The 72089-nt window shown below is 44.7% G+C and overlaps 1 protein-coding gene across 1 annotated transcript; it reads left to right on the forward strand.

Moving 5' to 3' along the window:
• The first annotated feature begins 24771 nt into the window (after nt 1-24771).
• Nucleotides 24772-41845, forward strand: LOC146174953 (uncharacterized). The gene is made up of 6 exons (XM_084585491.1): nt 24772-24841; nt 28367-28429; nt 29199-29228; nt 30838-30978; nt 33936-34759; nt 41792-41845. Exons 1-6 carry the CDS (start codon nt 24772-24774, stop codon nt 41843-41845), a joined length of 1182 nt encoding a protein of 393 aa, XP_084441617.1.
• The last annotated feature ends 30244 nt before the right edge of the window (nt 41846-72089 follow it).

The raw sequence follows: 72089 nt of genomic DNA on the forward strand, positions 1-72089 counted from the left end.
ACGATCGCGGATATGAGAAAAAAATAGCTATTTTCTTCACGGCCACCACGCGGATTACTGCAACTCCCACCGCGCTACAATTTTAACGTTCCTGTATTTCAAGAAACATAAGCTAGCGCGCAGGAGCTGTCACTAAAAGGTTTGGTTGGATATAGCGTGCCTAATACTTGTGCCGACGAGGTATCCGACACTGTCCCCTGTTGTGATGCGGTGCGCCGCATGGTCGCCCATGCACCGTAATATATGTCTAGAACGATACTCCGCCACGTGTCGCGATCTGCTAGAGATGTGCATGTTTATTTTTTCTGTGTCTCGAGCTTCTAAGCCACGTATAAAGAATGCTGTGTCATCACTGTGACCATGCGTGATGTTGAAATTGCTGTACCAGAGTCTGTGCAACGCGACACGCCCCGGGACACTGCTTCATTTTCTCAGAGGTCTATCAGGAAAACCTTGGGCAGGCCCCGGTAATATGTAGCGTCTTTGATGCGCACCATGCTTATTGCGGTTGTAGCTGCGACAGTCGTCGACGGAATGAAGTTTTAAATGAAGTTCAGAGCTCGGGTCTGCAATTCTGTATCTTAAGCGAGCCAACTCATATCCAACGAGTGGGTCAATATACCAGCATTGACTTCACGCTTACATCAGTCGGCTACACCTACCAATTGAAGCGTGAGCTTGTCACGCAGGGATCACATCACTATCTCACAGTCCTCACCCCAGCGTGCTCTGTACCTACCCCATATAGAACCTACAGGCTAGTCCGACAGGGATAATTCTTACTCCCTCTGCCACAAATATTTTTTCCGCCACACGCCGCCAAGTGAGGAAAGCCGGATTGAGGTATTTTAGAGTAGGAATAAGACTGATAACTGAAGCAAAGATTGGCCCGTATCAGGGTTCTCCTACTCTGGCTATTCGAGGTCAGCTCAATGCTAAAAAAGCTATCACTGAAAACCAAGCCTTTAGTCTGCTCCCTCGCAGCCAACACTGCAATAAGAACTCTTAAGGCACATATTATTCGACAACAGCCTGATGGCGTCAAGCGCAATTGCTGTTAATGCTTTGCTACTTCTGCCCATGTTGTATAGAAACGTTCAACATATTGTAACCTTTATCATCCCACTGCCATCCGCCAGGCCAAGTACATCAACTAGGTTTTTCCAGCGTCCTTCGACAGCGCAGGCATACGTATTGCTAGGACAAAGATCGGCTAATTTTGGATGCACGCCGAAGAGCCAAGATATACGGCAGTCTACGCCATATGAACGAGCACCCGCCTAAGCCTACGTGACAGTTGTGGGGCCAGATTCCCACACAGATGCCTAGAGCCTCTTTTTAAACACGCAGTTTGGATCGATAGCTGTGTCCAATCATTTCGTTCAGAACCCCTTATATATTGCATTAAGTTGTCATTTCCGGCTTAAGTAGCAATGATGTATCAACAAGCTTTCAACCAGCGTTATTATAAAAGTATAAATCTACAGGCTAATGGTGATGCTTTAATATATGTTTTACGATAGACAATTTCTATTGACAATTTGCGCATATGTGTGCACCGGTGGCGTAAAGGAATGATTAGCCGGACCAGTTCGTTTAGGCGGGTGAAGGACGGTGGACTGGGTTTGGGGCATTTATTTCTACGACAGATTGTCAGCAGATTTCTTTTTGTTCGCGATGTAAAAGATCCATTTTTGCGTACTGTGTGCCAATTAAGGCTCGGAAATGCACTTCCGGACTTTGTTGTCTCGACCGAAAGTGTATCGGGACGCATTTTTAGTTATTTTAGAGACGTTGTCGCGAGTATGCGATTCCTGTCTGTTCGATTTTCTTATGAATATTTATCTTGTGTTACAAGGAAGAAGCTGTGCAAGGATTTGTGTGACGTAGTTCTTCCCATACCAATGTACAGGGCCTTATACAGTGGAGGACCAGGACGCGATGTACTTAAGCGGGTGAAGGCGATGCAGGTGCCGTCAAATGCAAAAACTTTTTTCTTTAAGTTACACACGGAAACACTGCCAGTAAAGAAGTTCTTGGAAGGGAAGAATTTATTTTTACCTTGGGGTTCGCATCGCTTAATTTGTAAACGGCAAGAAACTATAGACCACATTCTCCTACATTGTTGGGCAGGGGTATTCTTTTGGGATAATTTACAAAGGACTTTAAAAAAGGAATTTCCATTAGACTTGCATGGTATTAGGTACTTTCCAGTAGAGAATGAGGATGGAGTGCCATTCGACCTTATCATGCTAATGGCCCTCCACTGTATTTGGCGCTCGAGAATGGCAGGATACCATAGCGATCCTGACGCACGGCCAGCACGGATCTATTTTTGGGAAGGCATGAATGGATATATTGAAATTCAGAAACTTGCTCCTGAAGCTCACGAGTGGCTCGGAAGATTCGAGCCATTGCTGACCCTAAGAGAATTTTTAGCATGACGACGCCACAACCCACATGGGTGATTGTTGTATTAATGAATGCTCATTGTGCCCTGTAAGTGGTTTTGTGTATTGTGGTCCTGCCGAAGTCAGGCAATAAAGAAAAAAAAGTGCACCAGTGGCGTAGCGGTAGAACATCCGCCTCGCATGCAAGATGACCGGGGTTCAAATCCCGGTGCCGCACAATTCTCCACCGGATTAAAAAAAAAAATCCGCGTGTCGATGGAATTGCATAAACAGGTTTGGGGCGCGACCTGATGCCGGTGAACACCTACGGCAACGCACTCCCTCACCAGAACAGGAGTTGGCCACCCTGGTGCAGTAATTGGCCGCAACCTCCTATGATAAGCTCCATAAAACCCCGGCCCTCAGTCACCAGCGGCTGCGGAACAACTGACCACGGCGACGGTCAGACCTGTGACGCAGCAGGGGGTGTTAAGAATACCTGCCTCCGCTGGACAGGCCGCCATTGGAAACTGACCCTGGCAACGTTTAACGCTAGAACCCTAGCTAGTGAAGCTAGTTTAGCAGTGCTGCTAGAGGAACTAGAGTGCATGAAATGGGATGTCATAGGGCTTAGTGAGGTTAGGAGGCCGCATGAGGCATATACTGTACTGAAGGATTGGCATGTACCGTGTTATCAACGTTTACCAGAGAGGCGATAACTAGGAGTAGGGTTCCTTGTCAATAAGTATACAGCGGCTAATACAGATGAATTTTATAGTAATTATGAGAGGGTGGCAGTCATCGTAATTAGGCTTAACAATCGGTATAAACTGAAGGTTGTACAGGCCTATGCACCTACATGTAGTTATGATGATCAGGCAGCTGAAAGCTTCTACGGAGATCTAGAATCGGCAATGCGAAAAGTAAAGACGCAGTACACTGTACTAATGGGCGACTTCAATGCCAAGGTAGGGAAAAAGCAGGCAGGAGACAAGGCAGTAGGTGACTATGGCATTGGTTCTAGGAATAGCATGGGGGAGTTACTGGTTGAGTTTGCAGAGCGCAATAACTAAAGAATCATGAATACCTTCTTCAGCAAACAGAAGAACCGGAAATGGAGATGGAAATGTCCTAACGGGGAGACTAAAAATTAAATTGACTTCATAATGTGTTCAATCCCCGCCGTTATGCAAGATGTAGAGGTAATCGGGAAAGTTCGATGCAGTGACCACAGGATAGTGAGGTCCCAAGTTAGTCTAAATCTGAAGAAGGAACGCAGCAAATTAGCAAGAACGAAACCCATCCACTGCAGAAGAACGGAAATCTGAGCTAGTTGGTGCATTGCAAGATCAAAAAACAGGGCGGCTACTTGGGGCAAACAGAGAGGAGAATAACGGACAAGCGCTGACTAACAACTGAAGTTTTATTCGAAAAAGGCACAGGTAATATACACTTTTTTCTCAAGAACCAGGACGCATGCGCTCCCGAACAAGCATCAGTCTAATCATGGGAATCCAAATATACAATCTCAGTGTCATGCAGAAGCACCGATGGCGTGCTCACGCAACTATCCCCTTTTCTATGGATGTGATAGGCTTCCGATAACTCCCTGGTTAGTTGATCCTTATGCCTGTAGATTACATTAGTGTTGTTAAAAAGAGGTGTGCATAGTTTTTTATCGGGATATCTCGGATCATTATTTAAAGGGCAGTCCCTGTAGTGCAGGGCAAGGTTCGAAGATGGGGCATTTTTTAAAGATGCCTTATGTTGGCGTAGAAGGGTGTTGATACATTTACCTGTTCGGCCTATATCCCTCTTTCCGCAAGAAAATTCAATGTCATACACCACGCCTTCAGCACATGGTACGAACTTAACCTGGTGATTTATTTTACACGACCTCCTCTCGCTTATTTTTTGTTGATTCTTCATTCTTCTGTCCACTATGGCACATATCTTGGCAAGTTTTTTTGGGGCTGAAAATACTACATCAACACCATATCTTGATCCTATGTTCCTTAACGTATGCGACAACCGGTGTACGTACGGGATGACTGCGTACTTCTTTCTACTGCCCTGCTCCTGTGGCTGAGAGCTACCTACCGACTTTAGTTTTCTTAAAATTTTGTTACAGGCAAGCGAGATTACCTGATCCGGATATGCCGCCAATCTTAATCTGTCAATCTGCTGTCCAAAACTACTAATCATTTCATGCTCACACGATTTTGAAAGGGCAGACCCCAAGCACGCGACAGCTATACCACATTTTACCAATTTTGAGTGGGCTGATTTGTAACTAAGTAACGGCTTCTCCGAACGCTGCCGGAAAGCCCAGCATACATGATCTAACTTTAATACTAACCTTAAATCTAAAAATTTCAACTCCTTGCCGCTCGGTACCTCGAAAGTAAACTTCAAACCCTGCCCGCAACTATCAAAGACCCTCAAAATTTCACCAACATGCCCCATTAAGTCCCCCTGCACAAAAATTAAATAATCATCAACATACCTAAAACCTGTTTTACACCTACCCACAAGCTACTTTTTATTGCCCTATCCACATAGCAAAGAAAAATATTATTTATTTATTTATTTTCAATACCTCAAAGACCCCAGGAGTACGGGGTTTTACATGAGGGGTAGGCTTGACAGTATTTAACAAAAAAAGTTTTCAATGGCGGTTCTGAAATGGCTTGGGTTAGAGTGAGCGACGATGTCAGCGGGAAGATCGTTCCAGTCGATGGCTGTCCTTACAAAAAATGAGTTGAGGTGCTTTGTCGTTCGGGCATGTGGCGGATAAACAGCAAAGTTGTGGCTGATGCGACTGGATGTTCGATGAATCGGCATGATGACTGCTGTGCTAGATGATAAGGCATGATAAAATTTATGAAATAAACAGAGTCTGGATATTTTACGGCGTGCTTGCAAGTTTGGGAGACCGGCATTAGCTTTTAGATTAGTGGCGCTAGTATTACGAGAATAGTCAGAGAAGATAAATCTAGCTGCACGGTTTTGTGTTAATTCAATGGTAGATATCAAGTTTTGAAGATGCGGGTCCCACAATGCGCATGCGTACTCCAATTTGGGCCTTACAAGGGTTACATAAGCTAGATGTTTAACAGAAGAAGGTGCCTGAGCTAGGTTACGCCGAAGAAAGCCAATTGTGCGGTTAGCATCGTTAGTAACGGATGTAACGTGAGAATGCCATGTAAGATCACTAGAAATTGTGACACCTAAGTATTTCAAAAAGGATACCGAGGAAATAGTGGTTCCGTTTAGTAAGTAGTTGTACGAAGAATAGTGTTGGCGTCTGTGCAAGGTAATTAGGGCCGTTTTGTTAACATTTAGGTTCATTAACCAATTTCGACACCATTCCTCGACTTTTGCCAGATCGGCCTGAAGAGCCAAATTATCATTAGGGTTATGTATGGGACGGTAAATGACACAGTCATCGGCAAAAAGGCTGATATTAGAAGAGATGGAGTTGGGTAGGTCATTAATATAAATAAGGAAAAGAAGAGGACCAAGTACGGTACCTTGGGGTACACCAGAGAGAACAGGGGTGAGGCTGGAAGAGTAATCGTTAGCGAGAACAAACTGGGAGCGGTTAGTAAGGAAATCTTCGATCCAATTAAATACAGATGCATTTAAGTTAATTCTTGACAGTTTTAGTAATAGTCGCTTGTGGGGAACCTTATCAAATGCTTTTTCGAAATCTAAGAAGAGTGCATCAGTAGGAATATTAAGGTCTAAGTTGGAACTAATGTCGTTTAAAAACAATGCAAGTTGGGTGTCACAAGAAAGGCCTTTCTGAAAACCGTGCTGATTGGGATGGAAAAATTTGATGGATGTTAGGAAGTTGACGACATGTGAGTAAATAACGTGTTCCATGATTTTAGAACATACGCTTGTGAGAGAAATGGGGCGAAAAGTGTTACCTGAGCCCTTCTTAGGAACTGGAACGATCTTGCCCACTTTCCAGTCTTGAGGGACTGTGCCAGATGATAAAGACTGCTGAAAATTGGGTGTTAGGATTATGCTAGTTATATGCTTGGTGTTCTTCAAAACCTTTGTGTTGATTCCGTCAACTCCTGACGATGATGTGAGCTTCAAAGAGTCGATAATTTTTGCTATGCCATGAGGTGTAAATGTGATGTCCGTCATGTTCGGATGAGTTAAAATGGAAAAGGGAGGGAGGTTTGCATTAGTCTCTCGAGTGAAAACCGCACTGAAAGTACGATTGAGGGCCTCAGCAATGTCGCCATCAGATAAAGGAATGCCTGACTCGTTAGTTAAGAAGACGCGTGTATTTGAACGTTTTGGGTTAATAATCCTCCAGAACTGTTTAGGGTTGTTGCGGATTAATAAAGGTAGTGTCGATGAAAAGAATAATCGTTTAGACTTTACTAGGAGCGAGCGAAAAAGTTTTAATGTAGAATGATACTTCTGCCATGCACGTGGGGTGTTAGTAGATTTTGCCGCTCTGAAGTGTCGTTTTGTTTTGTTTTTCAATCGTTTAAGAGATGATGTAAACCATGGTGATAAAGGACGGTCGCGAATAATCTTCACAGGTATGTACTTTTTGATTAGGTACTGCATTTTAGTTTTAAACATTGACCAGTTTACATTAACTGAACGTTCTTTAAACTCAGAAAGGAATATGTCGCAGAATTCTTCGAGCTCAGTGTTGATAGATATGTAATCACCTTTGTCGTATAATGATATTTTTTTAGTTCTAGCGTTCGGACGTTTGCGCATGCAGTTAAATGTTCCGTGGATTACTATGTGGTCGCTAACGGCGTCAAGATAACTGAGGGAAGAGAGATTATCGGGATGCGATGTTAATATGAGATCAAGTATGTTAGAAACGCTCGCGGTGCTTCTAGTTGGTGAATTGACCATTTGTGATAATCCAAATGTTAAACACGTGTGAACGAAATGACTTTTAATGGTTTGCTTCGAGGTTGTAGCTGCGAGATCGGACCAGATAATTGACGGAAAATTGAAGTCACCAAACATGAGGATGGGCGCGTTTGGGAATTGGGACGTTACAGCATGCAGGGCGTCGTGAAACTCGGGAACAAAAGTATTCGTTGTGTCTGGGGGGCGGTAGCAAACACCGATGATTAAATGTGGATGCGCGGCATTGCATTTATTGAAAAGAATTTCCAGCGGAGAATTTATTCGGACACGAGTGCACAGCAGTGTGGGATGAGCACCTATAAGGACGCCGCCGCCTCTCCGGTTGAAACGGTCGCATCTAAAAATGTCGAAATCTGGAAAGCAGGATTCAACTTCGGAGTCGTTATTAGATGAGTTCAACCAGGTTTCTGTTAGTACTATTAAGTTTGCGTGGGATGTGCTGATAAGGCTGTTTAGTGCATCACTTTTCGGCAGGAGACTTCGGACGTTAGTAAAAAGAAAAGAGGTGTGGCCACACTTCTGAGGTTGAGCTAATACGGTTTGCTATGGTAAACGTTCTAATACTTTCTGGCTTTTATGATTAAACTTATAAGCTTTGTCTCCAATTTTTAAGACATCGTGCCGGAGTTTGTAGGTAGCATTTTGGGATTTTGCAAATTGCAGAAGGCGTTTTCGGGCGGAGCGAGTTCGAGGGCAGAAATCTTCGGAGATGCTAACGCCAGATTCCTTGCAGTCTTTGGCTACCCCAAGAACTGACTCCTTATCTTTGAAGTGGGAAAACCTGACGATTACAGGTCTGTTGCTGTCGTCTTGATACTGACCCAGCCTGTGCGCACGTTCGATATCGCGTGGCTGGATAGGGATTTTCAACTGCGTGGAGCAAAATTCGGTGACCTTTTTTTCGGACTGCGCCCATGTTTCGCCTACGGCGTCCGTCAGCCCGAAAAACACCAGATTTTGTCGGCGCGCCCTATCCTCGGCGTCGTCAAGGCGGCTTGTCAAAGCGGCAATCTGCTCTGAGTTGCTCGCAGAGAGCTCTTGGACAACGTTGACACTTTCTTTGATTTGATGGAATGTGTTACATTCCTTTTCAATTTTTGTTAACCTTTCTTGTATATCTGTGAACTTTTTATCGTTCTCTGCAAGTTGTACTTTTATGGATCTTATTTCATTTAACAAAGTTGACTGACCGGATTTTATCTCACCGAGGGCTACAATTAGTTCGCGGCAACCTCCAGAAACAGATGATTGTGTAGGAGATGCCTCGTTAGTAGCACTAGAGCGGGTATTGGGACCGGGGTTTTCTTCAATATAACCAGATTGCAATAGTACATTCAAAAGAATGCGACCGCAGTCCAAAGCAATCGCAAAACAACAATGTGGGCTCGGCAGCACTAGCAAGGCACGGTGGCTGGTCGGCCGCGCAAATAGGGTTCAATGTTTTTTTACTTGCACGAAAAAGACGGGGTCCCAGTGAAGACATGCCATAGCTGAAGTGCTGCCAAGCCAACTGGAAGGGATGACCGGCGGAGAGCAGTTTTTATGCGGCGCATGGAGCGCCATTGGTGACAAGATGACGAAAAGCCGTTCTGGGGACATGCGCACCGGGGGACAACCGGTGTACGTACGGGATGACTGCGTACTTCTTTCTACTGCCCTGCTCCTGTGGCTGAGAGCTACCTACCGACTTTAGTTTTCCTAAAATTTTGTTACAGGCAAGCGAGATTACCTGATCCGGATATGCCGCCAATCTTAATCTGTCAATCTGCTGTCCAAAACTACTAATCATTTCATGCTCACACGATTTTGAAAGGGCAGACCCCAAGCACGCGACAGCTATACCACATTTTACCAATTTTGAGTGGGCTGATTTGTAACTAAGTAACGGCTTCTCCGAACGCTGCCGGAAAGCCCAGCATACATGATCTAACTTGAATACTAACCTTAAATCTAAAAATTGCAACTCCTTGCCGCTCGGTACCTCGAAAGTAAACTTCAAACCCTGCCCGCAACTATCAAAGACCCTCAAAATTTCACCAACCTGCCCCATTAAGTCCCCGTGCACAAAAATTAAATAATCATCAACATACCTAAAAACCTGTTTTACACCTACCCTCAAGCTACTTTTTATTGCCCTATCCACATACCAAAGAAAAATATTACTTAGTATGGGTGCTACTTTTGAACCAATGCACACCCCCGCTTTTTGAGCATACAGTTCATCCTCCCATTCCACAAAAGCCGACTGCAAATAAAACATTAATAGTTCCAAAAAAGATTCAACAGACACCCCATAAGCCGAAATAAACTCTTCTTCATCATTATCAATCGTTATACAATTTCTAACATACTGCAGGAGCCTATCCTGAGGAAGAGAATAAAACAAATATTGGACGTCAATGCTGAACATTCCACTTGAACCAGGGTTATGACACTGCAAATACTCTACAATGGCCACTGAATTAGAAACCAAAAAAGGGTCATCAACTACAAGCGTGTCCAAACATTTCTGCAAGAAACCCGATATGGAGTGTTGCCAGGAGGCGCGTTCCGTAACTATGCATCTAAAAGGAATTCCCGGCTTGTGGGTTTTGGCAGAAAGAAAATTTCTAAACAGTTTCTCTCTGACTTGTTAACAGACTCCCGAAGGCGTTCCAAATTCGTTTCCTGCAATAACCTCAAAGCTTCACTCTTTTGCCTATTAATGTTAAGTCGGACTTTTTTGAAGTTTTTTGCGACGGCAGCCCCTGCTTTTTCTGTGAAAATATTCCCTGGCACAACAACAAAATGACCTTCCTTGTCGGAAACCAATAGCCTCAAATCTTCAGATGACAGGAAATTCACCAGCGGGGCAAAGCTGTACCCCTTCACATGCCCCCCCTCAGTCCCCTTCATAGCCTCCACACAATCAACAATGCACCTCGGCTGCTCCTCTTTTTTGGCCTGGCGAGAAGTCCGACTTAACATTAATAGGCAAAAGAGTGAAGCTTTGAGGTTATTGCAGGAAACGAATTTGGAACGCCTTCGGGAGTCTGTTAACAAGTCAGAGAGAAACTGTTTAGAAATTTTCTTTTCTGCCAAAACCCAGAAGCCGTGAAATTCCTTTCAGATGCATAGTTACGGAACGCGCTTCCTGGCAACACTCCGTTCGGGTTTCTTGCAGAAATGTTTGGACACGCTTGTAGTTGATGACCCTTTTTTGGTTTCTAATTCAGTGGCCATTGTAGAGTATTTGCAGTGTCATAACCCTGGTTCAAGTGGAATGTTCAGCATTGACGTCCAAGATTTGTTTTATTCTCTTCCTCAGGATAGGCTCCTGCAGTATGTTAGAAATTAATGTTTTATTTGCAGTCGACTTTTGTGGAATGGGAGGGTGAACTGTATGCTCAAAAAGCGGGGGTGTGCATTGGTTCAAAAGTAGCACCCGTACTAAGTAATATTTTTCTTTGCTATGTGGATAGGGCAATAAAAAGTAGCTTGAGGGTAGGTGTAAAACAGGTTTTTAGGTATGTTGATGATTATTTAATTTTTGTGCACGGGGACTTAATGGGGCAGGTTGGTGAAATTTTGAGGGTCTTTGATAGTTGCGGGCAGGGTTTGAAGTTTACTTTCGAGGTACCGAGCGGCAAGGAGTTGCAATTTTTAGATTTAAGGTTAGTATTCAAGTTAGATCATGTATGCTAGGCTTTCCGGCAGCGTTCGGAGAAGCCGTTACTTAGTTACAAATCAGCCCACTCAAAATTGGTAAAATGTGGTATAGCTGTCGCGTGCTTGGGGTCTGCCCTTTCAAAATCGTGTGAGCATGAAATGATTAGTAGTTTTGGACAGCAGATTGACAGATTAAGATTGGCGGCATATCCGGATCAGGTAATCTCGCTTGCCTGTAACAAAATTTTAAGAAAATTAAAGTCGGTCGGTAGCTCTCAGCCACAGGAGCAGGGCAGTAGAAAGAAGTACGCAGTCATCCCGTACGTACACCGGTTGTCGCACACGTTAAGGAACATAGGATCAAGATATGGTGTTGATGTAGTATTTTCAGCCCCAAAAAAACTTGCAAAGATATGTGCCATAGTGGACAGAATAATGAAGAATCAACAAAAAATAAGCGAGAGGAGGTCGTGTAAAATAAATCACCAGGTTAAGTTCGTACCATGTGCTGAAGGCGTGGTGTATGACATTGAATTTTCTTGCGGAAAGAGATATATAGGCCAAACAGGTAAATGTATCAACACGCGTCTACGCCAACATAAGGCATCTTTGAAAAATGCCCCATAACCTTGCCCTGCACTACAGGGACTGGCCTTTAAGTAATGATCCGAGATATCCTGATAAAAAACTATGCACACCTCTTTTTAACAACACTAATGTAATCTACAGGCATAAGGATCAACTAACCAGGGAGTTATCGGAAGCCTATCACATCCATAGAAAAGGGGATAGTTGCGTGAGCACGCCATCGGTGCTTCTGCATGACACTGAGATTGTATATTTGGATTCCCATGATTAGACTGATGCTTGTTTGGCAGCGCATGCGTCCTGGTTCTTAAGAAAAAAGTGTATATTACCTGTGCCTTTTTCGAATAAAACTTCAGTTGTTAGTCAGCGCTTGTCCGTTATTCTCCTCTCTGTTTGTCCCAAGTAGCCGCGCTGTTTTTTGATCTTGAAACCCATCAACGAATAAGCGGTAATGGGGAGGGCAGAAGAGTTCAGGATCTTGCTGCAGAATAGATATTCAGCTCTAAACGATGATGGCGACATTACCCTAGAAGCAATGAACAATAATTTCTGAGATATCATTACTGAAAGTGCGGTAGAAGTAGGCAGTAGGATAGTTAGAGAGGATACCGGTAAGCGGTCTAAGGAGACCAAAGATTTGATTAAGAAACGCCAGAGTATGAAAGCTTCCAATCCAACAGACCAGATTGAATTGGCCGAAATATCAAAGCTAACCAATAAGCGCAAGGTGGCCGATATAAGGAAGTATAACATGGAGAAAATTGAGCATGCTGTAAGGAATGGGGGAAGCCTTAAAGCGGTAAAGAAGAAATTGGGCACAGGCAAAAACCAGATGTATGCGATAAAGGACAAGGAGCGCTACGTCATCTCGAATATGGACAAGATAGTGAAAGTAGCCGAGGAGTTCTATACTGATCTCTACAGTAGCCAAAGTTGTCAGGACCGTGAGGAGATTTGCGGTAGGGAGAAACAGTCAGACGTTCCACCAGTTACGAAGGACGAGGTCAAGAAAGCATTAGACACTATGAAAACGTGGAAATCAGCTGGAGAGGATCAGATAACTACAGACTTGCTGGAGGACAGGGGGGGGGGGGGGATATCATGTTAGAAAAGCTAGCCACCCTGTATACGCAGTGCCTGATGTCATCGACGGTGCCGGAACCATGAAAAAATGCAAACATCATCCTCATTCATAAGAAAGGGTACTCTAAGGACCTTAAAAATTACAGACCAATGAGCTTACTGTCTGTTACGGATAAGGTATTTACTAAGGTAATCGCTAATAGAATCAGGACAACCTTAGACTTCAATCAAGCAAAGGATCAAACAGGTTTTCGGAAACGGTACTCTACTATCGATCATATCCATACCATCAATCAGGTGATAGGAAAATGCTCGGAATATAACCAGCCCTTATACATAGCATTCATTGATTACGAAAAAGCGTTTGACTCAGTTGAAACTCGGCGGTGATGCAGGCATTGCGAAATCAGAGGGTAGACGTACGAGCCGTACGTGAAAGTGCTGGAACATATATATTGCCGCGAAACCTTCAAAACAGTATTTGTTGTTTTTTAACAGCCGCCGGCATACAGACTTATCACTCTGATTCTGGACCGCGTATCAGTTCCATAATTTTTGTTTGTTAATGCTCGATGTCGCGAGTCCCACCTTTATCAGTTTTGTTGTAGCGTAAGATGCACCGACATCTGTCTCGAAGGTTCCGGCCACTCGGGTGTCTTTCCACAATGTCCCAGCCCGTGCTGGTAGCTGTTTGCGACGTTATCTAGATTGTTCTGTGCAGCCTTTAAATTGAGCGTTGACGAGTGTGACGAGCATTCTTTGTCCGACGACCGACGAGCAAGTTTGTTACTATCGCCGCCGCCGAGTTGCTTAGTTCTTTTGCGGGCGCAAGTCAGCCCAATAAAGCGTTTCTTCAGTGCAATCATCGACCCTTCATTTGTATCGTCGACTTTGTCACCCCTACGTGACATCTGGTGGAGGTGCTGCCTTTGATCCTTTAAGCGCAGACCCAAGCCGTGTTCCTGTCGCCCTGGAAGACCAGTCTATAGGTCACCAAGTCAGCCACCGACTTCGAGGCCTACAACCCGAACACGGTCTGCTGCCTGACCCCATTCGATCTCGGAAGGCATCGACGCTGACAATGGCCCAGCCTACTACAGCACAGGTTGTTTTCGTCCAATCCCGTGAGCCCCCCTGCTTCCACCGACGACCGGTTGAAGATGCTGGAGACTGGATGGACCTTTTCGACCGTCAGGCAGAATTCAACGGCTGGAACGACGCTGCGAAACTCAGGCAGGTCTACTTTGCTCTTCAAGGACATGCCCGAGTTTGGTTCGAAAATCATGAGGCAGCTATGAAGGATTCGGAGATTTTCAAGGAAGCGTTTTTGACTGCCTTTTCAAGCATCGTCCGAAAGGAAAGAGCCCAGGCCCTCTTTGTGTCAAGACTTCAACTTACTGACGAGCCTGTCCTGGCATACGTTGAGGAGATGAAGCGCCTCTTTCGTCGTGCCGACCCTAACCTGACCGAAGGTGAGAGAGTCAAATTTTTAATGCGAGGCGAAAAAGAATCGCTTTTTGCAAGTCTTGTTCGAAATCTGCCAAAAACCGTGGCGGAATTTGAAACGGAGTAGTCTACTATCGAGAAGACGTTGGCCACCGGATTGCGCCACTACGAGCGACCACTTCAGCCTGACTGCTCAACCCACTACCCGAACGCATCTGCAAGCGGAGGGAACCTTCGGTACCTCATCCGAGAGATCGTGCGAGAGGAGCTCCGCCGAATGCTACCATCATCGCAACAACCCCAGGTGGCGACGCTCGCGGACGTCGTCCGTGAAGAAGTTCAGCAGGCGCTGGGCGTTCCTAAAACGACGACTCCGATGGCTCCAGAGCATGAATCAGCAGCGATGGACTATGCAGCTGCATTATGTCGTCCTGCACCCCGACGCGACCTCCCAAGCCCTCGTCGCTACCATCCTGCTTCCGAAAGCCGCCCCTTGATCCCCGCTCGCCAAGCCTACCAACGGCCCCCAAGCCCCAGAAAGTGCGACGCCTGGAGGACAGCAAACAACCGACCGCTCTGCTTCCATTGTGGTGAGGCAGGACACATCCTCCGTCACTGCCCGTACAGGCGGATCAGCCTAAGTGGTTTCGCTGTCGACACCCCACGACCCCGTCCTGGCGAGCGACCACAGGAAATCAACGACTTCCTGGACAGCGGAGAGCACTCGCCGCCAAGGCGTCTGTCACGCTCCCCATCACCGTACAATGCCCGATTTGCGTCGCCGGGCCGCGGTTAAGTGCAAAGACGGTCTCCTAGCCCCCTAGGGGCAACTAAAGGCAGCAACCTTTGGAGGTGAAGTTGCTCAACGGCGAAAAGACGAACATCCTCCGCCGCCGATGACCACTAACGACGACGCAGCCATTTCACCGCCGCTCCACACGACAACACGACCAGAGTGCAAGCAGACACCGCCCCCCAGCGAAGTAACAACGGTATGCCCCTGCCATGACCTGAAGAAACGACGGAGCCGAGATCTGACACTAAGGCCCACGTGCAATGCGAGGAAGCGAACAAGTGACCTTGATATCGACGGTCACGTAGTCACTGCCCTAGTAGACACCGGAGCTGACTATTCAGTTATTAGTTCAGTTATTAGTGGACCGTTAGCCTCTGAGCTCAGAAAAGTTACCACCGCTTGAGATGGCCCGCTGATTCGCACCGCAGGTGGCAACCTGATTATTCCATTGGGACGATGCACTGCAAGAAGTACCGTAAATGGGCGTACTTACCCCACCAGCTTTAAGGTCTTGCAGCAGTGCTCCCGCGACGTGATTTTAGGCATGGACTTCCTAAATTAAAATAGGGTTATCATCGACCTCCGATCCAAGCTCATCAAGCTCTCTGCAGACAAAGGCGTACCTGCTACGACGACTTCAACGCAACACGTCGCTCTAAACGTCCTCGACGGAGAATTGATCGTGCCGCCCCGATCAAGCGTCGCCGTCAGCGTAGGTAACACAGACATCGAAACCGCTGAAGGCATCGTCGAAGGAAATATCCAATTGCTCTTGGAACAAGGTATTGCATCGCAAGAATCATCGCGAAATTCCGGAGAGGACACGCTCAGGTGCTGGTAACAAACTTCACTGCAGAATACCGGCATCTCAACAAGGGCGCGAACATCGCTTTTCTCGACGAATTAGCGGACCTCAAAGACGTATTCGCCCTCCACGACCAACCACGCGAAGACGCACCGGACCAATTCCGTCAGCCCACATTTGACATCAACCCAGTATTGACCCACAGCAGGAAGAACCAGATTCGCAGTCTTCTTCGAAACTACACGGAGTGCTTCTCATCATCATCGAAGGTACGACAAACATCACTGGCATAGCACCGCATTATAACGGACGAACACGACCGACCTCTGCGCCAAAGCCCTTATCGTGTATCGCCGCGAGAGCGGCAGGCCATTCGCGATCACTTTGAGGAAATGCTGCTTAATGACGTAATCCAACCAACGAACAGCCCCTGGGCGTCACCAGTCGTTTTGGTTAAGAAGAAAGACAGTACACTTCGCTTCTGCGTTAATTACCGCCGCTTGAATAGCATAACAAAGAAGGACGTCTACCCGCTTCCCCGCATCGACGACACTCTCGACCGGCTCTGCAATGCAAGGTACTTCTCATCGATGGACCTGAAGAGCGGATATTGGCAAATTGAGGTCGACGAAACAGATCGCGAGAAGACCGTATTCATCACACCGGACGGCCTTTATGAGTTCAAGGTGATGCCATTTGGCCTCTGCTCCGCACCAGCCACGTTTCAACGAGTAATGGACACAGTCCTGGCAGGCTTGAAGTGGTAAATTTGTTTGGTATATTTGGACGACGTTGTTGTCTTCTCGTCAAACTTCGAAGACCACCTAAAACGACTACAGACAGTGCTAGAAGCCATCAAGTCATCGGGACTAACGCTAAAAGCAGAGAAGTGTCACTTCGCCTACGAAGAACTCCGGTTCCTAGGTCACATCGTTAGCAAGGACGGTATTCGCCCAGACCCGGAGAAAACGGCTGCAATAACACAATTCCCACCGCCTGCCGACAAGAAAGCTGTGCACCGATTCCTTGGGCTGTCCGCTTATTATCGACGATTTGTCAGAAACATTTCGCGGATCGCCGAACCGTTGACGCCGCTTACAAAGGCTGACGTACCTTTTAAATGGGAAGCGCCGTAAGGAGAAGCCTTCGACGAACTTAAGCGCCGCCTGCAATGCCCTCCTGTGCTTGGCCACTTTGATGAAAACGCCGAGACCGAAATTCACACCGACGCGAGCAGTGCGGGCCTAGGAGCCGTTCTCGTCCAGAAGAATGCCGGACAGGAGAAAGTAATCGCCTACGCTAACAGGTCCCTCACAAAAGCCGAAGTCAATTACACAACGACCGAGAAGGAGTGCCTTGCAATCATCTGGGCCCCTTCTAAGTTTCGTCCATACCTATACGGCCGACCATTCAAGGTGGTAAGCGACCATCACGCGCTATGCTGGCTGGCTAATTTGAAAGATCCTTCTGGCCGCCTTGCCAGATGGAGCCTACGACTTCAAGAATTTGACATGACTGTAGTCTATAATTCGGGCTGGAAGCATACCGACACAGACTGCTTATCCCGCGCTCCCGTCGATGCTCCCCCGAAGGACGATGACGACGACGCCTTTTTGGGACCGGTAAGCGCCAGCAGTATCGCAGAACAACAGCGATCAGACCCTGAGCTGAAAGCGCTATCCAATTACTTGGAAGGAAAGACCGCTTCCCCTCCTGGTGTGTTCAGGCGACATTTATCATCCTTCACGTTAAGCAATGGCCTCCTCGTGAAGAAGAACTTCGCACCCAACAAGACCGCGCAGCTTCTCGTAGTGCCTAAAACCCTTCGGCAAGAAATTCTGCAGGCGTTGCACGATGAGCCCACAGCAGGTCACCTCGAATTTGCGCGCACGTTGCGTCGAATCCAGGAGAAGTATTACTGGCCGCAACTGCCTGCCGAAGTTGACCACTACGTGAAGACGTGTCGTGAGTGCCAACGACGCAAGACTCCACCGATCAGACCAGCAGGACTACTAAACCCGAATCCGCCTCCCCTCCTGCCCTTTTAACAAATTGAAATGGATCTTCTCTGCCCCTTTCCATCTTCGTATATGGGTAACAAGTGGAACATCGTGGCCACTGACTACCTTACCCGTTACGCCGAAGCAAGAGCACTACCAAATGGTACCGCGGCAGAAGTCGCCAAATGTTTTGTCGAACAAATTTTCTTGCGACACAGCGCCCCAGAAGTGCTCATCACGGACAGGGGAGCGGCGTTTACGGCAGAGTTGACGCAAGCCATCCTGGTATGCAGTCACACAAGCCATCGACGAACAACTGCGTACCATCCCCAGACCAATGGCCTTACGGAGCGCGTGAACAAAACGATCGCGGACATGATCGCTATGTACGTCGACGCTGAACACAAGACCTGGGACGCCATCTTGCCGTACGTGATCTTCGCGTATAACACGGCTGCCCAGGAGACGACCAGAGCGACCCCGTTTAAGCTTGTGTACGGCAGGGAGCCCACGACGACACTCGACGCAATGCTGCCGCACGTAACCAGCGAAGACAACGTTGACGTCGCCGCCTACCTGCAGCGTGCAGAAGAAGCCCGACGACTCGCACGGCTGCGTATTAAAGACCAACAGCGCACCGACAGCCGACGATACAATTTACGACGACACCACGCAGAGTACAATCCAGGAGATCAAGTGTGGGTTTGGACACTAATTCGCCGTCGCGGATGAAATGAAAAGTTGTTGTGTCAATACTTTGGGCCATACAAAATCCTTCGCCGCGTCAGACCACTGGACTATGAAGTCATTCCCGACGAAACGTCAGCATCACAACGGCGACGCGCACGCCAAGAAATTGTACATGTTGTACGACTGAAGCCATATTACGCGCGTTAAAGAATCTGTGGTGTTTAAACTTTGCAGTGTTTATGTTTAAGTTTCTTTGATTTGGAACATCGAGGCGATGTTTTTTTTAAGGGGGGAGTAATGCCGCGAAACCTTCAAAACAGTATTTGTTGTTTTTTAACAGCCGCCGGAATACAGGCTTATCACTCTGATTCTGGACCACGTATCAGCTCCGTAATCTTTGTTAATGCGCGATGTCGCGAGTCACACCTTTATCAGTTTTTTTGTAGCGCAAGATGCACCGAGATCTGTCTCGAAGGTTCCGGCCACTCGGGTGTCTTTCCACAATGTTCCAGTCCGTGATAGTAGCTGTTCGCGACGTTATCTAGATTGTTCTGTGCAGCCTTTAAATTGAGCGTTGACGAGTGTGACGAGCATTCTTTGTCCGACGACCGACGAGCACGTTTGTTGCTATCGCCGCCTTGTTGCTTAGTTCTTTTGCGGGCGCAAGTCAGCCCAATAAAGAGTTTCTTCAGTGCAATCATCGACCCTTCATTTGTGTCGTCGGCCTTGTCACCCCTACGTGACAATATAGTGGCTGCACAGCAACCATAGTTCTGCATAAAGAAAGTAACAAAATTCCCATAACGAAAGGTGTTAGGCAAGGAGGCACAATCTCCCCAGTACTGTTCACAGCTTGCTTAGAAGAAGTATTCAGAGACTTGGAATGGGAGCAGTTAGGGATAAGGGTAGATGGAGGATACCTCAGTAATCTGCGATTTGCTGATGACATTGCCTTGCTAAGCAACTAGGGGAATGAACTGCAATTAATGATTGGTGACTTAGACAGGAAAAGTAGAAATGTAGGCTTGAAAATCAATATGCAGAAGACTAAGGTAATATTCAACAGCCTCGGAAAGGAACAGCAGTTTACATTAGGTATCGAAGTACTGGAAGTAGTAGGCGAATATGTCTACTTAGGACAGGTAGTAACCGCAGATCCGGACCATGAAAAGGAAATAACAAGAAGAATAAGATTGGGATGGAGCGCATTTGGAAAGCACTCACAAATTATGACTAGCAGCTTACCGGTATCGCTAAAGAGGAAAGTATATAACAGTTGCGTCTTACCTGTACTCACCTATGGGGCTGAAACGTGGAGGCTAACCAAACGAGTTCAACGTAAGTTGATGACAACTCTTAGTGCTATGGAACGAAAAATGGTAGGGGTAACATTAAGAGATAGGAGATAGAAAGCGTGCAGAGTGGGTCAGAGAAATAATTCAGGTTACCGACATTCTAGTTGAAATTAAGAAGAAATGGGCATGGGCAGGACATGTAGTTCGAAGAGAGGATAACCGATGGTCGCTTAGGGTAACAAACTGGATTCCAAGGGAAGGAAAGCGTAGCCGGGGGGGCAGAAAGTTAGGTGGGGGATGAGGTTAAGAAGTTCGCAGGAGTCAAGTGGATGCAGCTAGCACAGAACCGGGTTAAGTGGAGAAATATGGGAGAGGCTTTCGCCCTGCAGTGAGTATAGTCAGGCTGATGATGATGTTATTGCAATAATGAAGTTGTCAACAGGCTGCTGCGGTTGCACTTCAGAGCTGAAGAAGATAACCTCGTAGATAGGATATGGACATTGTAGGATTTCAGAATAACAGCTTGACGGGTGAGTTGGTGCCGCATGGTACCCAGAAATGAAGCGCAACACACACAAACACGTGAATAGAAACATAACGCAGGCGCACACAGCCAACTATACTGTAAATCTGAACACGCAATTCCTCTTCACCCCTCATCCACATCTTCCTGTTCTACACCTAAGTGCATCTCACTCGCACACCTCTTCTTTGCTAAGCAGAAGTGTAGCCCATCTTTCTAATCATCCAAGCATGACAGTTATACATTTCACCACATAGGCACACACCTAAAAAACCACAGCATATCTGTAGCGGCCCCGTGCACGTTCACACTTTCTCTTCATGTATGTCAATCTTTCGAAACGTCCTCAGTAAGGAAAGTCCATACAAAGCACCCCTAATCGAGACAAATCCCTCCAACACCCCAGGAGGATCCCACGAGAATGGAAATTGCTTTTCTGCGCAAAGACAGTGAGGCATCACTAACACATGCGCGACCTTCTTTATTTGTCCAAAACGCCTCTAAGATCTCCTGGCCATTCTTGATTAATCTTCCCTGAAATTCTGGGCCTACTCAACAACGGCTGAAACTTACGCCTTTAACAACGAAGGTGTAAATTTGACCCTTCCTATTCTCTATGGATTTCACATGATGTCTTTTTCAATAATTTATGCACCTCCCAACCTGGCTTATATAAACGTTTCGCACATCAGTGGAATCTCATAAAATACTCCCGCCACATAGCCTATGAAACGCTTGACATGCTTCATATCACATTGTGCCTCCTTACTCTTCCCTATTCTTGCACACAAACCACCCAGTTTTTTTGGCACCGAAAGCACTACCGGAACACCACGCCTGCCTGCAACCTATTTCAGGCAATGCGCCATTCTGTGAATGTAAGGATCTACTTGTGGGCGTTTAATTCCCGAGTCTCCTGCAAGCCTTCTTTAGCCTTTCATTTTCTGAAGAAGTGTCACTGCAACCCCACAAATAACCATACCCGGTATTACGGCCAACTCTTTGTATTTGATTAGAAAAACTAGCATTAACAATATGATCACATGACTTTAACAAAGCTGACTCCAGACAAAGGGAAGCAATTGCTTCTTTGCGAGTTTTTGAATGAGTTTACCTATACAGAAGTAACTCATTTTTTAGGCCGGATAAAATACTTCCAACACGCTCTGCCATCACAATTGTTTATTTTTAAATCTAGGAACTGCAGCCTGTTATCCACATGTAGCTCGTGGGTAAAAACAACTCATTTCCTTGTATCCTAAAAATAGAATGGACACTTTCCACTCCGTGCGTCAATGCCGATACCTTATTCACGATCACTAAGAAATCAACATAGCTAAACATTTTATTACATGGACCATTAGGGATGCAGCAATTGCTTGGTCAACTGAACCTAAAAAGATATTGTATAAGACTGGGACAACACATGACCCTATACAAATGTCCCTCCTCTGCACATATCTGTCCCAAAGGGCACAAATGTGGGCTTAAGGTAAAACTCAAGAAGGAAAGGAAAATAAGCCAACATTAACTCCAGCAGATTTCTGTAAAGCTACAGCGCTATTACATTAGAGATTCCCGCACCGATTCAAACAATTCAATATGCGCCACAACATAGAACAAATCCTCTGCATATACAAAAAAAAAGTACCAAATATTAGTATGAACTTTTAAAAATGGATGACTTCAAATGAATTCTTGGTAGCAAAGGGATCAATAATATCCAAGCTTTTGAAATGTTTAAATAGAAAGCGACTCGTCTTCTGTTGACACGAATCACGTTCACTCACAATACATGTAAAAGGCGAGTCCGGCTTATGAGTAGTAACAGTAAAAAACACATCAAGGCAACCCGTCTTGATTTCACTAATCTGGCCAGACTGGTAAGCTGCAGATCATTACTTAATGCGATAGCATGATATCTGCTATCTTCTTCATAATCACAGAATTTTTAGTTGCAACTGCCGCTTTCTCTTCGTATAATCCATCCGGAACCACAGCAAAGCTCCCTGCCTTGTCTCTTTCAAGTAGATGAAAACTATTTCTCTAAAAAAAAAGTCGCTTCTGCAGTACATTCCATCGGTACCAGGTCCTGTTTCCGAGACGGTCTCAGGATACCATCCGGCCCATCCAGTAAGCATATTTCATGATCTTCACCAGCTTTATCTGCTATCTTTCTGCTCAGAAACAAAAGCTCACAAGCTGGAATCTTGGGCGTTACATTATATTTCGGGCCCTTCTATAAGGTATCAGCAACCTTTCCCCGTATAGAGGTAACCCCGAGAACAATCAGCTTTCTTGGCTTTGCCTTATGCTTTTCCATCGTTCTCGTCAACAAAGCCACATTACGTAGCCACAAAAACGCCGTTGTCTGGGTCAATAGACGCCATATAGCCCTTAAAGTTTTCTTCACAACCCACTCAGAGTGTAATGCACAGCATATAAGACGAATCCAGTCTTTAAAGATCCGAACCTACCTCCACGCCTCTGATTTCAAATGCGGCAAATCCTCTTGACACACAAATAATCCACACACACAAATAAAAAGCACTCACTACTGCAGGAACCAGTTCCTTACGTAAACAGGAAGAAAGGGCTCTTGCCTGGCATGTCTAAGAAGTGATGAGAGCAATGAGCACATGTACTAGAGCGTAGGTAGGATCCAAACACCTAATGTTTGTCTATGCAGTGGAAGGGGTGACTGTCATGCTTGGACGATGTGGGTGATGGACTTGGACAATTTTGCTGCTAACATTTATTGTTGGCTACACTTCTGCTTGGCAAACAAGAGGTGTGCGAGTGCGACTGTTTTGGGAATAGAAGAGGAAGTTGTGCCTGACTGGTGAAGAGGAAGTACTTGTTCATTTTCATATTACAGTTGGTATAATGCGCCTATGTTGTGTTTCTATTGACGTGTTTGTGTGCGTTAGGCCGGATTTCTGGATTCTGTTGTAGGAATATACCTATAGCGCATTCTGTTTCAAAAGTGGTGGAGATATTTTTGCTAAAGATGTAGCGATTATCCGGTGAAGAGGCATGAATTACCACATTATCTTGATTCCAAGCGTAGCTACCTCAAATTTAAGGATGACAGTGTAAAGAAATTATGAAACACAGAGCAAGCCATTGGAGAAATTCGACTGAATTTCATTTGCCTTTGACAGATATACAGAAATATTGTGGCAATGTTTGTATCATTTCGATTTTGAAGTAACCAAAACTCAAGTGCTCTGCATGGCAAATATCTCTTCAGGATTTTAAGCTGGCAAAACTGGCCAATTGTTTTTTTCTACCTTGTACTGCTGGAAAACATTTGTGAATAGACTATATCTCTCCGATAAATGTTTTCGCATATCATGTTTCTACTTTATGGCAAATTTAGTATAAATGCATTGGTTGCGAAACACCCAAAATAATGGCACATTCATTTCACCTCGTTTTCATTGATTTTGGGGCATTAGAGCGCAAGCTTTGAGGAGTTCAAATCTGAAATGCCCCATGGTGTAAATAGGGTGAAAATTAAGTTACTGAAGTTGTGCTTCATCCTATTTTCTTATTGTGCCATGAAGCATGACTATGCTTATCAAAAAACCACATAAGGGTAAAGAAAAACCGGATGTGTGGTTTTAAAACTCCCAAATCTATGTTCAATATTTCTCGTCACTTTTCGTTTTCTTAAGGAGTGATAGGAATGGTAAAAATTGTCTAATGTTTGAACAGTTCGCTTGGAGCAAAACCTGTTAGAACGAAAGTTGCAGATACTTTTAGGCCAAGCGACTGGAGCGTTGGCAGCACATAACTCGGCATTTGTTGTAATCAGCGAAATTTTCGTCGTCTGACTTTAAGCGCAATTGTCACCAGATAATGAATGAAATCTCTAACTGACTAGTATTATTTGCGATATCAATGTTACTTGTTTAAGGTGTACCATTCAAGTTTTTGCCCCATGATGTAAATTCCTTGCATGTCGAAGCGCATACATGAAACTATTTTACCGCTATACTGTGAAACGGCACCATGAGCTCAAGAGTTTAAAAAAAAAAAACTTGTAAGCAGGTCATGCCAGAGCATTTATCTGTTGTGTGGAAAGCCCAGGGAATGTCAACAGAAGTGTTGTACTCTAGAGGTGAATTTAAGTAACTTTAGGGATGGGGAAATGCCCATATACGTTCTTGGTACTTATCGTGTACTGCAACTGAACCGTAATTAAGACTCGAATGGACTGAAGAGGAGGTCATTTTTGTTTTTATAGGTGCTAAAGGCGAAGGCTTACTGGAAAAGTACTCGGATGACTTTACCACAAAACGCGAGCCACGTGGAGGCTAGCTGCTCCATGTTATTCGTCCAGCTGCTGCGCGAAAACAAATACTGGCTAGAGATGTGTATTTTGTTGCTAAAAATCTCAAGGCCAATGGGAAAAAAACTGTGCCAGCATTTGCATCAGCGCACAGGCTGGTAAAGAGCACGCAGTGGAAACATTTCAAAAATATCCTTATATATACTCTTTCTACTGTTTACGTGGGTAAGCGCTAAGGGCATAAAAAGCCGAGCCTTTCGTTCCAGTGTAGTACTCCGTCATTAGCCGCCATGAATGCATCATTTCTTTCAGCCATCGCGTTGATTTTCTTCACCGCTGTTGCATCTGGTCTAGACTGCGGTAAGTTTGTATTACCAGAAATGGTATTCTTACCTCGTCTATGATAAAACAGGCGCAAAAACAATGAGATGATTATCATTCGAATCCTTTTGATAAAGCTGAGCAGTGAATATCCCGTATCGCATGAAGTTTGCAACACATCGATATGTGTGGATGTGGAAATGAGGATGACATGATCTTTCTGAGCTGCTCTCGCTCACTATGTAAGAACATGGTATGAGCTCGGTCAATGTTTTTGCGTCTTTTTGAATCGCCCGTACTGCCTTTTGTTTCGTAATGCTGCAAAGTATTTGTGCAAAGGAATAAAGATTAATTATCGCTGGGAATTGGAGCATTATATCTTTTGGCTATAAGACGAATGGATAAACATCGCGGAAAATCAGGGAATTTAGACAGAGCGAATATCAGAAAAAAAAACATTTTTTTTTTGATGTGGAACTAACAATTTCAGCCAGATAGAGGCGTCCTGATTTTTACTGAGTTCAAAATGTTAGTTGTCAATAGTAAATTCTGTACGCATACAAAATATACTCGTCATAAGGCAAATAAAACATATTGTATATAGTAGGGTAATGCCAGTGTGTTATAGATAAGTTTACGGTGTGTAATAAGGCCACTTTTAGCTGAACTGCAAATGTTTATAGATCATAACTTTGCGAGATAGAGGCGCGGACTTAAGAAAACGAAGCACGAGTTTATATTCAATTTACAATCGCGGCTTCTGTATCAAACATTATTCACGTGAAAGCGCCCTGGCATATACAACGATTTTCGTCACACCACAACTGCCAGTTTCATTTATAGCCCGCGTGGAAATTTTTAGAAGGAAATAGCTTGCCCCGTTTACATTATTCCACATCGGTACGCCTTTCAAGCGGTCATATTTAAAGCCACAATGCGGTCATCTAACGAATAATATAAATGAATATTTCAGTATTTAAAAGAATCTATTAGCGTTTTTATAGACCAACACCGATCTGTGACTTAAGCATGATGCAACGGCGCTTCTGTGGCCAGGCTGGGACGACTGGGGGTGAAAATTAGGATTAGCGCCCATAGGAATATATGGAACCGAAAGATTTCAAAGCGGCTTTCTCATTCCACGAGGCACCTATGACGTCGTTATTCGGCACAGAGCAACCATGAACATCTTAGAACATATCGTGAAAGTATGAAATCTCATTAGAGAGGTGAAGTATTTTAAAACACCGCGGAAAGTATGGGGGTGCGAAATGGGAGGACGACGCAGAGAAACGCATGTAAACAGAACTTGCCGCAACAATTTTCTCGTTTCGCGGAGCACCAGAAGTGATAGCCGGTCGTTAAACGTTGGCCAGCGCTTTGAAGAAGTGAGAGACAAAGTATGCTGCTTCATTGCGAAGGCAATCTACGTTTTAAAGTCCTCGTTGTCAAGAATCTGAGTTAAAAATTTATTGCGGTAGCGTGGCTCATGCAAAATACATCTAAAGAACGGTTCTAAAAGAAGCTGAATCAAAGAAGAAAGCAAAAGCAGTCGTTTGCTAAGAGGTGGTGCATTCTTTCAAGGCCATGAATATACGTATGCAACAACTATTCGCGTCTGACATATCTGTAAAGAATATTTACGGCGCCTGTCTTTTTGTATTCTTCTCTGTGTCCAAGTTCCGTCTGCGCCCTCTTGTCCATCATGAACTAGCCCACTTTCCATTCTGCTTTATCAATAAATATATGCGGCTCGTTTCCCGACGAACTTCCCCGTCTAGGAGGCGAGTCGACCAAGCGGCGTTTATTTAGGCAAACGTCTTGTGAGACACCCCGACATCATGTTGCATGGCGGAAGAAAAAAAAAACATTCCAAGTGCTGGCGACGCGCATGAGCTGAGTGATTGTGCCGTCGTCACAGTTCATTTTGTAAATTGAGATGAATAAAGCGCAAAATAACTGGCACGACGTCATTCAAAACTGCAAAAATCGATCGTGGATAAGTAGAGGCGGTATTAAAATGAATGCATATGTAGTTGAGTCGCGATACAATAATGTGGTGCGTAAGTCATTAGGTAAATATTTTGAGAGGCTTTATACTCCGACGCATAAAGAAAGTAACAAAATTTCCATAAAGAAAGGTGTTAGGCAAGGAGACACGATCTACCCAGTACTATTCACAGCTTGCTTAGAGGAAGTATTCAGAGACTTCGAATGGGAGGAGTTAGGGATAAGGGTAGGTGGAGAATACCTCAGTAATCGTTTTTTTTTTTATTACATGCCTTACTAAGTAACTTGGGGGATGAACTGCAAATAAGTATTGATCACCTAGACAGGAAAAGTAGAAAGGTAGGCTTGAAAATCAATATGCAGCAGACTAAGGTAATGTTCAACAGCCTCGGGAAGAAACAGCAGTTTAACTTAGGTAGCGAAGCACTGGAAGTAGCAGGCGAATATGTCTGCTTAGGACAGGTAGTAACCCCAGATCCGACCATGAAAAGGAAATACCAAGAATAAGATTGGAATGGAGCGCATTTGGCAAGCACTCGCAGATTATGACTAGCAGCTTACCGGTATCGCTCAGGAGGAAAGTATACAACAGGTGAATCTTACCTGTACTCTACCTATGGGGCTGAAACGTGGAGGCTAACTAAGAGGGTTCTACTTAAGTTGAGGACAACGCAGAGGGCTATGGAACGAAAAATGGTAGGGGTAACTTTAAGAGATAGGAAGCGTGCAGATTGGGTCAGAGAAATCACTCAAGTTACTGACATTCGAGTGGAAATTAAGAAGAAGAAATGGGCATGGGCAGGACATGTAGTGCATGAGAGGATAACCGATGGTGACTTAGGATAACAAACTGGATTCCAAGGGAAGGAAAGCGTAGCAGGGGGTGGCAGAAAGTTAGGTGGGCGGATGAGGTTTAAGAAGTTCGCAGGGGTCAAGTGCATGAAGCTAGTAAAGAACCGGGTTAATTGGAGAATTATGGGAGAGGCATTCGCCCTGCTGTGGGTATAGTCAGGCTAATGATGATGATATTCCGACGCCATGCACGCGCTGGATGGCCTGCCTCGTACGGAAAGAAAATAAAGGAAAGACGAGGAAGCCACACAGAAAGCGCAGAACGATATGAGAACCATCGAGATACCACGGGGAAAAAGACATTAAACGAAAAAATAGGTAACGAGCATATATGCCCGCTGATGACCGCGCGCGCACCTACCTGATTCAATATAATTGTAGGCTTCCAGGAACTTGTATGCCTGGACGAAATTTGCAGTGAAACCACTCTCTACAAATACACCGCAATGTGTGCCATGCCCAATGGTGGCTGAGCGCCCGCGTCAGTTCAGAGGACTTCTCAAGGCGTTTCAGGCTAGCTAATTGGTACGGGTGCACAACGCCGCCAATGTACAGCTTTTCATTGTAGTGCCGTTTAGCCAATTCCGGCAAGCTTTTCACGACATCTGACATTGCTGCAGCGCACAATACATTCCCTTGCAAGTACAGCAAGCCTGAAAATCTACGGGACTGTTCACAACAGTATAAATTGACTGCGCACAGTTGCAGACGGCCATGCACCACCGGCGCCGTCCCTAGCGGACGCTCCGGAGCTGGAGGCGGCAGGTGCGTATCGCCTGCTGCGCCCTCGTCTGCTGCCATGCGCGATTCACGTTCGGTCCATATTGTCGTATGGTATTTGACATTTGTTTTTTAAACGTAATTCTGTCTAGAATGTATCCTTTGAGTAATAGTATCATCAAGCTAATTTACTCCATGCGGCAGCATAGCATACTCTAAACAAAACGGCGCGATTTACATGAGCCTTTTGGGGGCGTCCAGATTCACAACATAGACTTTGGGAGGAGTTTTAAAATCGGAGTGCCTCCAAAATGACGCAGCGTACTTTGTCACAAACTTCTTCAAAGCGCTGGCCAACGTTTAAAGACCGGCCACCACTTCTGGTGGTGTGCGAAATGCGAAAAATGTTTCGGAAAGTTGTGTTTACTGTTGTTTTTTAACAGGTCGACCTCTCAACTCGCACCCCCTTACGTTTCGCGGTGTTTTAAAAATACTTTGCCTCGCTAATGTGATTTCAGATTTTCACGATCTGTTCTAGGATGTTCGTGGTTGCTCTATGTTGAGTATTGACATCATAGATGCCGTGCGAAAAGATAAAACGGCTTTGAAATCTTTCGGTTCCATGTATTCCTAAGGGCGCTAACCCTACCTTTCACGCCGGGTGGGCTGCTGCGCCGCGAGCGCACAGTTCGTTTATAAACACGGCGCTGGTCTATAGGGGATATTGTAGTGTATGGGTACAGTGCTTTGAATAGATTATTTATCAATAGTTTTTTAGAAATTAACCATTTCAAACACATTTTTTTCCTTTCAGTTGACCCTGCAAAATGCATATATCCAGATGGTAAGGGCTTCAGTTGTGAAAATGCTCCTCTAATATTTTTATAACAAATTTGCTATCCATGCAGGAGTGATAATGTTGTCTGCAGCTTGACAGAATGAATATTCCGCATTGTTTTTTGCCAATTTAAATAGGGCCACTTCTCTGTTCCTCATTTCAGAATAGCATGATAGAACAGTGACCTTTTTCAATTTATGCAATGGGATTAGTATATTGTCGGAACCAAACTGCAGACAAACGAAAGGAAATTTGTTGCTGAGATAGATATGAGTGCTTCAATACGTGCCCCAAAATCAGTACCTCCTTTGGCATATAACATGTCGTGTATATTTGTCGCAAGTTTTCAATTACCAGATGAATAATGAAAAGACAATAGCAGATACATGATCCTTCAGCTTTAGCTATCCTGTAGAAAATTCTTTAAGTTTAATACTTCCTGAGGTCTCGGGGCTTAAGGCCCTTGTAGTCGGATGTGAATTAATCTGCGGTGAAAGTTAGCTAACGGAAGGTAGCTAACGGAAAAGTAGCACGTTGATGCAGGTGTAGAAAAAAACTATAACTAAAATCACGCACTAATTGAGAGGTTTAGAACAGCCCCTTTTCAGAGGGGACGCTCCCATTATCCAATCCTATCCAATCTAATTCGTGCCTACCGAAATCCAGGATACTTCGTATGGGAGCCTAGAAAAGCATGTCGTAGTGTATTTATGTTTACACAGACGAAATCAACCATTTTAAAGGGGGCAATACTCTAATTGAGTTTCTACCCTGAGACCCCAAAGATGTGGGATCGAATCCTGACTTCGGCAGCCGCTTTCGCTAGCGACTTAAATCTAGGCGCCTGTGTTTCATGGGATGCAAGTGCACGTTAAAATCCCCAGATGGTCAACGTTTCCGGAGCCATTCACTACAGCATCTCTTATAGTATGAGTGGCCTTGAGAAGTTAACAAATAAGCCAACCAAACTTGATTAGGCGAAGGCAGCCTTCCCCCTTGAGCGCAAGGCTTTTTTCACGCTGCAGTAAATTATTGCAAAGATCTATTTCTTTTCAAAAAACCGTTTCTTTATTGCTGCGTCTGTGTAATTGCAGATAGTGTTGTGGGCGCAAAATGGTGCTACACATTTGCGAATCAGAAACCCAAACCACCGCTTCACTGCTCATAAAAAGCCAACTTCCGACGGCAATCAGATATAGTCAAGTACTTTCCTGTTTTAAAGACCATCCTCTTCAAAAACTAAATGTTAAAGAGAGAGAGAGAGAGCGGAACAAGAAAAATGAAGAAAGTAATCATGTAGGTATTCAAAAGAAAGCATTAAGGATTGCATTCCTGCTCGGAGTGGTGTAATCTAATATTGTGTCCGGATGGTACGGTAAATAATTTTGCGATCAGATATTTATATCGCTATGGAAACAATACGTCATCTGTCATGCACCGAATGAATTCTACAATTTGCGTGCGCATTGCACACTAAGCGAGTATTAGAGCTGAAATCAAACACATTTCTACATTACAAGCCTACCGAAAACGTTCTAAGCCTCAGCATTTGTGCCCAAGAGCCTTAGAGAAGGAACACCGGGCATATGCCAAATATTGTGGCTCTTTTTCTCAGGTTGCCAGCAACCGCAACTGGTTGGACCATGCAGGGCACTTGTGAAGAAGTTTTGGTACAACCCTACTACGAAGAAATGTGAGAACTTCAACTGGGGAGGATGCAGCCCAAACTGTAACAACTTTGCAACGATTGAGGAATGTGAAAAAAAGTGCCTGAACCAAATTTACCGTGTTCCTTGGAGATTCCTTTAGGCGACTACGAACCGCCAGAGAGAGCCAGCTTGGAGAAATAAAAGCCAAAATATCACATCTGAAATATTTATTTTCTCTTCACGGAAAATGATACCACTTCTCGCTAATGTGATGAAATAAATTCTCTATTCTATGCCCCAACAATATGTTACGCCTTCAAATTTGTTTAAAGCGTCGAAAGACTTTGGCCTTTATTAAAAATTTAGAAATTTCAAAGTGATTGTTTGCACCTGTAATGACTGTGACGCCCTTTGTATTATGTCACTTATCTGCAGCTCTTTCGAACCCTATAGTATATGCATTTAATCGACTTCCGAGTTCACTGCATTGCCTAATAAACTGTATAACAGAATTGAAAGCTGCATAGCTATGCATCAACTATGTTTAAGAGTACTACTAAAATTGTCAGCACTCTGCAGAATTGGTACATATAATAGTGCACAGAAGTGAAAAGAAATAACTCTGTACACGATTATAACTTCTTTCCACTGTGTATGATTACGGCACTTTCTAAATATGGCAGCGGGTAATAAATGGAAGAAAATTTGCATACCCGAGAAGCAGTCTCATCTGCCGCAGCAATTAACTTTGCTGTGTTAGTCCTGCTAAAAGTGCTGGTTCAAACACGGCGATTGCAACCACTCATACGGAGCCTATATGGAGGCCAATGGCTCACCTGAAATCCCTCATTTCGGCTACGGCCCCAAAGCTCAACCTGCACTTTAATCGAGGCGGCCACACTGCAGTTGATAGGCACACCGTCCTCTCTCTCTCTCCTTGCAGTAGAGTGGAGAGCTGGACCAGTTGGTAGATTTTTGTAAAGATTTAAACCTGCGGAAAAACCGGTGGTGTACCTCTCTGTGTCTATGTCCGTCCACTGGTTTCAATATTTATCTCTCTCTCCAACCACGCTGGTTCTGCAACACGATGGAAGCTATCTAGACCATTAGCTGTCAACAACCCGCTTAAAAAATTTGAATAAATTCTTTACGCCGGTATAAGCTTCCATATTCTTCTGCAGCATACTCAAGCAAGCTGTAAAATGCACCTTACTACATTACAATTTTTAAACGAAACTTGCAAAACCTAGTCCCACCATCTCTTATCTCCGCGCCCTATCTGCAATCAGAGCGCCACTTTGCTGAGCCGCTACAGAGCCCGGTCAATTCACTCTGTCATCACAAAGGCTGACACCAGGATAATGCTTGGATCATCCAACCGAGGGAAATTGACCCCTCAGTTTTTCCGTGCTTTTCCGAGCCGAACCCGTTTCTTCAATTAGAGCAACTGAACTCCTCACGTAGAAGGCAGCGAGGCAGCTCACAATGGGGAGCTTCTAGGCAATGTACTGCGTTACGAATGCGACGTAAGTGGAGCAAGAATCCATTTTACCACCCTTCTCAGACCGCTTAGCTTCCATCGGCGACAATGCCAGAGGATCACCCTTAGCAGCTTCAATCGCTCCTAAATGTGGGTAGAAACCTCGAACAAGGTGTGCACAGAACGCTCATCGGTAAAGTGGCAACCTCGGACATGTTCACGACACAAGGACGCGCAGACTCTAGCTAACGTTACAGAAACATATCTGGCTCTACAGGTGTGTCGAGGGTGAAATGTAGAAAAACTCAACAGCTGTGCCTCGGCACGCCTTTAAAATGGGTCGCAACAGAGCAGCGCCGCACGTTGTTCAAACCGGCTCTTCGTTCTTGCCATACCTAAAATTGGCTGCCTAAGTTCGCACACCACCAGCGCACTACAATTGCGCGCCTGAGAATCATCTCAAACATAACGACTTGGCACTAGCCGCTATCAAGTCCTTTGATCACAGCGCTCCACCTTTCAACGTTCTTTCATGACTGACCATTTTTTCCCAGAATGTTCATTGTCATCAATGAATTCACAGATGATAATGGTGACAACAAACGGCCTCTCGGCCACAACTGACCAGTCTAGGCAGGCCATCTTTGGGCGCGTGCACCTCGCCTTTTGTGCCTCTGCCTAAGAGAGCGCTTCACATGCTCCCAAGGTCCAAGCTCAAAAAAGATCTTACCTGTAGCGCGCAACGATTGATAATATACAGCGCTGTAATGTATCACTCGCGCATGCGCTCTGGCCGTTATCATGCAGCCGCTTGTAGGCTATAAACACCAGCATGCAATCTCGAATAAACGCTCTTCTTCTTGCTTCCACGCTGCTTGTTCGTTGTTGGACGCTGGAACATGGTGTCAGAAGTGGGATAGCGTTCGCGTATGCAGTAACGCGCTGATCGAAACGGTGGTGTCACTGTGCACTGCAGGATGGATTTAGTAAAGCCACCGCAGCCGCTGGTGTTGTCCGGTAGCACCGCGAAGAACTGGAGCCTCTTCAAGCAGCGGTTTGAGCTGTTCCTGCAGGCCACTGAGTCGACGAAAGAACCACGGACGGAAGGAGCCAAAACCGCACTGCTGCTCACCGTAGCCGGGGAAGACGCCCTAGAAGTATTCAACAACTTTTTGTTTTCGGAGAACAAAAGCAAGGAAGATTATCAACCTGTTACAAAGAAGTTCGAGGAATACTGCAAAGAGCAGCAAAACGAAGTGTACGAACGCTGCCTTTCGTTTAAGAACGCAAGCTGAGGGCGAACCCTTCGAACGCTTTTCACGGGACTTTGAGAGACCTGCACGAAGCTGCAATTTTGGAACCTTGAATGACTCCATGGTCAGGGACCAGGTAGTCTTTGGCACAAATAATCCGAAATTGCGCGAAAAGATGCTGAAAGTTAAAGACCTTACTTTACTGAGCGCGGAGGAAATTTGCAAGGCTGAAGAGGTATGCGCCGAACAAAACAATACATGGGCTCATGCGGAGAAGCAAGTAGCACGAATTGAAACGCGCCAGCAAGGCAACATTTCAGCCTGTGAACAGTGTGCAGAACGTTAGAGCAGGACGAGGCTCAAAGAGAACAGGAAGTTGCTCGTATAAAAACACGCCGGCAGTTCAAATGCTCCAAGTGCAATCGCGTCCACGAACGCGGCAGATGCTCAGCGTTCGGAAAAACATGCTTCCGGTGCGGTGGCGCTAACCATTTTTCGGCCTGTTGCAAAAACGTGTCTCAAGTAAGCGAAGTACGTTGCGAGCAGGAAGGTTTTGAAATACTCTACGTCTGCTTAGGCAACAGAGCTGATTGGGTCATTCACGCGAGAGTGGCTTCCCAAGTAGTGTCTCTGAAAGTAGACACAGGCTGGCAAGCGAATTTACTGCCTTACTCCATTTTTCAAAGGCTCAAAGCGAATTCTGGTTTAAGAGCAAGCCCCTCCATCCTCCGCTCATACACCGGTGACGTTATAAAGCACATCGGCGTGGCTATGCTCCAAGTGGTTGTGAACGACCAAAGTGGGTACTTCGACTTCATTATTGTAAAAAAGGGCAACCAGGCCATATTGGGACTGTCTGAAAGTGAAGCGTTAGGTCTGTTGTCGCGTTCTGTGAACACTGTGCACATGAACAGCACTGACCAAATGGTTAAGGAATTTCCCGAGTTGTATCAGGGCATCGGCTGCCTAGCACGTCCTTACCACATGGTTCTGCGCGAGGATGCAACACCGGTAGTCCAGCCGGTGCGACGGGTGCCCTTGGCGTTGCTCGAGCCCCTGCGAGAAGAGTTTGATTGGATGGAGCGGGCTGGCATCGTGGCCAAAGTCACCGAACCCACTGATTGGGTGAGTCCGTTTGTTGCAGACAGAAAAAAGGTTGGTTTGGTTTTGGTTTGTAGGGTTTAACGTCCCAAAGCAACTTAGGCTATGAGAGACGCCGTAGTGGAGGCCTCCGGAAATTTCGACCACCTGGGGTTCTTTAACGTGCACTGACATCGCACAGCACACGAGCGCCTTGCTTTTCGCCTCCACCGAAAAGCTGCCACCGAGGCCGGGATTCGATCCCGCGTCCTTGGGAACAGTAGTCGAGCGCCGTAACCACTGCTCCACCCCGGCGGGGTGCAGACAGAAAAAAGGATGGGAAACTGCGCATATGTATTGACCCCAGACGAATTAACGAGTGCCTAAAGCGAGAATATTATCAAATGCCTGAGCGAGATGACATTGAGGCTGAGATTGCCGGGGCCTCCTTTTTCTCTCGCATCGACGCGCATTCGGGGTTCCACCAAATCCCCTTAGATGAAGCTACATCAAAGGTATGCACAATCTGAACACCCTTCGGACGCTACCGTTTCTTGCGACTTCCCTTCGGCATTGCTTCGGCGCCTGAGGTTTTCCAGCGAACTATGAATGAAATATTCGACCAGGCTCCAGGGGTCCGAATCTATGTCGATGACATATTGATATGGGGGAGCACAAGAGAAGAGCACGATACTCGCCTCCGCAAAGCCTTGCAACTAGCCAAAAAGGCCGGCCTGACGCTCAATGCGGCGAAATGCAATTCGGTGTGACGGAAATTTACATTTTGGGTGACATCATAAACAAAGACGGAATAAGACCTAACCCCGCACTGATCGCACCATTACGTGAAATGCCTCAGCCAAAGGACAAAGCCGGCGTTCACAGAACGCTCGGGGTAGTGAACTACTTCGAAAAGTATATACCGCATCTAGCGGAAAGGACGACGCTTCTACGAAGCCTCATTAAAAAAGACCCCTTTTTTGAAAGGTCTGCAAACCACTGTAAGGAATGGCAAGCTGTCTGTGACGCACTGAGTGGTCCTCCTTTGCTAGCCATTTTCGATCCTGCTAAAGAGACCAAGGTCGTTGCTGATGCTTCGAAAAATGTGATTGGTGCTGCCCTTCTTCAGAGCTACGGTTGTAGTTGGCGGTCGGTCACCTATGCATCCCGCACAATGACGGAGGGAGAACAAAGATACGCGCAAATCGAGAAAGAAGCAATGGCCATTACTTTCGGCTGTGAAAATTTTTTTCATTTCGTTTACGGCCGCAAGTTCGCCATCGAAACAGACCACAGACCGTTGATAGTCATTGCTTTGAAAGCTATTGGTGACATGCCACCGAGACTGCAACGATTTTTCCTGCGCTTGCTAAGATACGATTACGTTCTTCACTTTGTTCCGGGCAAACAGCTGTTCCTGGCCTATATTATTTCAAGATCGTTGCCAGCCGTTCCAAGCGAACGTGATGACTTCACTGAAGACGTCGACGTTCATGCAGTGAGCGTAACCTTAGAGCTGGTGAGCAAGAAAATGTTTGATCAACTGGCAGAAGCGACAGCCTCTGACCCAGACTTGCAAACAGTGTTGCGGCAACTAAGGAATGGAGAAGAAATTGAAGGCTCGATGAAACCTTGTGGTCCTGAGTTATCAGAAGTTAAGAGTATTATTATGAAGGGGACGAAGGTCATCATTCCGAAGAATATGAGAGCTGAATTACTGGGTCGTATTCATGGAGGCCACTTAGGCATAAATTAGTGCAAAGCGAGAGCCCGTCGCTTGGTATTCTGGCCGAGACTGAATACGGAAATTGAAACCATGGTGAAGACCTGTTCTGTTTGTCAAAAATACGCTTACAAACAAGAAACCAAACCGAACCAGTGCTGCCTAGGCCGATCCCAGGCCATGCCTGGTACAGGGTGAGTGTTGACATCTTTATGTACGGCGGAAACTCCTACCTGTGCGTGTTCGATGCGTTTTCAAACTTCCCTGAAGTCGAAAAGCTTACTGACACAACGACATGCACTGTCATTGCTAAGCTTAGCTCAATTTTTGCACGGTATGGGATTTCGTTGGAAGTCTGCACCGACAACGGTCCTCAGTTTTCATCATATGAATTTGCTTTGTTCGCCTCTAGATACGACTTCAAGCATGTCACGTCCAGTCCGCGATTCCCACGGTCCAATGGCCTCGCCGAGAAGGGAGTCCAAATTGTCAAAAGAATAATAAAGAAGAGTGGAGAACTCAACGAGGACTTCTGGTTCGGCGTTCTCGGTTATCGCTCGACTCCACTAGCCGAAGGCCGGTCCCCTGGAGAGCTTCTTCAAGGCAGAAAGTTGCGCACTCGGCTACCAGATTTCGTGTCATGCTCCAGTCAACAGAAGTCCCGGCGCCAACCACGCCAGCAAAGGCCCTCAAAAGGGAAAAATCTGCCTGAAATGAAAAAAAAGATGCAGTTGTAAGAGTACGAGGGAATGCATGGGACTGCAAGGCTCGAGTCATGGGCCTGGTAGCACCAAGGTCCTATCGCGTCCTTACAGAGGACAACAAAGTGCTTCGACGCAACCGACAACATCTTCTAGCCACACGTGAGCCATTCCGAAGCGACTTAACGCAAGATGACTCTGGCAGCGAAGACATTTCCAAGGAAAACGTGGAAGCGTCGAAGTCTACACAACAGCCCACTCAATTTGTGCCTAGGCGATCCACCCGACAAAAGAGACAGCCCAATCGTCTTCACTACGGCCAGAATTTCCAACAAGTGTCGCGTATTGTGCTCTCAGACTTTTAAAGATTACACCGAGGAAGATGTAATGTATCAGTCGCGCATGCGCTCTGGCCGTTACAATGCAGCCGCTTGTAGGCTAGAAATACCAGCATGCATCTCGAATAAACGCTCTTCTTCTTCTTGCTTCCACGCTGCCTGTTCGTTGTTGGACGCTGGAACAAGCGCTTTGGGGGGGCAGAGCTGAGTCTGCTCTATTTGCCCCGACGTCTGGAAGACATGTTCTCAGAGTATATTTTCAAGCACCTGGCATAATTGGCGCTGCTTTCCGGAAATGGGGGGGGGGGGGGGGCAATAACTAGCAAGGCGACTCTGAATGGTTTGTATCAAGGGATTCCTTGAAAAAGCAAAGATGGCGGCCCTGTCGTTAATAAAGCAGGGGCAAAAGGAGAATTATGTACACACCATGATAGGCGCTTAGAAAAGTCTGTAATGTCGCATGCAACAAGCACGTGAAAATATAACTAAGCAATTATATAACCAGTAAAAACAATTGCGGTCATTGCCTTCTTACGCTATGCACGAACGCCAACATATATTTATTTATTTATTTCAAAAAATCTATACAGTGCAATATATACATAAAATGTAAGGAAACAGGCAAAAAATACAAATGTAATTAATATATGAACAAACAAAATAGTACGACGCGGAAATTATTATATCATTAAGAAAAAGAAATACGCGACACAGATTAAAGCACAATGGTACACACAGAGATTAAGCACAATAAAAAAGAAGCGGCACACAGTGCCCCGAATGGCGCTCAAAAAAATGGTAAGAAAAAAAAAGCGGAAATAGTGCATAGGCAAACACAAGTAATAAAACCAATCAAGACATTTATTAGCTGCAAAAAATTCAATAAAAATGTATATATAAGACAAATAAGGCAAAATGAAGGCTCAGTGATATAATGTGATGAGTTGGCGATGGAACGCTTCTAGATTAGGAACAGAAGCGATAATGTCTGGCAGGGTATTCCATATTCTGATGGCTCGTGGAAGTGCATATGAGTTGAAGGCTAATGTGTCACCATATATTCTTGTAAAACTGAGGTGATTGTGCAATCTTTTAGACGTGCGGGATGGAACATCGAGGTGAAGCGGACAGGATCGATTGGGGTATACATACTTGTGAAAGAGTGTTAGGAGGGCGATGTCGCGGCGTGTACCTAAGGATTCTAACGAAAGGTTACTTTTAATCACAGTGACACTTGAATGGTAGTTATAGTTTCGAGATATGAATCGTGCTGCCCTATTTTGGATGGATTCTATTGCGGTGATCATGTTGTTATGATAGGGATACCAAATGGATGAAGCAAATTCAAGGACCATGAAAGATCAGAGGAAAGATTAACACCGAGCTATTTGTAATGGGATACGACAGTCAGTAAGTGGTCTTGAATGCGGTATGGAAAGCTGGAATTGTTTCGTTTGCGGCTAAATGATATTATTTTGCACTTCGATACGCTAAGGGTCATTAACCATGAGTTGCACCATTCGTTAATAAGAAGCAGATCTGATTGGAGCGCCAGGTGGTCATCAGAAGATTTAATGGGGCGATAGATGATGCAATCATCCGCGAAAATTCGTATACAAGAGGATATATTAGTAGGTAAATCCTTTATATAAATAAGAAATAATAAGGGTCCGAGCACGCTACCTTGCGGCACACCGGAGATAACAGGGGAAAGATTAGAGCACAGATTGTTAACGAATACGAACTGTTGCCGATGCGAAAGGAAGTTACGAAGCCACGTTAAAGTTAACGATTCTAGACGGAGTGATGATAATTTTGAAATCAGGCGGCAGTGAGCTACCCGGTCGAAAGCTTTGGCGAAGTCAAGGAATGTACAATCAGTTTGAAGGCTTTCATTCATATGGAAATGCAAGCCAGCTGTTAGTTCGAATAACTGTGTTTCGCAGGAATGACCCTTCCTAAATCCATGTTGATTAGTATAGAAAAAGTTGTTCTGCTCAAGATGACTGAAAACGTGAGATGAAATTATGTGTTCAAGCATTTTACAACAGATGCATGTGAGAGATATTGGACGATAATTTTCAGCTGAAGGTTTGTTTCCTGCTTTAAAAATCGGTATTATTTTAGCTATCTTCCAATCCGCGGGCAGCAACCCACTAGTTAAAGATTGGTGAAAAATAACAAATAAAAATTTACTAGAGATTGGAATGGTGTTCTTTAAGATTTTAGAATTATTGCCATCAACACCAGCTGAAGTAGATACCTTAAGGTTATTTATGAGAGAGATGATACCTTCCTCAGTTATTTCACTGGGTGTCATGTAGCGGCAATTAATGTCGGGTACCTCCGGTAGGTTAGATCTATCTTCGGAGGAGAATACAGATGAAAAGTGTGTGTTGAATATTGCTTGACATTTAATATCTGAAACTGGAATGTTGTTACATTGTAGAGATATGGAACCTCCACCCCGATTTGGACATATATATTTCCAAAACTTTTTGGGATTAGTTTTTATAAGGGAAGGAAGGTCGTGTAAAAAGTACTTATCTTTCGCGGAGGATAAGGCGGAGCAATATGTTTTTAGTGTGTCACTGTATTTATTCCAAGCAGAACTGGTGCACGTACGCTTAGCAGTCTGATATAACAGCTTTTTCTTATTACGCAGTTGCTTAAGCCTCCTGGTAAACCAAGGATTGGATTTATCTTTATTATTTTGATTACAGGAACAAACTGGCCGACCAGAGATGAAACCTTATCTCTAAAGAGTACCAAGCTTTTTTCAACACAGCGGCTGTTGATGTACGGTAGAAATGTAATATAGCAAAATATTTCAAGTTCTGTGTTGATAGCTGTGAAATTTGCTTTATTATAATCGTGAATCTTTTTAGTCACATAGCCCATAAACGGAACTGGAATGTCAATACTTAATTGAAGTAAATGGTGATCGCTGAAACCATTCAAATGTGTTATTTCTTTTATCGTATCTGGCGCTGTTGTGAGTATCAGGGCTAATATGTTAGTGTCGCGGGTGGGTTGGTCTACAAGTTTAGACAGGTTGAAATCAAGCGTCAAGTTACAGAATTCAGTTCAAATATTACAAGATGACGATAGTTGAGCCCAGTTGATTAAAGGGTAATTAAAATCTCCAATGCGATAGATGCTATCAGCAGGACACAGCTCAGTTGCTTTAGTTATACTCAATCGCAGCTCATGGCAGAAAGAATGACTAGATTCTGGTGGACGGTAACAAGCGCCTATCAAAATTGTAAAGGAAGATATGAAGCAGGCGGCCCACACAATTTCCAGATTTGAATCGGTATTAATAACGTGTGATGCTACCGTTATCTTTATTTCCAGAAGGACGCCACCACCTCTTTTATCAGTACGATCATGCCTGTATATGTTGTATGAAAATTCACCAGGAAGAATTTCATGGTTTGATATGTTCGGGTTCAACCATGTTTCTGTAAGAATGATGATGTGAAATTCACTATCGTCTAGAAACGCAGAGAGCAGATCGCGTTTAGGCAAGAGGCTGCGGATGTTGGCATATGACAACGATAGTGAATGACTGTTCAGTGCACTCGACTGGTGGCGATCATTAGCACGTGTACTGTTATCTAGCTATCTGTTCAACGGCACAACACTGTCTGAAGTGCTGTCATATGTGTATGTCTTAGCTCCTATGTGCAGTTTATCAAAATATAGTTTGAAGGGTTTTTTTTTTGTGCCTTAGCAAATTCATACAGCTTCTTTCTTGCCCGTCGTGTTGTAAGCGAGAAGTCTTCGCCGATGGAATAGGAAGTTCCTTTTAATTTGCGTGCACATGAAAGAATGTGCACTTTGTCTTTGAAGAACACCATCTTTTCTATTATGGGCCTCCGCTTATCATCGTCATATTTTCTTAGTCTGTGTACTCGTTCGAACTGTGTACTTGTTGTTGCTACCCCGAGCTTTTCTGATTAAAACTGGATAACTTTTTCTTCAGAAGCTGCCCAATCTTCTTCAGGATCATCTTTCATTCCAAAGAAAAGAAGACTGCATCGTCGCAACCGATTCTCTGCATCATCGCATCTGGATGTGATTAACGATAACTGCTCCGGGACAGAACTAAGAGCGTGTTCAGGGGTTCCGGCTTCATCTGAAAGTTGATTAGCGATGGATGTTTCCAGCGTCGCTACCCGTTCATTCAAAAATTCACTTCATTTTGAGCGGCTGCCTCCCTTTCATTCGCTATTTGTGCTTCGCCTTCTACAGTCTCGCGCGCCCCAAGTATAGCCACTCTCTCAGTGAAGTGCTTAATTGCGTTTTCTTTGTCATCTTCCCTCTCTTTGGAACATTTCAGTTCCTCAAGCAAGGCAGCCTGGTCTTCTTCCAGCTTCCGAGTCGTTTCTTTTAAAGATGCGTATCCCTCATCTAATTCATCTAATCTTTCTAAGAAAAATGCAAATGCCTCAGATTCAGTTTGTCATAGGACCGGGATTAGATTCAATGCCACCCGAAAGCATCAGAAGTACTTCAGTCAATGAGCGCCAGAGACAATTTGACAGACGAAATAACCACTTAGATACGTCAAGAAGTTTTGGTGGGCAAGACACCGCGAATAGGCAATAATTGCTGCTTCTAATACATGATGCAGACTTCAAGTACCTAACCTGGAAAACGAGCGGTTGTGAGCACTTTGTCGCTTGCGCGGTGTCATGCCCGAATGCTGCGGCCTCTGATGCGCGTTTATATGCAGTGCTGATTTCCTCTGCCGAAGTCGACGTTGGTTGCCAGATTGAAGAGCCAGTTGGGACCAGATGCGGCGGAAACTGATTCAAGGCAGGTCAAGGCGGGAATGGGATGTCCGAGGTAAGCTGACAGGAACCAAGAAGCCCGGCGCACACCACCCATGAGACAGCAGCCTAGAAAACGAGCGGTTGTGAGCACATCGTCGCTTGCGCGGTGTCATGCCCCTCTCTCTCTCTCACTTCAACCGATCAAGCAATTGTCGTAATTTGTTCAGCCTTGAACATCGAAGACCCAAAAGCGATATTTAGTAGACTCCGCCCGTGAATATCTCCACGTCAAAACTTTCAGCTATACACGAGAATCAGAACCTAGAGTGGGTAGCTGACCTGAATACACCAGTGACACGCGCGCAGACATGATTAGCATTAATCCTACTCGTGTTTCATCTCCGACTTCTTGCAGCTATTTCTCGCATGCGGCCACGCGACAAATTCCAAGAGAACTCTGGAATCTACAAAGCAGAGAGGCAAAAGCGTGATCGTTGCTAGTGCACATGATGCATCTCGTTTGCTCTCATTATCCATTTCAACTAAACGCACCGTCATTATCACCACTAATTCCATTACTGTCATTATCACTAATTGCATCGTCATTGTCACCGCTACTATCATCATCAAGGTAGACAAGGGGAATTATGATGCGTGTTCCAAGATCCCGACCTTGGCGTTTTTAGTTAAAGTGCTCGGCTGAGGATCCGAGGTGTGGAGAATTGATTCCCGGTGGGGGAGACCGGATATTATTTTTCCGATGACACTAGTTTCAGTTTCGTGTGATAATGTTCATTTTATTTACAGCTATAGTGTGATCGAGTGGACGAACATCGACAGCATCAGCCATTAAAAATGCTTTCCCCTGAAAAGGAAGCTGAAACAACTTTCAAATTGCATACAATTCGCAGGTTGGGAATAAGGGGTTGTGTAATTCCTATATGTCAATTTGTCTGAATTCTGTCGGTAAGAACAAAACAAAATTGCTTGTTAAAAACGCCCCGCACTCATTCCCTAGTCGCTTCGGTGACGGCGGGGGCGAAAGGCCAAAACTGGAGAACAGGCGGATGTGACGTCCAATGTCGGAACGCAGGCCGACCGGCTATGCCGGGGCGCGTTTTGCACGCTTCCTTCGCTCCATTCCGCGCTTTAGTGATCGACGGATCAGCGCATTCTACTACTGGTGCCGTTTGTTTCCTCAGTTCAGTCGTTCTGTGTAGAATTTTCAAAGATTCCACCAGGTTAACCAGCCGATACGCAACTGTTGCGGAGTGCGCGCCACTAGCTTCTTATCAACTTCCGGCCAGTGAGAGCCTTTTCCTCACTTGTCACATAAACGCCCTTTGATGCTCGAAAAATATTTTCCCCGTGTCATCAGAAAAAAAAAATATAGTTGATAGTGCGTGAAGCGACTAGTGGCTTTCAGCACGGCTTTACTTTGTGTAAAATTTGGTGGTCCAGGCGTCCAGGCTTCATGGGGATTTATAGTTTTTTAGAAGATCAGAAACTTTGGAACCAGTGAGTCTTTTTCATGAAAAGGAAACACCTCTTTGCATTTGAAATCAGCTGTGTGTTGCCCTGATGACTTTCGTGGAGATGACGATCATCGCATTTTAGCAGCGATGGCGGCCATGGGGGATTCCAATTAAATTCGCGAAGCTGAAGTCCGGCGCCGTTCTGTCATTGTTCGCGCTTCTAAATAGGTTAATACCGTTGTTACACGGCTGGTTTTATCGCAGTCTTTACGCTTAACCGAGGATAACGAACTTCAAACCCGATTGGCGGCTCACTGTTGTTACACAGCTCGCCGCCGGCCTCGGATACATCAACGATTACTAATTAGGTACAGCAAACGAAATGCATGATAGGTAGAACGAAGCTGCGTTTGCAATAGTCATTTAGAACGCAGTATCTGTAATGCCATGCTGCTCGCACGCAATAGTGCGCTCAAGCATCAGAACACGGTGCATCTACATGCTACGACTGCCGCGCCTCAGTCTGTTCGTGGATCCTTTCCATAACATCGAGAGAGGGTGCTCCAATTTACTGTTAGCCTAAATAATGAGCCCAGGTATAGCGGACTGGGAAAAACTAACCCTTATTGAGGATCGTTGACCCATACCGAGATGGTGGTAAAAGTGATAACTCCGATAAAAGCAAGTTGCTCTTCACTGCTGTGTACCAGCAGCAGAGCGTTGCGGCTCATCCGATCTTCTTGTACATATTAGCTCCTATGCTAAGTTGATGCCGTAGTTAATAATATTGATACGTGGCAAGAAATACAACAGCTGATAGCGCGCGAATGTTCCGTCGAGCGCCAACCTTTTTTTTAGGACAAACCACTGTTGCTACAGCTTCGTCTTTCTTCAATCTCTCCGTTGTTGATCATCATCTTCAATGTTCAGAGCATATGTAAAAATATCTTCATTTCATTGTTAAAATATAGTGATTAATAACAGGCCTTTCTATACGTAGTCTATCACTGCGCTGTTCATTCCCCGGTCGTCCTCAGCTGTTACGATGATGCGAATATTATAGGCCTAGCAACAACCAGGAAGTGGGCTCTGCCATTGCGCCCGTCCGCCGCCCTCTCTTTCAACACCAGTTCGCTAAGCTCGCTTCATCTGGCGCTGCAGCAGCTGCTGCGAACTTGTCTGACTTCATGATGCGACTGAAGCCGGACATGTTCCAACGTTGTGCTGAACACCGCATCTCGCAAACTAAGCTGCGAACACGGGACGGGCTGCAGATGTAATACGCGTGAATTTGCCCTTCGTCGTTGCTCGATGCTCGAAGATTGTATAAACGCGCTGCCGACTATGATCGTACCCTACACAGTACCTATTCTATTTGTTTCTACTGAAACGTGATTTAATGTGCAGAATGCAGTTGTAAAAACGGGCAAGTTAGTGCGCCTTTCGTACTCGGGTGCCAATTTCCGCCTCGCGCAAATGTGCTGATATCGCTTTAGCAGTCGACAGACTCGACAGCTTTTTTTCGTAGCGTAGTTATTTGTTTACAACTGCTGTTTGCTAGGAAGCGTGCGGTAAGGTCCCAAAGTGTTTTATTTAGTTAGAATGATCAATGATATTTTAAATCGAGCTGTCCGTCACCTGATGAAACGCGTACGCAGCAGCACCACCGGCGCCGGCCCGGCATACCGAGAATGACGCCTTCTTGGGCCCACAAATTACGGACAACACCGGCATTCGCTTGGAAGGTGGACCCACGGGTGCTCGTTTTCTTGTACAAACTGTCGTTTGTGTCCATTTCTGTCATATTTAAGCATTATAGCCTGGTCCTGTGGACATAAAGCTATCAAATTCCACACAGAACTAATTTTTTTTTGCGAGAAATGTTTCAGCTTTACTTTAAAACATCGAACTGGGCTTTATGAAATGATCAAGACAAAAAAAAAAGGCATGCCATTTAAAGAATGATCGTGCCGCAGTAGAAAAAAAATAAAGAGCACCTTCTTGTTTAGTTTTCGGCCTTTGCAGAATGGCTTTGTCGTACTGTGGTTTTGTGTTTTCACTCTTTCTACTAGTTCTTTTGCACTAGGATTTACGTAACGTTAAACATCCTAGGTTAGGCCGGTTTAAAAAAAAAATCAACGTGGGGTACAATGTTTATTGGGCCTCGGGTTAATCAATCTAATTATATTGCGTTCGCGGTGGTTCTACTGCGGCTTCTAAAGCATGCCAATGGTGTAGTATTGCTAAGGAATAATAGATTTAAATGTGGAATTGTATGTGTACCGGACACTTACTACAAAACTAGCCACTGAGATACTAATTGTTTGATATATATTTATTCCTGTAAAATTGAGCATCAGAGTATTTTACTAAACAGAACACGATACGAAATCCTTATATTACTTCAATGTGACCAGACTTCGACCAATAGGAGGAATATTCGTGTCGAAAGCGAACGAACTGGCGTTACATCTTACTCCACCAGGGCGGTAATAGTTCCGCATCAGTAGTCTTTTGTTCCAAGCAATATTCTTCAAAATCGAAAATTCAGTGAATGTTCTTTGCTTATGTCTGGATGCGGCCGTGATGCCCACCCAGGGTAGTAACGTGCAATCGTATTCCAAGCCTATCGACGCCACAACACTGAGTGAAGACCTTCATCAGCGAATATTCTTTGCGGGGGCATTTTTTGCGTTTTCACGGGGACCCTTTTTTTTTTTCTAACTAGTTGTAAGAAAAAAACAACTGCGGTCGCATCTAAATCGCACCAGATATTTATAAAATCGGTTGGAAAATGGAGAACATACCTAAGTGCCCACAATAACTTGGATCCTGTACTCTCCCTTCCTAAACGACTAAAGCACGATAATAATAAGTAATTTGTCCCGGTAAGTATAAATAGAGACCTGATTACACGTTCCATGCACAGAGATCGGAAGGTGTTTTTTTAATAGTTTAAAACGACTGCCTCCAGATGTGGGTTCTGCTGGCGGGTTAACGTCGGCAGTGTTTGTTAAAAATAATAATAGTTTTCCAGAGAGGCAGAAAGCTGAACGTGGTTATGTTTACATAGAATCCGGAAGCAGAAATGGAGATGGCACACTTCACACATTGCGGAATGTCGGGTCTCCCATGACCATTTTGGCGGCTTTCTTTCACCTCTCGTTGTACACTTTTGTTATCGACGGGCTCGTTCCATCGTGTTATCCGGCCACTATGCTAAAGGCACCCTCTTAGTAAACACTTAGTAAACAGAGAACGCAGCAGCGCTGAGCAGATATTTAATCTTGCTCAACATAGCCTGTTTTTATTTTCTTCCTGCGTCGTACAGTAAACGGCATTTCGGGGAGGTGTGACCGCCGAAAAAAAATTAGTTGTGGTTTAGCTCTGGTTAACCCTAGTTAGATAGATAGGAAAGAGGATGGAAGGCAGGAATGTTAACCAGAAAGGCCTCCGGTTGGCTACCCTACCCCTGGTTAACCCTAGTAGAATTGCCAAAGCAACGGGGCAAGCTCCTTTTGCCTGCTACAATATTCCCCTATCACGCCCTATTAGTGTAAGGTACTACATTATCGGGGACACTTAAGCTCATCCTTTAAGAGTATGGCGCGAGAGCGTTAGCTACCAGCCCAAATGGAAATGAGAAAGTTTCAATGCTGCTGAACCGAATGTGGAGCGAGAGCATTAGCTGCGGATGACCTAGCGTTCTTCTTCTTCGCCGTCTTCGTCTTCGTCTTCATCTTCGTCTTCATCGCCTTCTTCGCCTTCGTCATCTTATTCTTCATCTTCGTCTTATACTTCGTCGTCTTCTTCTTTGTCTTCGTCTTCCTATTTGTCTTCTTTTTCGTCTACGGCTTCTTCTTTGTCTACGTCTTCATCGTCGTCTTCTTCGAGGAGCAGGAGGGGTCCACGGGCAACGAACTACGCGATGAGTGGTTATACCTGGCGTAGTATTTCTTTCGCAATAAAAATGGAAGAAGTTGGCAGGCAGGATGGTGAGGCCAGCGGATGCGGTGGACTTCAGTGCTTTGCTGAAGGCAAAGTAGACATAGCACACGACACGTCACGGCAAGCGCACTAACAATACGAGCGAATTGAGCAGGCAGGATAATACAGTCAATGCTGACAGAGAAATGGATGGCTGTTGCAAGGACGAGGAGAGAGAAAAGAAAGGGTGTATGAAGAAGTTTGAATTATAAATTATTTCAATTATTTGGTTTTCGTATAAAAGTGACAGTCCACACGTTCTTTGTTATAAAACCTGATAGAGATATAAGTGATAACAGCAAAACTCACTGAAGCGGTAAAAATAAAAGAAGCCAGCTCGCTAGAAAAAAAAAATTATAGAGGCGCATTTTAACGTGCGGATATGCGCAAGCATTGCAAGAATCATGCCTACATTTGTTATAAGCTCGTTCTGTATTTCATTCGTTTTCCTACGTCTACAACTTTAATTCTACTCAATTTTGCGTAATTTAGTTTTATAAGTCTTTTACCTTTAGTTATTATCTCGATATTTCTTTTCTACTTGATGAATCTTTCTTTGTTTCTGTGTTTATTTATTGCCTACTTTGACGGGCTTCCCGGCTGGCCCCTAGGGTGTGATGCGTCGTAAAGACCAAGCTTTTAGGACTCGGTCTGAGGCGGTCGAGCGCGCTTCGTGCATACTGCCGAAGTTGACATTTTTTTCTAGCGGCAGCACCCTCCTACTCCACCGCTGATATTTTCTTCCTCTTCCAATCAACCCTGTTGTCCTTTCTCTCAACGTTCTGCAGTGCCTCTACGCTAAGCAAGGATAATTAGAGACAAGTTGACAGGAAGTCACGTAGAGTAGAAGTGAGAGCGCTCCTCTGTGACAGGGAAATATGACGAAGCGGGTCCTATCATGGACGCGATTTCTTTAATAGCTGGGGGCTTATGAGGAGACGAAATGGTGACGTGATCTCTCCACAGGTCGTGCACAGGCCTCTTGCGTATAACAAGACAAAACGGACGTTCAATATATAACGTAAAATGAATTGGACTGAGTTACTGCAGCTATCCCTGATATGAGGATGAAAATGGCAATGGCATTTCGTTGCATTGCATTACCATGAATACAGGCAGAAAGATTTTTATCACTTGGGATTTAGAATTGTGCTCGCGGTTATCCCTCCTTTGTAGCGAGAAGAAATGAACACCCATCAGTACAATTATTCAGCTTGATGCATGTCTCCCAAGACAGTTTTTCGGCTGAAGAGAGAGGAAAGAATGAAAATAATAATTATTATTAATGGGAAACAATTTTCAAAACGTAAGTATTTCGCTTTTATTGTTTGATGGGAAATACATTTCTGCATTTATCGTTTTTTTTCTCTGTCACATTATTTATTGTTGTAGCCGGACATGTTTTCACTAAAAATTGTCGTTTGGTTCTGTGAGTAAAAACCATGTAACAACTATAATATTGGACATACGGCGGTAGACAAGCAAGCATACTTCAGGGGCTGCCGCTTCTTCTGCAGTTCAATGCGGTGGTTGAATGGCGAACTTGCGAACTTTTGCAACCAGTGTAATTCGGAGAAGATGCGTTAACATCATACAGTAGATTTAAATCAAGGCTTTATTGACGTAAAATTTGAATCTACACCTTTATAGAGCTTCGAAGGTACGTTTGGTGGTCATAGAAAATAACAATATCCAAAATAGTATACAACATGCGTGTTCTAAACATGGCTGTTTTTTTTTTACCTCAATCGGGGACGTGGTGTTATAAAAATATTTTGATCAGGCTAAGGTAGCGTTTAACTCCACGTGCGACCTTCTGTATGAATGCTGGCAAAGCTTAGTCTTCTCTCTGCAAAAGCAGACAAAAAACGCTCTTGAAAACAATACGCCGCACTGCAATGACACAGGTGGAGGAACATATTTGAAAAATTTTCAGTTATCAACTGCGCCTTGTTTTTTTATTATACTGACTCAGAGCGTGAATAAGTATAAAAGAAATACTCTTTATGCGCATGCCAAGCTTGTCTGAATAGCTTGGGCATCGAGCTGGAAATATACAATATTTAATGGCGCCATATATGTACCATCGATAAGTAAAGTTGTTGATTCTAATGGCATATGCAACAGTTATATATTTAATGGCGCCATATATGTACCATCGATAAGTAAAGTTGTTGATTCTAATGGCATATGCAACAGTTATATATTTAATGGCGCCATATATGTACCATCGATAAGTAAAGTTGTTGATTCTAATGGCATATGCAACAGTTATATATTTAATGGCGCCATATATGTACCATCGATAAGTAAAGTTGTTGATTCTAATGGCATATGCAACAGTTATATATTTAATGGCGCCATATATGTACCATCGATAAGTAAAGTTGTTGATTCTAATGGCATATGCAACAGTTATATTTCAGATGGATGTTAAAGTTCTGCGGAGTACTCCTTACCCATTTTTGTTATCAGCAAATGCATTTAGCAAAAAAATATAATAAAGGAGCAAACGTCATTCTAGTAGCTTTTTACGTTGTCTAGTCATTTCATTCTGCTTTCTCCTTCAGTCAGTGTTGTTCACTCTGGTATCAGAATTTTTTATTTTTGAACATAGTGCTAGCATCATATACCAGGCGTGTATAAAGGCTGGCGAAGAAACGCACGTTATACTCAGCTCAGTTACAGCAAGCTCGGTATGAATAAAAACTGTACCGCTTTTTAGCTGGTATTTCAAGCACGACGTCTGTACGCAACTGGACTTTCAACAGTATTGAACTATGCCAAGTAATAAAAACAATAATATCCTCAGCAAATCTATTTGACATCAAAAATTAAGAAAAAACAAAGCCAGACAATATAGGATTGCCCTGTGCAAACAGAATATTTTTTAGCAAGGAATGCACAACTTCCTAGCAAAAGCACTCAGATATGGCAACTTAAGAGTGTGACAAGGCGATGCATTGCATTTATGAATTGCGTATTAAAAAGGGGAACCTGAATTGTTCATTCTGTTTTCAATAACATAAGAATTGGTTGGAATTATTTGTCCTTGATTTCGAACCGTTGAGAGTGGAAAAATATTGGTAACAGGCGATGTTCAAAGCTTCGGAGAATGTAAAATGAATAATGCTCCGATCGACCACATTAGGTTTATGCTAATAGCCAGAAAAGCAGCTTGTTGTATAACCTTAGGTGGAGAATTAAGGCGACGGACTCAATAAAGCAAGAAAGGTTGCCTACCATTGCACACCTTCCAGTTTGTATTTGCGATGCTTTGTGTGCTCGGAAGCCTGCTTCGTCGGTTGTATTGATGTTCTGATTATACCAATGACATATTTGGAACCAGTTTGGTTTAAGCTGCGCGAATCCTTGGGTAAAGCTTACTGGGAAAAGCGCAGTAAGTGATTTTGTTATTGAATCAAATATGTGGTGATACTGCCTTCTTTAAATCAGAAGAAATATTTATTCCATGGTACTTTTTATTCACGTCCTTTTTTTGGTGTCTCTGTAATTGCAAAAGAAGGTGAGTGGCCTTAGTTTGCATCCGATTGTGGTTTCAAAATGTTTCCTATATTTTTTACACCCCACAATATTAGGAATTGCATTGGATGTTTGAAATATCTTTTTATTCAGTACTCAATTTTCTTGACAGCTAATTTGTGTTTAAATTAAACTATCATAATTACGCAGAGTAGAAATCGTGTCCGTGCTAAAAACGTATCTTCTATAACTTCTGGTGTCATATCTACCTAGGCTGGAGTGTCGCATTCAATATCGGCACATATTTGACGGCTCCTAATGGAAGCTGCTATGCAGCTGCTTATTTGCTTAGTACTTAGAAAGTTTTGAGCTCTGTGACTGATTTCGTATAGAGAACGGAAAAATAAATTTCTGCAGTGTAAACACCATATCTGTGTGCCCAAGCTAATCGACCAAATAGGGGGGAGGGGGGGGGGGAATAGAGACAGGAAAAATCAATTTCAGCGGGGTAAACGCCATATCTGTGTGCCCAAGCTAATCGATCAAATAGGGGGAAGGGGGGGGGGGGGTTCCCGAGCAAAATAATAATATAATCTTTATTCAGTATATTGAAAACAGCATACACAAACGAAAGTGCCGAAGCCACAAGTGGGCTTGTGCGGCGACAACCGGCAGCCGCGGCAATATACGCGCTACGTCCCAACTCCATCAGAGGCAAAAAATAAACAAGGAAAAAAACCAAAGAAAAAAAAGAAACATTTGGCACAACATATAAAAACTAGTGCAGCGCTGGCGTAGCTGTAGAACATCCGCCTCGCATGCAAGAGGACCGGGGTTGAAACCCTGGTGCCACGCAATTCTCCACCGGATTAAAAAACAAAAAACTCCGCGTGTCGATGGAATTGCATAAACAGGATTGGGGTGCGACGTGATGCCTGTGAACACCTCCGGCAACGCAATCCCTCAACAGAACAGGAGTTGGCCACCCTGGTGGAGTAATTGGCCGCAACCTCTCGAGGTTAGTTCCATAAAACGCAGGCTCGCAGTCACCAGCGGCTGCGGAACAACTGACCACGGCGGCGGTCAGACCTGGGACGCAGCGGGGGGTGCTAAGAACTCGTGGTTCCGCTGGACAGACCGCCATTGGAAACTGACCCTGGCAACGTTTAACGCTAGAACCCTAGCTAGTGAAGCTAGTTTAGCAGTGCTGTTAGAGGAACTAGAAGGTATGAAATGGAATGTCGTAGGGCTTAGTGAAGTTAGGAGGCCGAATGAGGCATATACTGAACAGAAGGATGGGCATGTACTGTGTTATCGAGGTTTACCAGAGAGGCGACAACTAGGAGTAGGCTTCCGTGTCATTAAGTGTATAACGGGCAATATAGATGAATTCTATAGTATTAGTGAGAGGGTGGCAGTCATCGTAATTACGCTAATTAAGCGGTATAAACTGAAGGTTGTACAGACCTATGCACCTACATGTAGTTATGATGACCAGGCAGTTGAAAGCTTCAAAGAAGATGTAGAATATGCAATGCGAAAAATAAAGACGCAGTATACTGCACTAATTGGCGTCTTCAGTGCCAAGGTAGGGAAAGAGTAGGCAGGAGACCAGGAAGAGGGGACTATGGCATTGGCTCTAGAAACAGCAGGTGGGAGTTACTAGTTGAGTTTGCAGAGCGTAATAAGTTATGAATCATGAATACCTTCTTCAGCAAACGGAACAACCGGAAATAGACATATAAAAGTCCTAACAGGGAGACTAAAAATTAAATTGACTGCATACTGTGTTAAACCCACGTCATTATGCAAGATGTAGAGATAATCGGGAAAATGCGATGCAGTGACCACAGGATGGTGAGGTTACGAATTAGAGTAAATCTGAAGAAGGAACGCAAAAGATTATAAAGAAACCCATCAACGAATTAGCGGTGAGGGGGAAGTCAGAAGAGTTCAGGATCTCGCTACAGAATAGATATTAAGCTCTAACCGAGGATGGCGACATTACCCTAGAAGCAAGGAACAACAATTTCAGAGATATCATTACTGTGTGCGCCGAAGAAGTAGGCGGTAGGATAGTTAAGAGGATACCGGTAAGCTGTCTAAGGAGAGGAAATATTTGATTAAGAAACGCCAGTGTATGAAAGCTTCCAATCGAACAGACCAGATACAATTGGCCGATATATCAAACCTAATCAATAAATGCCAGGTGGCCGATATAAGGAAGTATAACAAGGAGAAAATTGAGCATGCTGTAAAGAACGGGGGAAGCCTTAAAGCGGTAAAGAAGAAATTGGGCATAGGCAAAATCAAATGTATGCGCTAAGGGACAAGGCGGGCAAGATCATCACGAATATAGAGAAGATAGTCAAACTGGCCGAGGAGTTCTATGCAGATCTCTACAGTAGCCAGATTAGTCAGGGTCCCACCGGGGTGGCGCAGTGGTTACGGCGCTCGACTACTGTGACCAAAAAAGCGGGATCGAATCCCGACCTCGGCGGCCCCGTTTCGTTGGAGGCGAAACTTAGTGGCGTCCGTGTGCTGTGCGATGAGAGTGCAGGCTAAATAACCCCAGTTGGTCGAAATTTCCGGACACCTCCACTACGGCATCTCTCATACCCTGAGTCGCTTTGGGACGTTAAACCCCACAAACCAAACCAACCATAGTAGTCAAGACCGTATTGAGATGGCCGGTAGGGAAAAACAGACAGACGTTCCACCAGTGATGAAGGACGAGGTCAAGAAAGCATTAGAAATGATGAAAAGAGGAAAAGCAGTTGGAGAGTTCAGATAACTATAGATTTGTTGAAGGCCATAGGGGGGGGGGGGGATATAGTGCTAGAAAAACTGCCCGCACTGTATACGCAGTGCCTGATGTCATCGATAGCACCGGAACTGTGGAAGAATGCCAAAAATATCCTCATTCATAAGAAAGGGGACGCTAAGGACCTTAAAAATTACGGACCAATCAGCTTACTGTCTGTTACGTATAAAGTATTTACTAAGGTAAAAGATAATAGTATCAGGACCACCTTCGACTGCAATCAAGCCAAGGATCAAGCAGGTTTTCGGGAACGGTACTCTACCATCGGTCATATCCATACCATCAACCAGGTGACAGAAAAATGCTCGGAATATAACCAGCCCTCATACATAGCAATCATTGATTACGAAAAAGCATTTGACTACGTTGAAACCTCGGCGGTGATTTAGGCATTGCGGAATCAGGAGGTAGAAGAGCCGTACGGGAACGTGCTGGAATATATAGATGTATTGGCGGCGCAGCAACCATAGTTCTTCATAAAGAAAGTAACAAAATTCCCATAAAAAGATGTGCTTGGCAAGGAGACACGTTCTCCCCAGTAGTATTCACAGCTTGCTTAGAGGAAGTATTCAGAGGCTTGGAATGGGAGCAGTTAGGGATAAGGGTAGATGGAGAATACCTCAGTAATCCGCGATTTGCTGATGGCATTGCCTTGCTAAGTAACTCGTTGGTTGAGCTGCAAATAATGATTGGTGACCTATACAGAAAAAGTAGAAAGGTAGGCTTGAAAATCAATATGCAGAAGGCTAAGGTAATGTTTAACAGCCTCGGGGAGGAACAGTAGTTAACGTTAGGTAGCAAAGCACTGGAAGTAGTAGGAGAATATGTCTACTTAGGACAGGTAGTAACCGCAGATCCGGGCCATAAAAAAAATAACAAGAATAAGATTGGGATGAAGCACATTTGGCAAGCACTCGCATATTGTGACTAGCAGCTTGCCGGTATCGCTCAAGAGGAAAGTATAGAACAAGTGCATCTTACTTGTACTCGCCTAAGGGGCTGAAAGATGCAGGCTGACAAAAAGGGTTCTACTTAAGTCGAGGACAACGCAGAGGGCTATGGAGAGAAAAATGGTAGGGGTAACATTAAGAGATAGAAAGCGTGCAGATTGGGTCAGAGAAATAACTCAAGTTACTGACAATCTAGTGGGTATCAAGAATAAGAAATGGGCATGTGCGGGACACGTAGTGCTAAGAGAGGATAACCGATGGTCTCTTGGGTTAACAAACTGGATTCCTACGGAAGGAAAGCGTAGCGAGGGGTGGCAGAAAGTTAGGTGGGCGGATGAGGTTTAAGAAGTTTGCAGGGGTCAAGTGCATGCAGCTAGCTAAGAACCGAGTTAATTGGAGAATTATGGGAGAGGCCTTCTCCCTGCAGTGGGTATAGTCAGGATGATGATGATGATTATCAAAACTGCACTGATAACATCAGTACATTAAAGGTTCTCTAACGCTTGAACAGCAGCTCTCAGTGTTTTGTGGGTGGTCAAAGATAATACATCGTCCGCTAGTTCATTTAAGATAACGAGGAACATGTCTAAACGGTACCGGTTTCGTGTGTATATGCCTGTATGCACTGCTCCAAAAATATTTCAGTACTACAATTTGTTTAAAAAAATTGTCAACAGACGGCAACCTGGCTGTTCTAGAAAAACAGCTGGGCAAATTCTCCTGTGGCATGTAGAGGAAGCTTCTAGCGATGTTTTTCAAAATCCTATTAACTCGACCTTCCACGTGAAAGGGCAGTTAAAAAAACAACACATACGGTATCTTAATTCACTATACTCCAGAGCCTGGGCGATTAGTTTTCTGATAGAAAGAGGCATCATGATTTTCAAATTAAAAAACAAACATGCAACATTTCCAAGTTTCATACAAATGTGGGTCAACTCAGTATTCCATGTCAGATCGCTGTCTGTGTGCACACCAAGATACTTAACCGACGGGACGCTAGCTATATGTTGACAGGAACACTAAGAACAATATGAAGAGTGTAAATATATGGAATCTACACTTAGTACATGTTTCTTCGGGTTACGAAAACAGACAAGTCTCGATTTGATGCAATTTATTTGTATTAAATTTGAAGCAAACCAGTCGCTAACTTTAATAGCGTCCTCCTGACGTTTAGCCAGGGTGCATGAAAACTCGGGGTTGCTTCAAATTAATAAAGTATCATCAGCGGAAAGGAATACGGTGGATGCTTTCACGTGGTCACATATATCACTCACATATAAGTTGAACAACAAAGGAGATAAAATAAACCCTTTGCGGGACACCGCACAACAGACGTACCGCGTCACTGCAGATAGGCCCAAACATGACTACTTGTGAGCAATTTTGAAAAAAGTTTTTAATTAGTGACAAAAAAGGACCCCTAAATCCACATGTGTACTGTTTACAGTTTAAAATGTGATGATTTGTTGTGTTGAAAGCTTTTTTTATGTACCAAAAAAGCACAAATGCCATCTCATTGTTCTCCAGGCTTTGGTGTAGTAAATCAGAGATTTTCTTAGAGCACCTGTGTTCCTGACCCACTGACAAATCCGCACTGATTCACAATCAGTAGGTCATGTTTAGCAATAAATGCATTCATCAGAGAAAGTAAGTGTTTTTTCAATATATGGGATTCGCAGGAAAGAACAGATATAGGGCGGTAGTTGGGAATATCATTCTTTTTCCCACTTTTGTACAGAGGAACAACGCGAGCACTCTACAGTGATTCTGGCCACGTACCACTTGCAATTATGCCGTTTAAAATAAATAGCAGAACATGTTTCAGAACTGTAATATTTCTTATCAGATCACCTATAAAAATTTTGTCAAGTCCGGCCGATTTATTACGTTTCAGGATAGACAAAACGCTGAAAAGAGTAGATTCTGTCATAAGAGGAAGGAAAGCTGATGGCGATACCCTTTTTGCAATTTTTGTCGGGCTCAAAGTTTGGACTGCGACCCGTTGCTCTGCCGAAAAAACGCTATTGAACTCATTTGCCAAAATAGGCGACACTGCACCGAAATTATGTTCCAATCATTGCTGGATTGACAAGCGTATGCTACCGCGTAACTGGTTTCTCAGAGACCAAGTGTTCCTTACGTCACGACGAGTGCTGTGAAACTGCTGTGCAAAAAACTTCCTCTTTGATACGCTAACAAGCGCAGTTACCTTGTTTCTGATGCAACGATATTCTGCTCGAAGTTTCTCATTTTTTGGCGCCCTGTGGCATCAAGACCAGATAGCGTCATTTTCTTTGATAGAGCCAATATTTCAGCAGTCAGCCACTGACAGTGAATTTTACGTTTCTTCACAACCAAAGTTTTTTGCACACTTTTTTTTTGTTTCGCCTAATACCTAACCAAACTATCGTACGCAGTGTCGCTTGTGTTATGATGAATAAATGAATCCTAATCATATTCAGTAACAATATTATCGAACTTTGTTTGGTCTAGAATGTTTATAACCCACCTCGCAGAGTTGGCGTACAGTATAGAGTCTGTTTTCACAAGGCGACACGCAAAGTAATAGTGATCTGCCAGTTTCTGTCTGATTACAGCTCCGCGGACACTGAGGAAATGTCCGACAAACGGACATTAGCGGGATCAATGCAAGTAGTTGTAATGGGATTGTTAAGGAATTCTTTTCTAGCAGGATCGGCAATCTGTTGTCCAATTACAAATTCTGCGAGCACTGTTAAGTAACTTCCAGTGCCATAGTAATCACCCTTCATCAAATCAATATTGAGGTCGCCTATCACGCACACGTTTTAGCAACAAAATTGGTTTTCCAATATAGTTTATAATTCTTCAATAAATACCGACACATTTAGACTAGGAGGGTCATACATAGCAAGAAGGTAAAATGAAATACCACAATAGGATATTTCAAAGGCCATGACCTCTGCTGTGCCGAAGGAAACGCCAACTTCGGAGACCATCAGTGATTCCTTGAAGTATACCGCAATGCCACCACCCCTGCTGTTGTTGCGTGTAAGGAAGTAGGCATGGTAACCGGGAAGCCCAAAGCCATCGGTTAGAGTGTCGGTAATGTTAATTTCCGTTAATGCAATCGCGTCAACAAAGTCACTGAAAGCACAGGCCGTAACCGCAAATTGATCCCAGATGTCCTGAAGCTCAGAATATTAATGTGAAGAATGGTACAAGAACAACGAAACGCTGGCGGAAAGGTCTTAACAAAGGAGTTGAAATCTGGAAACGACATACTCTCTTGCGAGGAAGTACAAATCTTATTAACGTCATTTACAGACGCGATTTTTAGAGCCGCCCTTGGCATTTCTTGCAAATATGATCCCGTTTCGCACCCAGACAAATTTAAATCCCTTTGCGTTGCCTTGAACCGTAGTCCTTCAAAAAGTTCACTGTTTGCACGAGTTAGGTTATCATTGAAAAAAATGTCAGGAATATTTTTGTTTTCAGCTAACGCCCTGAGTCGAGCCCTTGCCTGCAGCATTTGTCTCGCAAGTCTGGTGACGTGAATCCAGCCAATGCCAGCGCTGTCTTTCCCTGGCTTCCTGTTAAGCGTTGCACAGCAGTTACTTGTTCCGCCGTATGGTCATGCCAATTAATCTTCACTGCCAGGTCCGACAAAACTGCCGGCAAGTCCTCATTTGCTGTGACCGAGTAATCCGCTTATTTCCAGTTTAGCTCTGCGAGTATACTGTTCAGTGTCATTTAGTTGCGATTGTAAGTGACTGATCTGTTTTGCTTGCTCCGATACAGTTTCTCCAAGATAGACCACTTTCTGATCAAGTTTCGTCATTGCTTGCGAGCTGCTATTTCACTGTTCCAGAAGACTGTCCTATTGTGATGACATGAACGTGACTGATGCTTTTAATTCAACAGTCGTTCTCTGCAGGGTTTGACAAGTGAGCGTCAACTCAACAACGTGCATTGACATCAGTGCAAGACTGCCAATGACGTCATTTAGACCAAGGATAGCTGTAAGCTTATCTTCGAGGGATGATTACCTTGCTAATATGCCTGAAGAGCTGTCCTGCGACCGCCCAGCCGAAGCGACAGTAGCTCTAGAGTCTCCGCGACATGCACGACAACGCCACTTCTCCCGTTTCGCAGGCCCTACTGATGTGTATGTCGACTCAGCAATGCCGGCACAGTGCTGCCCAAAATAAGACAAACTGCATTCTGCGCAAGTAATGCTACACTTGTCTTCAATAATCACATTGCATAAACCACACTCTGCACTGCCATCAGTCATAGTATCACATCGAACACTGCATGAAGAAATGCGTTACAGTCACAGGGGGGAATATATATATATATATATATATATATATATATATATAGACACGGTTTGCTTGTTACTAATGGGCCAGAGTTAAATTCAAACAGGATGTCACGCAACTTTCGCGATTATCTATATTATTCCAACAGTTTCCTGAACAGTCCTTTTTCAAGGTATAATTGAGATGATTTTATTATATATATATATATATATATATATATATATATATATATATATATATATTTTTTTTTTTCTTATATATTTTTTCTTCTACTTTGTGTTTAATTATCTTTCCCCTAATCAGATTACATTGATAATTTCTGTGATTATCCAAGTAAACATTGAAAAAAAGACATAAAAGTACCATCGCCAACGCTTTCCTCGGCCTCGCCGGCTGTTGGCTTCTTTCCTTCATGTATTATAACGAGCACCCTCATTTCCCCTGAATTGATCTGCTTGTAGCTTACGGGGGTCTCGGTTCTGGCAGTCTTGAAGCCATAGGTAGCGTAAGAGGGTTCTAGCACAGCTTTCACCCTCGCTCTTGATCACGTTCTACGTGACGCTGGCGGTAACAAAGGACGTTTCACGTCCACCGCTATGGTTGAGGGTGGCGCTGGTGAACACTCTCAAGGTTCTGATACAGACAACATAAATACCCAAGAAAGTAGCAGGGGGGGCAGCGGCCGATGTAGCTCAGTTGGAAGAGCACCGGACGCGATATTCGGAGGTCGTGGGTTCGGTTCCCACCATCGGCACGTTGTTTTTTCCTTCTACTTCGTGTTTTATTATCTTTCCCCTAATCAGATTACATTGATAATTTCTGTGATTATCCAAGTAAACATAAAAAAAGACATAAAAGTACCATCCCCAACGCTTTCCTCGGCCTCGCCGACTGTTGGCTTCTTTCCTTCATGTATTATAACGAGCACCCTCATTTCCCCTGAATTGATCTGCTTGTAGCTTACGGGGGTCTCGGTTCTGGCAGTGTTGAAGCCATAGGTAGCGTAAGAGGGTTCTAGCACAGCTTTCACCCTCGCTCTTGCTCACGTTCTACGTGACGCTGGCGGTAACAAAGGACGTTTCACATCCACCGCTATGGTTGAGGGTGGCGCTGGTGAACACTCTCAAGGTTCGGATACAGACAACATAAATACCCAAGAAAGTAGCAGAGGGGACAGCGGCCGATGTAGCTCAGTTGGAAGAGCACCGGACGCGATATTCGGAGGTCGTGGGTTCGGTTCCCACAATCGGCACGTTGTTTTTTCTTCTACTTTGTGTTTAATTATCTTTCCCCTAATCAGATTACATTGATAATTTCTGTGATTATCCAAGTAAACATTTAAAAAAAGACGTAAAATACCATTCCCAACGCTTTCCTCGGCCTCGCCGACTGTTGGCTTCTTTCCTTCATATATATATATATATATATATATATATATATATATATATATATATATTATATGTATAATATAATCTTCTCAATTCTACCTTGAAGAAGGACGGTATATATATATATATATTTAGAGCGCTGCAACAGATTGCCGCCGACTGCAGGGTCGGAGTGGCTCGCGTGGCCTTTTGTAGCTGCTGCAGGCTCTAGTAACGCCTTCCGGTGGGAACTTCCTCGTCTTTTGCTCGCGTGGTTCTCTTGGTTGAAGCGGTGAACAGGAATGGCCTGATGATAGTGCAATATTGTTGACGGTAACTTGAATACGGTTCCTTCAAGAAGAATGGGTGGTCATCCGATTATTGCTGCCAATAAACAGAGTAAAATTCAGAGCGCTGCAACAGATTGCCGCTGACAGCAGGGTCGAATTGGCTCGCGTAGCCTTTTGTAGATGCTGCAGGTTGCAGTAGCGCCTTCTAGTGGGAACTTCTTCGTCCTTTGCTCGCGTGGTTCCACTGGTATGAAGCGGTGAACAGAAACGGCCTCTTGATAGTGCAATCTTGCTGACAGTGATAACTTGAATACAATTCCTTCAAGACGAATGGGTGGCCATCAACAGATTGCTGCAACAAATTTCCGCTGACTGCCTATAATGTAATATTCCCAGCAAATGAGTGTAATATTCCCAGCACAAAAAGGACGAGTACACAGACAGACCAGGACCGGACTGAAACTGAGCCCCAGTTTTTTCTTAGCTGTCTATATTCTGCTCTTTTTAAACGCTGTGGATTTTTTCTTTCAGTATAAATGCTCTAGTTATCCCGCCAATTGTTTTGGTTTGACTCCATCAAATGTGTTTTTTCTTTTCTCAATCCATGCTGATTTTATGCACTGCATTCCCGTCAATGCAAATTACGATGGGCATTGGTGTAATATGATTTGAATATTACGCCTCACAGTTGCAACACATATTTGGTGGTAGTTTGTGTGGTTGTTAGCTTGGATATAATTATATAGGGATATATACGTAAGATGTTTTTATTTTGGCGCACAGGCTGCTGCCATCTACTTCAGGTAAACGAGAATTGTGTATTTGGACACCCGTGGTGGTAGTTTTTGAAAGCCAAGTTAGGAATATTTTAAGCGTCACTATATTTGTCCACAAAAATAATTAAAAAGAAGTATCGCTGATTTTGCTGTAAATAAATCGCACGTTTTAAATGTGTGCCATGCTGAATTTTAAAACAATGTTCAAGCTTTATGAAGCAAGGAAAATTGATTTCAAGTGATCCTATGACTTGAGTGCTTTTTTAGAGAACGTTTGTGGTGCTGCGAACATTGTATGATGCTGTAATGTTTGGGGCGTTACACAACTGGGCCAAGAGACCAGGGTTTGTTGTCAATGTACCGTCCGACATTAGTGCACGTCAAAGACCCTTATGTCAAGGAAACTGTACTAAGCCTTCCACGGAGGAGTTCGTCAGTATGTAAGTACCGTTTTATTATATAATGGATAAAGGATGCCATTTGTTAAGATAGCCATCCAATGACCTTCGTCTGGTAAACTAACAGACAAAAACGCCTCAGCGTTTGTGTGAGGCAACGATTTAGCTGATACGTGCACCAATGAGAAAATTTTCGGTTGCATTTAGCTCTCAAAAACAACGCTTTGACGCAAGAAGAGAGACTCCGTAATTGATGTGCGCGGGAGGGGAGAATACTCGCATGTGCCTACCGAGTCATGCTCGTCATTCGAAACGCACTTAGGGTAGGCGCATCTGATGTCCCGGGCTTGTATTTCAGATGCCGCAGGCCAAACCAAACTATCCAAACAGGCGCGAAGTGCCTGAGCCGGAACATAACCGAAGCTGAAGTGGACGCCTGTAGCGCCATGTTAGCTGAAAGACTAGCGGAATATACCGACAAGCGGACGAAATGAGTATATCTTTATATTTGCCTTGCAACATTTACGTTGCATTTTCATCTTTTCGCCGTTGTTTACGTGTGATAAACGCATGTTTTCATATTCGAGACAAAACAGGCTACCGCATTCAAACGGTCAACGTAATTCGCATTTGTTAGCCTCCGGGATCGCTTGTGCGTCACGTGATTTGTAATTGCAAGCCTCGGCCGTTTCGGCTTTGGCGGCAATACCTGTATTCCTGTTCGTCCTCTTTACTACCTTATAACAACTCTGTTTTCAGTAAGAGTGGATTTTTGTAATCAGGAACTGGCATTCTGTCGATGCAAGTCCATATCATTTTCTCTTTCGTGTCCCTTGAAGTACCTTTTTTTTGCAATGAGTGCACTGTTTCTCAACAGATTTCGAATTTTTCAGCTTCACAAGAAAATATTCGTAATATGAAAATTCTCATGGTGAATAGGTAAATATTTAAATAATTCATTCGCTTCTACCCTATTTCTTATCATGCGAATAGAATCAAAGCCTGATCCTGCATACGATGAAGCCGAAGTCGTCCTAATCTGCTGTAAGATGTGACGATATTAAGGCGAAAGCCTTTAATGGTTCATGCTGTTGTGGACAAAATGTGTTTCGCTTTTGTGGTGGCTCTGATTGTCCGAGTCGGGATGACGTCATAGAGGTCCCGACCAATCGTAGAGCACGACCCCAGTAGGAGCGAATGCTTGCCCTATATATGGCATTATGCCAATCACGAATCAAACTAATAATGTCTAAGTGATTAATTATACAGAAATAATGAACAATTAAGAATTCAGTCGATAATATTGTTACGGGGGCATTTTAATGACTAGTCAATTAAGTTATTTTTCAAAGGCCTACCTAGCGACTAAATAACTAAATAATTAGTCATGAATTAAATAATTATGCCCAGTTGCGTAGCAGAATGCGGCACTCAGACTTTCGCCTTCCACTACTTTAGCCACTGAAGTCAACCGTAATTTTTTTATTTTTGAACAAAGGTAGCGCACATTTCTCAAATACCATTGCTCTATTCAGTAAAATAGAAAGCACAGCACTTGAAGTGGGCGAAGATGATCGTATTTTGTGTTTGTTCTTAAGTGTGGTTCATAGTTCTACAGATAAGATCAGGCTTATTTAGAGCACAGAAAGGGCGGGTGGCAAGAAAAAAATAATAGTGCAGTTCATCTTTTCAGGGTTCTTTACTCGTGGTTCATCGATCGTATATCTGTGCATCCTTGTTTGAGTGCACACATGCTTTGATATATTACCTACCAGAGAATATCGAATTATTTCATTGAGAGATGTAGTCGAGGGTTCGACGGCATACCGTCTAGTCAGGAATCATGGCTTGTTGATCGATTCACTGGTCACTGACCATGGTCAATTTTAAAACAAATGATGTTTAGATTGTGAACAAGGGAGCCGTAGCGTTCCCGAAACGTCATTTGTTTTAAAACTGACCATGGTCAGTGACCAGTGAATCGATCAACAAACCATTAATTGAGAGATGTGCGCTTCCAACAAAGTTAACCCTTTAACCGGCAGATCAACAATATTGTTGACCCACTCTAGGCGGCCACAAAATGCCTCTCCCTAAAATTTAGAACGTGTTCCTCCAAATTTAGCATATTTATAAAGTAGCCTCTGAAATAAAGATGTATGAGTCGTCAATAGATGGCCGTAATGACCGTGTTCAACCTCAAAGTGCCGTCGTCGTCGTCTTCTTCGCGCGCGTCACGTTGGCAGAGTTCTGGCCTCAGCAGATGCCGATATCCGAAGTTAAGGGTGGCGACAATTTTATTTCTTTGTAGAGGCGTCTCTAAACGTGGCCCGTGCAGAATAGTATCACCTATTTCGCAGCAGAAGCGGCAGTGCCGGACGAAATAAATAGTCTACAAAATTGTCGAGCTGCCAGAATAAGGTAAAAATTTACCGCCAATGATGTGCAGTCGGCTGTTTGTTTTTATTTCCACAATTGGTTTGAATGTGATACTGGACATGTAAATGAACACAGAAAACTTTGTTTAGAACTACCTTTGCGTTGCCGCTTGTGTGTGAGCTGCTCAAGGTCACTTTTCTTTTTTTTTTTTTGGGGGGGGGGGGGAACAGTTTATGGTGGGAATCTGAGTACTCGTGTTCATATAAAGGTGAAATAAGCTTCGCGGAACGTTAGCTTTTCATCACTTCATTTTTTGTTTTGTTCTTGCCAGCAAGTAACGTACTTATCTTCCTGGAGCCATGGAAAGAACGGTGTTTTATGGAAATCGTAGTCAACACAGGAGGTCAGAGGGCGCTGTGCTCTCTGCCATAAAAGTGTGTCAGGCTTCAAGTCCACCAAATGTGCACGTCTTTTTGCGCCTGAAAAGCGGCAACAACTGTTTTCTTCAATTACAGCTCAAATAGGACATGACTGACGCATGTCAGTGTGCCAGCTTTGTGCTCCTTATCTTGGCAGATCAACAAAATTGTTGACGTACTGTATTTTTTGACATCCTTTTTCAAACGCATTCCCATTTTTTTGGATGCACATTTAGACTAACAAAAACTAATACAAACGAAGGAAAAAATTATAGCATCGCTTTATCTGGTCTTGCCAGTTAAAGGGTTAACGACCTGTTTACCTGTACTCTTTGTTCTTGCGTAGTGATCCGCATACGTGCTATATGTACAAAGGTGCTGTGGTATCTAGTACTAAAAAATTGATTGAACAGCATGCACAATTTCATTGTCTCAATAGCGTTGACAGAAAAAAGCAAAAAGTATACGAGTTGTATTGTACTGCAGTGCAGCATTTTGCGGTAAAACGCCTTTAACTGTTATGTATGTAGATTTCAGGAACTCCGGAAAATATTTGCCTCTTTGGCCGCATGAAAATTTACTTCAAAAAAACAAAAGTCAATACACTAATATTGTACCTTCTATAGGTGTAAGGGATAATTGTCCCTCCTGAGAAATTCCACCGACACTTCCATTACGGAAGACAATTGTGTGCAACAGCATGTTATCGCTGTTTTCTCAAGTTATAATTGCAGTTGTAATTTTGGGCTCCGCTTAATATACTCCTATTGTGCAATACTGTGAAATTATACTCTTATGTTCCTTCTAAATGCGCAATCTATTGTTCTCTTTTTATTCATTGCAAAGTTTTTGCCCTTAAAACGAGTTTTTCAGACACATATGCCCCTCTCCCGCTAGGGTAGAAAGCCATAGCTGTATACTACTAGCTGTTGCCCTTGATGATAATGACCATTAATAACAAAGAGACTATCAGAGGTTGCGGACAATTGCGGACATACCAACTCGGTTTTTAGTAACGCCATTACGAAAGCAAGCACTTGTTATAAAATGAAGGTGCAATTTTTATTTATACATTTAGGTTGATATGTGATTAAGAATATACTTCAAGAATAGGCCCTTGAAAAAAGTGTCATGAATTACACAGCCATCCGACTTCTTTGCAAAACTCATTTCTTACAGTGAAAAATACGCTTTCGATACAAATGTTCTTGCCTGTGTATATACCTAAACAGTACGCGCGACTCTGCATATTCCAGGTGTACACTCTGCAATTTATTACCACACCTGACTTGCCTTGTCCACTCCGTTTCACCGAAAGAGAGTGTGTACACTAGACGTTGCATTTATTAATAATACCTGGGATGCTTTTGCTGTAACTGCAACAGAACGTTTCTATTTAGTCACTCTTGCCTTTTTGCTCACTTGGCGCTATATATTAGGAGTTTGTTTTCTATACTGTGACGTCTATTTAAGGCACTTTCACTTTGGCAAATGAAAGCATCGCTTGCTACAGGTTGTGTGTTCAAACTCAGACACATATCGATAGGTGCGTGATCAGTATGCTTCTTCCCTTGAGCAAGGAAAGATGGCTGAGAAAGCCTCTATTATTACCTGTATAAATTTTAACAAGGACAATAAAGTGTACATTTTAAATGTGTTTTGTCTTTCCCAACATCTTTAATATCAAATACGTTTCACATGTAAGAGAATCTAGAAGGACAAAGCGATTCCAGCTAAAAACAGACGTTGTTGTTCTATATACAATACTAGTTTACACTATAAGCATTGCGTTACAAACCAGCCTGAGCCTAAGCAACGGATAAGGGGCACCTCAGTGAAGATAAGGCTATAGGATGCATGCATAGCATATAACGTAAAAGTTGGGTAGAAATGTTTTTCATAAATAAATTTATTTTCTACGTTATGCAGCTAAAAATTTAGACCTGCCTGCAGTGACATAAAAACCTTGTTGTTCTTGTTAGATCGAAGAAAATAAACGCATATTTTCAAAGGTTTACTGAACACCTGAAAGCCGGAATTAGCATTTATTTCAATAAATGTTGTATACACTATTCAATAAGGCAGCTTACAATTTCTTAAAATGTATAACGCGTCATGTAGATAACAAAATTGTTTATTATATATTAAGATGCATACATAACAGTGGGAATCCACCCAAAATAAAAATTTGTTCCTTGCACCACTTTGGCCTTTTTGCATTTTACGCAAATCGGAAACATATACACTAATTTACTGTCCCTCAATTGGTTACTCATATTGCAAAACAGGGCTGCGCGGATCTGGTTTATTGCAGACCTGAAGCCACTCAGCGATGACGATGGGTATCTACAAGAGAGAGCACGATGAAGATGAAGCAACACGTTCACCCGTCTGAAGGTGAAGCGCCATACAGTGCTCACACTATTTCGCGCTCAGTTGAAGCGACCAGCCTGGCCGCCATTAGTCCGCAGCCCTGCGCCGAATAAAAGAATTCATGCGTGAAACGTGGACAACCTCACTGCCACGGGAACGACTGTCCGGAGGAGGGTAAACAGGGGAGACGCGATAGTTAACAAGGGAGGTTCTTGCAAGACCTGAGTAAGGACCAATGTAGCGACGCTGGAACTTGTCACAAAGGTCAGGAGTGCGTAATGGTGTATAAAGTACCACCTCGTCGTCGGGACGGAGCGAAACGTGGCAGTGGGTCGCCTCATAGCGGCACTTGCGGTCTTCCTGGCTGGTTTCAGTGTTGAAGCGAGCAAGCCTGCGAGATCTGGCCACCCGGAGAAATGAACTGGTCAGAAAGAGAGGATGAGGAACTGGCAAGTGTAGAAAGGAAAGAGTAATCAAGAAGGATAGCTGGAGAACGGCCGAGGAAAAAACGGGGTGTAACCTGCGGTCCTCTGTAGAGTCGTATTGTAGACGATTGTAAAAGAATGAAGTATTACATCCCATTTTCGGTGGTCCTGGTCGACGTACATAGCATATCTGAAAGTGTGCGATGGAACCGCTCAGTCAAACCATTGGTCTGCGGGTGATAGCTGGAAGACAATGTGTGATGTGTGGTTAAGGCCTGAAGAACTTCGGCTACAATAGTCGACAGAAATATCCAACCGCTGTCACTGAGCAGCCCATCAGGGGCACCATGGCGCAGTACGAGGAATTCCAAAAAGAAGGTCGCGACCTCAGGTGCTGAGTCATAAGGCAGGGTAGCGGTCTCAACGCAGCGTGATAGGTGGTCGACCGCGGTGACGATCCAGCGATTACCTCGTGCGGACAGTGGAAGTAGCCCGTATAAGTCTATGCCAACAACGGCAAAAGGAGTAGCAGGGAAAGGTAGCGGCTGTAGTAGGCCAGCAGGAGATGAAGTCGCCCGTTTGAGGTGCTGGCATGGCAGACAAAAGGCGACGTATTTTTCCACGCTGGATGCATGGCCTGACCAGACGAAACGGGTTTACATGCGGTGGTAAGTTTCGTGAAAGCCTAAGTGATCGGCTGTAGCATCATCGTGGATAGCCACTAGGATATGGATGCGAAGCTCTCTCAGGATAACGCAGACACAACGGGTGACTTCAGAAAAATAAATATAACGGGAGAACACGCCATTTTCAGATTTGAACTTTTTTAGTTGCCTGCTCATCCTAGCGGTAGGAGGGTGAGAAGCACCGGTAAGAAGGTCCATTAGAGAACCGCAGTAGGGATATGCTCGCAGGTGTGAAATAATGACGTAGCGATATGGAGCAGCGGCAGGAGGAGCACTGGTGATGCTTGGAGCCCTGGACGACATTGGGACTTCGAAGGTGGATGCCGCAGGAAGACGCCAAGAAGCACTAGGTGGTAATTCTGGAAGCGGGAAACAGGAAAGAGCATCGGCATCTCGATGCTTGCTACCCGATTTCTATGTGACATCGATAGTGTATTCTTGCAAACGCAAAATCCAACGGCCCAGGCGTCCACTCAAACTCTGAGGGTGGATGACCAACACAGAGCGTGGTGATCGGTACCGATCGTGAAATGGCGGCTGTAGACGTAGGGGCGGAATATCTTAACTGCCCAAACTGCTGTGGGAGGTGGTCAGTTCGCAACCTGCCATCAGGGGAGGAGGAGGAATCAACATTTATTAAGCCCGAAATAATTCGGTGGTGCATGCTTGCACCAGACGGGGTGGTTCCCTAGTTGCGGGACCCATATGTTTCCAGTAGCTCCTGGCCCCTGTCTGTCAGTGCGAGCTGGATCGATAGGGCGGGGCTGGACAACAAGGTCTCCCATCGCTCAAGGGGTTGGGGATTGGGGGTGTTGGCGGGAAGGGGAGGAGGGGGGTTTGAGTTGTTTGCATTCTGCCAAAACGTGCGGCAGGGTGCCCTTTTCTTTTTTACAGAAAGGACAGAGCATGTCGTGTTCCGCAGGGTACATGCGGCTCATCAATACGGGATGCGCAAGCGATCCCGCCTGCGCTCGGCGCAGGATCGTCTGTGGTTGCCTGGTGAGCTTGGGGTGCGGTTCTGGCAGTCTGCACCTTTCCTCTCGGTACATACTTGTAATTTCCCGAAAGCTAATAACCGGATGCGGTAGCTCTTCCGGCTCGTTCTCGCCCCGGATTGACATTTCTCGGGCATGGTAGTCTGCGATGATGTTGCCTGCTACCTGCGAGTGAGCCGGGACCCACACGAGCTCTATAGCTCTTCCCGGAGGCTTGCACTTGGATAGAATGGCTCGGGCCGCGGAGGATATTACCCCTCTGCGGAAGCTTCTGTAGGCTGTCTTTGAGTCAGTGACCACGGTATCCACGCTCGGCTGTGTGAGTGCGAGGGCCATGGCCGCTTCTTCTGCAACTGCGGCGTCTGTTGTCTTTATGGACGCGCTGACGATCAGCCTGTCTTTTGACGTAACCACCACTGCTGCACGGTCACTGTGTTTTCGGAGCGAGGCGTCCGCGTAGAGGACCCTGGGGTTCTCTTCCAGCTTCCGGGCTATGGCTTTGGCCCGCGCGGTGCGCCTCTCGTCGTCCTTGCCCGGCGTCATGTTCCGGGGAAGGGGTTTGGTCTGAATGGCCGTCTTCCAGTCTTCCGGAAGGGCTTCCTTGAGGGGTACTGGCTCAATCTGCCATCCTATCTTGCGTAAGACGGCTCGTCCGTGTTTCGTATGACTGAGCCGGATTCTCTGATTAGAGAGGTGTGCTTCAATGAGCTCCTCCACCGTGTTGTGGGCGCCCATGTCCAGCAGTCTTTGTGTGGACGAGTATATGGGAATGCCCAGTTTGCTTCGTTGCCTTATGAGGCATCGTGTTTAGGGTGTCCCTATTCGCCTTCGTCAGCTGGAGATAGGGGGCGGAGTAGGTAACCCGTGACACGACGAATGCGCGTATCAGGCTCATGACATCGTCCTCTTTGAGGCCTCGGTTTCTATTAGATACCCTTCTGATCATACTGAGTATCTGTTCGGCTGTAGTTTTGATATTTGTGACGGCGGCGTGTGCCTTCCCGTCGGCCTGAAGTAGTAGGCCGAGGATCTTAATCTGCTGTGTTGGCTTGATAGCCGTTCCGTCGATGGTGACGATAACGTTCGGCGGCAGCTCTTTCTTGGATTTTCCCGGTTGGATAATAAGCAACTCTGATTTCTGGGGAGCGCAGCTCAGTCCGCATGACTTTGCGTACTCGTGCACGGTTGTTGCCGCCTTCTGCAAGGCTTCCTCCATTCAGGCATCAGAACCGGCTCGAGCTGTCCACACCGTAATATCGTCGGCGTAGAACGCATGGTCCACGCCTTCGATTTGCTTGAGTAGACCGGGCAGGGGCAGGAGGGCCAGATTGAAGAGCAGGGGCGACAAGACCGATCCCTGTGGGGTGCCCCTATCACCCAGCTCGACAGGGTCTGACTTCTCCTCCCCTATTCTGATGGTCGCTGTTCGGTTTGACAGAAATTCTTTGATGTAGTAGAATGTCTTTCGGCCACACCTGGTCATATTCAGATTCCGCAACACGCTCGCGTGGGACACGTTATCAAACGCTCCCTTCCGGTCGAGGGCGAGTATCCCGCGCGGCGTGTGCCTCGTTGCCGGCTTGACGACCAGTTCGTGAAGTTGGATCATCACGTCTTGGGTGCTGAGATGTTGCCTGAAGCCGTACATTGTCTCCGGCATCTCATCTGTTTCTTCGAGGTGCTTCTGCAGCCGGCGAAGGACCATACGCTCCATCACCTTCCCCGCGCAGGACGTGAGGGAGATGGGCCGCATGTTGTCTATCGTGAGGGCCTTGCCGGGCTTTGGAATGAAGCAGACCTCGGCGTCCTTCCATTCCTTCGGCAACCGCGAGCTCTCCCAGGCTTCGTTGATGTGCCCTAGGAGGCCGCGGGCCGCTTTACTGCTCATGTTACTGAGTAGTTTGTATGTTATGGCATCCCTGCCGGGTGCACTTTTCTTGTTACTTTGATCTATCGCTGTCCACAATTCCGTCACGGAAAACGGCCGGTCCAGGTCTTCGTTGTCGGGTCCTTCGTACCTCTCTGGCTACGGGTACTGTCCCTTCTCTGTCTTTAGGTACTTCGCCTTCAGGTCTTCCAGGAGCCTGCGGCCGTCTCCCTTGTACATGTTCAATAGTTTGGTAAGGTTGCGATTGGTCGCAGTTTTGCTACTGAGCGGGTCGATCAGATCCCTCAAGAGGCACCACGTCTTCCACGTCGAGATCTTGCCCTGCAGGCCGTCGCAGGTCTTCAGCCAATTCTCCCTGCATAGTTTGGCCGCGTGCTCGGCTATCTGCTTGTTCAAGGCTGCTATGCGCTTGGCCAGCTTTCTGTTGTGCCGCTGACGTTTCCATCGCCGCGTTAACGAGTGCCGGGCCGCCCACATGTGGGTCAGTCTGGCGTCCACGTACGGTGTCTGCGAAGTCGTTGCGATTTCGTGGGTAAATTTTTGGAGCGTCTTCTTCTGGTCCCTCGACCATTCGGTGTAGGTCTGTTGTGTTTCAGCTCGTCCCGATTCTTCCTCAGACGCCTCTTCTTGTTCCTGGGTGAACTTTCTCATCTTGTCCCAATCCGTGATCCGCGCTGTCCCCAACACAGCCCGATATCGGGAACCTCGGATCGTGATGCCGATCACGCTGTGGTCAGAACCCAGGTCCACTTCTTCGCTTCTCCAGGAGACGTCTAGCGTTCCCGATAACCACGAAAGATCTGGCGTAGTGTCCCTCGCGGCAATGTTGCCTCTTCT

This window comes from Amblyomma maculatum, chromosome 11 (assembly GCF_055883805.1).
Source record: "Amblyomma maculatum isolate TAMU_Amacu chromosome 11, ASM5588380v1, whole genome shotgun sequence".
In the NCBI taxonomy this organism is placed as follows: Eukaryota; Metazoa; Arthropoda; class Arachnida; order Ixodida; family Ixodidae; genus Amblyomma; species Amblyomma maculatum.

Excerpts from the sequence above, each read along its gene's own strand:
- LOC146174953 (XM_084585491.1), top strand. The coding sequence starts at position 24,772 with ATGAATGCATCATTTCTTTCAGCCATCGCGTTGATTTTCTTCACCGCT. Across the intron at positions 28,430-29,198 it reads TCCGGAGCTGGAGGCGGCAG|TTGACCCTGCAAAATGCATA; the intron begins GTGCGTATCGCC and ends TTTTCCTTTCAG. Across the intron at positions 30,979-33,935 it reads CTTTGCAACGATTGAGGAAT|TGTGCAGAACGTTAGAGCAG; the intron begins GTGAAAAAAAGT and ends GCCTGTGAACAG.